At 41.6% G+C, this 72,089-nt stretch overlaps 1 protein-coding gene and 2 long non-coding RNA genes across 3 annotated transcripts; 2 read left to right on the top strand and 1 right to left on the bottom strand.

The window, feature by feature from the left end:
* Positions 1–5,347: 5,347 nt before the first annotated feature.
* On the top strand, positions 5,348–20,315 carry LOC311578342. Its single transcript, XR_014772849.1, has 3 exons — positions 5,348–5,433; positions 15,892–16,002; positions 18,687–20,315. It is a non-coding gene; the product is annotated as an uncharacterized lncRNA (long non-coding RNA).
* A 10,424-nt stretch (positions 20,316–30,739) lies between these two features.
* Positions 30,740–58,198, top strand: RAD21 (RAD21 cohesin complex component). Its single transcript, XM_084747897.1, has 14 exons — positions 30,740–30,960; positions 40,360–40,535; positions 44,657–44,786; positions 45,644–45,743; positions 47,762–47,868; positions 48,460–48,666; positions 49,084–49,209; positions 49,552–49,674; positions 51,386–51,609; positions 52,591–52,774; positions 53,103–53,251; positions 54,153–54,302; positions 55,758–55,841; positions 56,546–58,198. Exons 2-14 carry the CDS (start codon positions 40,392–40,394, stop codon positions 56,735–56,737), a joined length of 1,920 nt encoding a protein of 639 aa, XP_084604023.1. The 5' UTR covers positions 30,740–30,960; positions 40,360–40,391; the 3' UTR covers positions 56,738–58,198.
* On the bottom strand, positions 46,740–47,747 carry LOC311578153. The gene is made up of 2 exons (XR_014772776.1): positions 47,284–47,747; positions 46,740–46,958 (listed from the first exon to the last, which is right to left on the bottom strand). It is a non-coding gene; the product is annotated as an uncharacterized lncRNA (long non-coding RNA).
* Positions 58,199–72,089: the final 13,891 nt, after the last annotated feature.

Below are 72,089 nucleotides of genomic sequence, written 5' to 3'. Positions count from 1 at the left end.
AGATCTCGAGGGACAAGCAATTAGCATAGTAGCAACAGGCCAGTAGCCAAACAGAGGCTAAAGCCCCGAATCTACTAGCACATTAGGGATGAAATGCTGGCTCACCCAGGAAAGGCAACATGGCTGGTGCTTCTCCCTCAAAGGTACCTTCTGATGACTGAACACTCCCAGTTGGTTGCATTCTCAGGAGAGACTTTAAGGCAAAGGACCCAGCTAGGCCATGCTCAGAGTCCAGAATACAGAGATTTTCAGACAATAACTGTTTATTAGTTTCAACTTCTACATTTGGGGACATATTTGTTACATAGTAAGAAATGGCTAATGTACTGTATTTACATACAGCAAATACTTCTCTACCTTCATGCTAAGTCAATACATATTTCTTGCACTCCTAATAAATGCTACAGATGCAGATGGAATGCACACATATATGGACCTACTTTGAGCACTCAAACTTTTCACAATCTACTGTGGGAAATAGCTGTGCCGATGGCTCCCAGCATCATGCCTAGAGTTCTACGCCCCGAGTTTGGCAGGCTCCTCTGAAGATGTTCTGCTAATACCACCATTTTTGTGACTGACATGCACTACTGGCCAGTCCTCTACAACCACTCTAGGTCAGTGGGCTGTTGGCCCATTAGTCTGTTTATCTTAGTCATGTCGAGTAATGAAAAACCCCACTTCATAATTCGTTGAAGACTGTTTCCACCACTGAACAGCAGGCTGGTTAAAGCGAATAAATACCATTGCCTTGTATATAACAACCCAAACATCTTCACTGGCGTATACTAGGTAACCATCAATTGCCATTTAATTAAACTGAACGAAACCTTTATTCCCTCTGTTTTCCTCACCTTCGTCTCTACCATTTACTTCATTTTGGCTCTACTCCCATAAGCTACAACTGAGAATTTATTTTTGACCAGGATTTTGACCAGTATTTAAAGGCTTGAATTACGAAAAATCTCCTCTCAACCCTCGTCTTTCTTTCTATCCATAAACCACCTCAATCCTTCAGTTCAGAAGGAAATTGAGAAGTGTGTGCTGAAGTATTCTCCCTCCTCCGTCCTTCTCCTCCCTCTGTTATAACCTTACGATGTTTTCCTTTCAGCGCCCCACCTGTTAAATGCGACCTGCTGGCTCACTGTTATCATCCGAATGTAAAATGTCTCTAAAGGCCTCGGTGTCTAACAGCAGTCCTCAGGCCGGTGCTGTCATTTGAGAAGTTTGTAGACGTTTGGGGAGGTGAGGCCTCCCTGAAGGAAGCAGATCGGTAGGAGTGAGGCCTTGAGATTATCTTGTCCCCAGTCTCTTCCTGTTTTGTTCTCTTCTTCGCATTTGCCAAAAGATAAGGAAGCTATCCAGTGACATGATTTTGCCACCACACAGTTCCGCCCAAGTGTAGGGGGCCAAGTGACTGTGGGCCCAACTGTCTGGGACCAGTTAATTCTACTTTCCTGGGATTGTTTGTGTCAGGAATTTTGGTCACAGTGACAAAAAAAACTAGCACACCCGTTGTCTTCGGCCCGGTTGCCGAGCTGTCTTGGCACTTCCCTGGGTACACCGTTCCTCATAAGCATGGTCTCTTAATCTCAGCCATCTTCTGATCGTTATCCATTAGACACTTCTAATCTCTTATGTAAGTTGATCTTGACTTGAACCAGAACTTTCCTTCTCTCTTCATATTCCCATTCTCGCCAGTCTCTCAGGACCATTTATTTTTAACTTCACTGGCACAGTAGCTAACAACTGTCAACACATACTCCGCACTTACCACACACAAGACTTTTCCCGTCAGCACTTTCACTCCAGCCCTGTTCACCTGACTAATCTGACTTCTTAATGTAATGACTTGGTGGGATTATCCTCAATTTATCTTTATTTTACATGTAAAATTTAGTACTGTAATCTCTTATCATTATTTTGCCACGAAGCACAAAGGAGTGAGCACAAGCAGATTTCTTAAAGACTGGGATGTCTACTTCCATTAGCCAAGAACAGAAGGAGATGGATGAAGCTGTCATAAAAGGATACAACATACTAGAAAGTAAAACCAACCAAAACAATAAACAGGAATTGCTGTGTTCACGCTGACTGTGAGGAGCAAGGAGGCCATTTTGCTGTCATATGGATGACTGCAGGTGCACAGTTGAGAGAGGGACATGGAAGTCTTCTGTGACCGTCCCTACCTACCCCCCAGATCCCCACATACCCACCAAGTAACAACCTTGACAGGAAGCCAACAAAGAGAACTTTTAAAAAGTGTGATGGGGGGTGGGGGGGCTGGGCGTGGTGGCTCATGCCTTTAATCCCAGCACTCTGGAGGCAAGACAGGTGGATCTCTGTGAGTTCGAGGCCAGCCTGGTCTACAAAGCAAGTCTAAGATACTATTGGCTGTCAATGTTTGTCTCAAACAAACAAACAAACAAAATAGTGTGACAGCAACTGGCAGGTGCAGGAAGACTATTTTGTAAGAATAAAATTGTAAACAAATACAATATTACACATAAATTTGGTAGAGATTGCTAGATATACACTCACCATACACTCTCTTGTCTCCTGTTGCCAAAAAAATCTTATTAATGGTGTTCATATGATTTGCTAAAGTAATATATTTCCCTCAATTTTTCAGAGACAGCGATACTAAGGTATTAATGTACAACTAATGAGGTATAGGTAGAAATCATTATGTAAAAGTTGCAATGTATAAAAAGTCTGTTTCTGAAAGAGGTGACCTTCACTGACCAATGGCTCTCATTCCATGTTGTCAACTTCTTCCTGCGTGGGATGAAGATTTAGCTACTGGATCCCTGTAGAGAAATTTTAATCCAGCAACAAGGTTGCTCTGGCAAGGGATCACGTTCAAAGACCTTCTAGGTCTATGTGATCCAGCTGGAATGCAGACACACTCTGGATTACAGTGTGATCTAGCTGGAATACAGACATGTCCTTGGTACACACCTTTTATCCCAAACAGTGAACAGAAAGTTAAATAGAAGAAAGCCGCCATGTTTGAAAGCTGTATCTAATTAGGGGCAGATAAAGTGACAAATTAGAGAAAGATTTGACAGAATGACTCGGAGATAGGATACAGCCAACTCTCAAGAGAACAGGACAGGAAAGAGAGGCTACTTAAGAACAGAGCAGAAAGAGAGGAGTTTTTGACTGGAACAGTTTTACAGACACAGGCTGCAAAAAGAATAAGCCAGACCCAGGTGAAGACAGAATGAGCCAGAGAATGAGAAGGATCCAGAAGATATTGGATAGGCAATAAAACATATTGCCAGAGTTAGTTTGATGCCAGGCAGAGCAATTCAGCCAGAAGCCAGTTTGAATCAGTCAGGTTGGAGAGGAATTTAGGCCAGAACACCTGAATTGAACCAGCTAGTGAGAGTACAGAAAGAGCTAGAAAAACTTGAGAATGGCTCAGAACTGTATAATGCTTGTGAGAAATTATGTTTTCAGACCAAAAGAACTGGACACTGATGCTGGATGAGACCTGACAGGATTCACTCATCTCAACATGCTAGACACTGACATCCTGCATCCTCCTAGCTCCAGCCTCAGATGCCTCTGTTGCTGTTACACATCAGAAATGGACAGCTTCTCTTACAGCATTGTAGAAAGCTTCTGATTCCAAATTGGGCCAGCATTTCAATCTGTACCACACAGGACTCCTATTCCTATTAAGCCTGAAATGTCTCAACATTTAGAAACTGGACTACAAATGCAACCCTTGGCTTGCTTAACCATTTCCCCCAATTTTGGGGAGTCCCCTTCCAAAGTATTATATGCCCCAATTCAGCCTGAAGAAACCTTAAGAGAACGCCATCTCATTCCCTCAAAGTGGGGTGGTGGTGGTGGTGGTGTAGGTTTGGTTTCTGCTTGCTCTCTTGGTCTACAAATGCTTATTTTCATCGGGAGGTGGTTATAAGTTATTATTGGTCTTATACAGAAAGAAAACTAGGCTGAACTCAGAGATGTCTGTCTTTTCCTTTATCTTTTATCCGTAGTCAAGGAAATAGGAGCTGAAAAGAAGAAAGGGGGTGGGGCCAGGCGTGGTGGTACATGCCTTTAATCCCAGCACTCAGGAAGCAGAGGCAGGTGGATCACTCTGAGTTCGAAGCCAGACTGGTCTACAAAGTGAGTCTAGGACAGCCAAGGCTACACAGGGAAACCCTGTCTCGAAAACCAAAAAAAAAAAAAAAAAGAACGAAAGAAGGAAAAGGGGGGATAAAGAAATATATAAGGGGGACTGGAGAGATGGCTCAGTGGTTAAGAACACTGGCTGCTCTTCCAAAGATGCCAAGTTCAATTCCCAGCAACCACATGGTGGCTCACAACCATCTATAGTGAGATCTGGTGCCCTCTTCTGGCATGCAGGCTCACATGCAGGAAGAATACTGTATAGGTAATAAATAAATAAATAAATAAATAAATAAATAAATAAATAAATCTTAAAAATATAGAGAGAGAGTGAGGGGGGAGGATAAAACAAATGGTAAATAATTGAACCTACTCCTTAACTAAAGGCCTTAATGTTACTCACAAAGAAGGTTATCTCTAAGTTTTTTTGTATATTGATGCAAATCATGGTCATGTCAAATACTAGTCTGATTTAGCACAAGAATATATATCTTAAGTCTAACAGATAGATATGATTCCTTTAATTTTTAAAAATTATTTTAATTTGTCTATTTTTATTTTATATGTGTTGGTATTTTGCCTGTATGCATGTCTATGTGAGGTCGTCAGACCCTGGAGTTACAGACAGCTGTGAGCTGTCATGTGGATGCTGGGAATTGAACCTGAACCCTTTGGAAGAGCAACTAGTGCTCTTAACAGCTGAGACATCTCCCCATCCCCCTCCTACAAATTTTTAAAGGCTTTTTAAAATCTTCAATGAATCTTAAAATATTCAATGAAGAACTAATGGATTTCTTAGTCCTAAAAAAAATCCCAGAAATTAGCACACATATATGAAACCATGTCATTAATAAGACAACTTTTAATCAATGTAATTAATTTAAATAATTAAAGCAGTCATAATGATTGCTCTAAGGCAGTGGTCCTCAACCTATGGGTCCAAACCCCTTTAGGGATCGAACAACCCCTTCATAGGATCATATATCAGATATCCTGCATATCAAATATTTACATTACAATTTTTAACAGTATCAAATTTACAGTTATGAAGTAGCAACAAAATAATTTTATGGTTGTGGGTCACCACACACATGAGGATCTGTATTAAGAGTTACAGCGTTGGGAAGGCTGAGAACCACTGCTCTGACGTTCTTGCCAGGACCTGGCTTCATGGTTGATGATTAATTTTCTTTGGCTACATGTTTGTTCACATTCCTTAGGGCAAGTAAGTAGCAGATGTGAACAGAGATGACAAAAATGAGATCTCGGTGTGCACTCTACTTACAGGTAAGATGACAAAGACATCTGCTTTCAAATCGTTCTACTTTAAAGCTAAAAGAAGCAACCCAAACAGCAGTAAACTAAAATTGGGGTTGGGGTGGGGGGGAGCGGAATGTGAGACGTGATTCTTTGGAAGGAGAAATAATAATTAGTAACTTTAAACTATACTGGCAGAAACACCGTTTGTATCACTGACGGATCGGTAACGTTGACTGTGGCTCCCACAGCCCTATGGAAAGAAGAGGGGATGCTGCACCGCTTTCCTCACTTGGCCTTGGAGTCTGCACATGACACTCTCTTCCCATGCTTCTCTTTTTCTCCATTGTTACTTTTCTACAAATGGCATTTGCCTCACCTGGAACATTTCTTGGACATTTTGCACATCCTCCACTTACAACTCATGCTGACCCTATAAATTGAATGTCCCCCCTTCCCGACCCTCTTCCGATGAGTACTGTAAGTCCCCAGACAAACTGGAGCATCCGCCATTACATGCTTCCTCCTTTACATCCACAGCTCCCACGCTTGCCTCTTTTTTATTTTAGTCTATTTCCTGTTATCTGAGTTTCTGATGAAAGCACCTTTTTTTCTTCTATGGAGTGTTCTCCAGTATCCTGTATATGGTCCTGGAATGGACAGATGGGCAGCAAGGATACCCTCTAGGTTGCAATGGACTTCTTATACCTAGTGGCAAAAATCACACAATAATGATTATAGAAATACACAACTTCTTTTTAACCATAGCACCAGATGAGCACTAGCTCACGTTCACAAACAAGCAGTAGCAGTTAACTAGGCACAAGACAGAAAATAACAGACCCTTGCTTGCTTCTTTCCAGTGGCTGGGAGCCCCCTGCTGTCCAAAGGAATGCAACACTTTGCATTTCTCCCCAGGCTAGCAGGACAGGGTTGAACATTCAACAAGTAGCCTTCAAAACTTATTTCTACCATTTCTGGAACAAGATTGTCATCGTCAGCTGTTGTTATCATCTCCCCTAAATCATCCAAGCCCTTCTGTGGACCCTAGAGGTACCACCATGACCCAAATCACTCTGATTCAAGAGCGCACCCACACCCTACCTCTCTTTCTCAAACTGCTCTTCAACGAGATCACTGTCATGTACTGAACTTCTGGTTTTTGCCAAGTTTTGGGCTAAGTGTTCCATACACATTACATTGTCATTTGCCTCCAATGCCCTAAGAAGCCTATTATGTTTATTTCTGTGTAAGGAAAAATGAACTTTGCAATGGTTAAGTAACTGGCCAAGGCTAGAGTCGGGCCTGAGTTAGGAACCCTAGCTGAAAAGATCTTAAGCCTTGCTTACTTCCACGTCATCTCTTTGAGTCTTATCCCCTCAAACGCCTTGCTACAGCCATTTGCCTCTTCATTACAGCCCTCTCCTCTCTTATGACCTCACTCATATTTTATCAACTGGCTTTTATCAAGAATTTACTGTTTAAAAAACAACATGCTCCCTTCTGTCCACCAACTTGTCTTTTGTCACTCACGTGGGTGATATTACGTTGCCTCACACTGGCTCTTCATACCTTCTGCTATCATCCGGCAGAGCATCCATCATAAAAATGCAGGCACAGTAGCTGCAGCTCAGAGCTAGGATGAATCTAAATGAAGGTTTGTTGGCTTTCATAAACTTCAGTTATGGTTTTGACCTCACATCTCTCTTCATTTGAAACTCAACTCTTGCTCTTCCACCTTGTCTCAGATTTAGAAAGGGATTCTTTTTAATTTGATATTCACATTTTTCTTTGGCTTGTATAATTTAATTTTATGATTGGCATCTTTTTAGATTAATTTTTACCATTATTCCCAGATATGTTAAAACTTACACATAGCTTTATTATTTCCTGCCCTGAGTTAGTAGAATTTATTCTTAATTAACGAAATAGACTACCTAGCTAAATGATATTCATAGAATATTATAATAAAACTTCCAGAGAAATGAAATATACCAAGAATAATTTTTAGGAAGTGAATCAAGATCAATTTTAATCATGGATAGTACTATTTTATATATTCACCTGATCTTAATAACACTGTCTGATTCTTGTTACTATTAAGCATGTCACTACAATGTCTCTTAATTTAAAAAATTATTGCTCCTGGATTTATAATTCTAAGCACTTGTTACAAAGACAAAGCCTCATTTTATATCCAAGAATCATAAATATCTCTTAAAGGGTACTTAATAACTAAAATAAGTTATGAAAATATCCTTGGCTAATAGCTTTTCCATCCAAGTAGAAATGTTCCAAGTCTGTTGATGATTTTAAAACTCTAAGATAAAGCCTGTCCGTGGTACTGGCATTTGAAGAAAGGCCATAGTTCATTAATTAGCTTTTATATCAAATACAGAGAGATGCTATAATAGAGAAAGTTGCTCTGAGCCAGTGTCTAATGCTGTGATGTCATGAGCCATAACTTTTGTTTCTTGTTTTGATAAGCTAAGAGAGCCACTGGTAATTTGTAATAACATAACTATCAAGCCAATCAGAATGCTCAAATCCATTAACATGTCATCTAAGAAGAAAACAACCCAGACAGAAAACCAAACCACTCGAACCACCTCTGACCCACACAGCAGCGGCCCTCCTACTGTGCAAAGACACTGAGGCCTGTCAGGAACACACATCCCTTCTACTCTTGGCTGGGATAATAACAACACATGCTGTCAACACATTGTTTTGTTAACCTCTCCAGTCTGCATTCCTGAAAAGTCTTGGCACGAATCAAGGTCTCCCATAAAATAAGGTGTCAAAGTTATTTAAAGTACATTAAATATATTTCAACAGAATAAATAGACCAAAACAATAAAATAAAAAGAAATCTGGTTTCCAAAGCAAACCAGATTCATATAATTAGGACATGGTCATGTTATATAACTCTCCTTGTTATTCTTTATTTTTGTTGTTGTTCAGGGTACCTTTCTGCAGTATGATCTGTTGAAGGCAATACTGATTTCACCACTGGCAAATCTGTTACATCATCAGGGTTTTGGACTTGCTCTTACTGGCCTAAAATACAATCTTGTTAACACTTGCACTGTGTCTTGTTTTGTCTCAGCATGCCTTTGCCACATCACTTTATTATGAGTGATTATGTTGCTTGAGGGTGCAGATTTCACATCCTGTAGCCACAGATTAACAGAGCAGAGCACATGTACACACTTAACTTCTGCAAGATGGCCTCTGGTGTCCACATACACAGCATGCATAGCACATGCACACATATGTAAGTAACTGCAATTTAAAAAAATTTAGTTAAGAAACACTGCTTTCTATATGCTGACAAAAAGAAATGAGCTAACAAGTCTTCTTTTTTCAATGAGGTACCCTCAACAACAATGAATATTTGAATTAGAACTCTAGACGTCTTTCTCTAGCATCTTGCTCATGATTCTGTACTCTGACCTCCATTAGTTTTAGTAAGACATATCTTCTAAGGAATCTCCCCGAGAAGACAACAGAAGTAAGTCCATAGTGACTTCACAGGGTGATGAGTGCCACCCTATGCCAGTAACCCATAAGGATGGAAGCAGACAAGGGCCAACTGACCACGAGAGAAGGTGATGCTCATGGAACCATTTTAGAGACTACTTTTCATTCAATGATGAATGCTTAATTATTAGTTTTGATACAACCACCATTTTCTTCCTTGTTTTCTTTTTTTTTTAATGGTTTTTATTAGCCAAATTGCAGCTCAAACAAGCTTTTGTGGCAATTGCCAAGGAGTTTAATCACCATGATAACATCATTCATAAGGAAAAATACTGCAAATTGTGAATGAAATAATGATGGTCTGCATTTGGAGCATGCTTCATTGATGAACTGAGATGTCCTAGGACTCTCCATGGAGTAATATAAAAAGAATTAAAGCATTCTTTAGGTATTTTCATCTTGTTGTTGTTCTACAGTATAGGTCTCAGCAAGCTAGTTTCTGGTTGCTAAATTGGAGTTCCAGGCAGGTATTTTTGGAATCAAAAACATAATGTTGAATATTCTCTTTTAGTTAAAGGGGTTTTAATAGCTAAAAGTAAGATACAACAGGAAAAAAAAATACAAACTCAACAGTGTATTTAAATGCAGTTAGTACTCAGTACGTGCTTATTTCTTGCTATGTTTGTGACTCCAATGACACAACTCCAAGGGTTGGGTGAGAAGGGGGAGGATGAATGTTGCTGTAGGCAACTTAGACTACTGTCTAGAAAATATCCCTCCATTTAAAATGAATGAGACCAGTTCATGTGTTGGTGACACATATTTGGGCTTGCAAGCCTTCCGTGGATAAATTCTCCACAGAAAATGTTTAACAACGTGTTTATTATAGAAAGTTCTTAAGAGAGAATTTCATGTATACCACTCACTGTGAAGGTTAAGTTGTTTCTAAAAAGGAAATGAATCTATGGCACATTGTCTGGATTCTGCTACCTGGTGAGTGGGTTCTTGGAAAGAAGAGCGGTTCTGTCAGCCTGGCAGGTTAATAACTGGACCAACTGTCAGTGGTAGGAGTCAGTCATTCTTGGTGAAGCATCTCCCTGTTAAAATGCATTTACTGAATCCTATAAAGACAAGTTAAAGTGAAACAGAATGAGTGTTGTTATAAAGAAAGAATACCCCAGTTGTCCAATTTTACCAATAAAGACTCTGGAGACAGATGCTGGGGTGAAAACTTACTAGCTCAGAGAGACAGAGAAAGCACCCCCTGACTTTCCTACTCAGTTCATGCCCTAGAAGGAAAATACTCTTTCTCCTTCTCCAGGCTGTCTTAAATATCCTTCAACTCACTGTCCCTCCTTTTGACTTCCTGTGTGTCTCTCTATCCATTTTATGGGTTTCCTTTCACTCTTTATGTTTTTTTCCCATGTTAACTTCCTGACAATCTGGTTGCTTGCTCTGACTCTTAACCTAAGGTTAACTTTATTTAATCCTGTTTATAGAAACCTCTTGAATTCAGGGGTGCAGTAATCTCAGCACACCAGAGGCAGAGGCAGGTGGATCTCTGTGAAGTCAAGGCCAGCCTGGTCTACAAAGCGAGTTTAGGACCAGGGCTGTTACACCCACACACAACAAAGAGAGAAAGAGAGAGAGAGAGAGAGAGAGAGAGACAGAGACAGAGACAGAGAGAGACAGAGAGACAGAGACAGAGACAGACACAGAGACAGAGACAGACACAGACACAGAGACAGACACAGAGACAGACACAGAGTCAGACACAGAGACAGAGACAGACACAGAGACAGAGACAGACACAGAGACAGACACAGAGACAGAGACAGAGAATAAAGAAAGCTCTTGGGTTAAAGGTGTGTGTTAGGGCTGAGCCACACCACAACTACCTGTTTACAATAAACAGAAAGCTCTTGGATTAAAGGTACGTGCTAAGGCTGGCCCACACCACAACTAGATACAGGCTTCTCCATTACATAATCTTGGGACTCACAGTGTGATCAAATATCCTGAAACAGATGAATAACACCTAGTTAAATCAATCCACAAGGGCTGGAGAGATGGCTCAGTGGTTAAGAACACTGCCTACTCTTTCAAAGGACCCAGGTTCAATTCCGAGTACCCACATGGGAGCTGACAACTATCTGTAACTCCAAAATCTGACACCCTCACACAAACACACATAAATTAAAATTGAATAAAATATTTTTTTAAAAAATCAATGAGCAAACTCCAATATTTGCCAAAACCAAATTGCGATTATCAGGGAAGGGTTTTCTTTATTAGAGAAGAGACCTATCCCTTACCCTGAACTTAGGAATACTCTACAAAATGTTTCTGTGAACCATTAACAGATAAGAACTAACTCCCAGATGTTTCATGCTATTTAAAGTGAAGGATTCATTTGCCCTTGGGCTACATTCAAAAAAGTTCGCATAGTACAGTTTCCTTGGCATAAATGAACTAAGAAAATTACATGAAAGTCAATTTGGTTTATCACTTCAAAACTTTTGACTTCTGGGATGAAGAAAATTTCCTGCAAAGTAATGGACTCAACCACATTATTAGCAGACACTAATAATCTAACTTGATGGAAACATGGGGAGTTATTGCTGGCATCCTTCACCTCTACGTGAAGAGTCTGTAGCGTATTTCAGGAGGCGAAATACTTCTCAATAGCCTATACTGGAGCATGTCATCAGAGTAATAAATTCAGTCTTGGATGGGTTGTAAAGCCACTCTAACAGGGCTGAGATTGCACAACTGAGAAGAGATACTTTCTTTTGAACCCATCTCTATCAGTGGTTCTCAACCTTCCTAATGCTGTGACCCTTAAATACAATTTCTCGTGTTGTAGTGATGATAAAATTATTTCTGTTGTTTCTTTATAAGTGCAATTTTTTACTTTTGAACCATTGAGATGTAATATGAATAAATTAATAAAATAAAATTTTTAAAAAGAATCATAATATAAAACCTGATATGCAGGATGTCTGATACGTGACCTCTGTGAAAGAGTCAATTCCCAAAGAGTTCAAGACCTACAGGTTGAGAAATGCTAATCTATGGGCTTAAAGCAGAAAGATATTTATTCCCAACAGAATTTACAAGAATTCGAAAACCTGTTGGATGCAGCAAAGGCCACTAGTCAAATCAAATCTCCAATGCCTGGGTAGGAATTTGCTGACAGTTAAGACTTGCTGTCAGACTGATCTCAAGTCTAAGAGTGAATCTGCCAGTAACTAACTTATTACATCTAAGCCTTCACAATTCTCAATTGCTTTCCCAGCATGAACAATGTATTATAATATATGTTGAATGTAAGATTTTCTTCATTTTCTTCTTTCTAGAAACTAAGCGTTGTCCATGTCTGCTTTCACTAACTACCCAACAAAATCTTTCATAAAGCAAATGTTCAGATATAAAGGCAGTTATCTAAATGAGTGTTGGCAAAATTGCCAATATCAGTTCACTAATTAAGAGCTGGAGTTCCATGTGTGTGGTGTGCATATGCACTAGAGCTTGAATCCAAGTGCTTTTCCCATTCTAAGTTCCATTCTCAGCCCTTCAGGATTGCCCTGATGATGAACTTGGATAACTTACAAAACCTCTGTGCTGCTAATTTCCTAATCTGTGAATATTATGACACCTTGGTTCACAAAGATCAAGTCATTTGCTTCCTGAGAAACAGGACATCATGAGGAACCTTTGACTTCTAAATTGAAAGTAAAGGATACCAGCCCTAACTGGTATTGCTGTCAAGATATATTTCCAGTGCCTGCATTCATATAGTTCAATTGAGAAAATTAACTCATATTATTTTCCTAAGGAGTAAACAAATTATTATGAAGAGAGTACTTAGATAAGTGGCTGGCGTGCAGCATTCATATGCGAATGTACTAAGCCTTAATATCAAGTCAGAAAATTTCAAGATCAGATACACACTAATCTGCATGCCTGTGAGGCAGACAAAGGAAACTATCACAGTTTCATTTTCTAGGGAGGTCATAGCTTGAAAGTATCTCCTGAAGGCTATGAATCCTGTCAGTAGGGTGCTGTCAGGAAGTGCTCCAGGCACTTCAAGCCAAGTTTATGGTCATAGTTCCCTCCAAGAAAACCCCCAAAGCCTCAATCAGCTTTCACCCTCCAGGCTCCTGATTTCATCTGGGAGTGGAAACAGTCTTGCCTTTCCTTTTCTGTGGCAAGATATGTTTGGGGGATATTTTTGTGCAGTGTATATACAAATGCTGATTTCAGTACCCGGAGATCTGGCTGGAGTTTGGCAATGTAGTTACTACGAAGACATCACCTATCTTGCTATGTTGTAAAGATTGTTCTCCATCACCTTCTGATTGATTAATAGAGTTGAACAGTCAATCTCTAGACAAGGAGCAGATAAGGCGGGAGTTCCAATTCCAGTGGGGGGTGGGGAGGTCTCAGGTGGGGGCCTGAGGGAGAAAGAGAGTCACCGTGAGAACATGGGTGGAGGAAGGAACAGCCAGGGCAAGACTAAGGTGCCAGGTAACAGATCATACAGCTGGGAAGTAGGCCAGGCTGGCATAGTCGGGTTAGGGTAGCTCAGTATCTGCCCAGCTACAGTGCCTAAAGCTTTTAATTCATATAATAGGGCTCCATGTCATTATTCAGGAGCTAGGGTGGGCATAGAGAAAAAAAACTTACTTTTACAAAGGCAAGGCGTTATAGTCATATCTGTCACCAAACATCCATCAAAGAGAGAGCCTGGGAAAAGGCTTCCTGTCTCCCTCCCTTCCCCACAACTAGTAAAGGCTGGGATTACAGCCACGTGCCACTACCGCCTGGCCCATCACACTTCTTTGTAGGAGAAATTTTGTTGGAGGAAATGCTTCTAATTCTTCCACAAAACCAGGTGCCTCGTCTGAGGTTTCACAAATGAGAATGAATGAGGGGCTTTGCCTCAATGTCCCTGCTTCTTGTCCGTACAAGAGTTGCTGGAGTTGCTCAGTCCACGATGATCTCTTCAAGTGACACCACTCCTTCTCCGTATGGTCTTACTACATAGATGGCTACCATTTCCTTGCAAAATAACGATCTCATATTATTTGGTGTTTCTTTAGACCCATTCCTGGGAGCCATATAGGACTCCAAAATGTTTGTTATGATCTTCTTTGTAGGTTTCGGGATGTTACTTCTGCTAAACTTTTTGCTATCTCAGATGCAAGGCAAAAGGGGAAATAGATCCCAAGTTTGGGTGATGGACTGCCAAATGAACATGCAGGGGTGGGGAGGAAGCATCTGATAAGAAGGTGGAGGTTGAGGTAATGGGAGGAACTGGGGCTTAATGTATTCAAAATCTTTTGCATAGAATTCATAAAAATTAATAAAAAATATTGCTTTTTAAAAGGTGGCACTTACTCCAGAAATCAGACTTGTACATTTTTTTTTGTCTTGTTTTATTTTTTTAGAGAGGGTTTCTCTGTGTAATATCCTCACAGAGGCTAGCCTGATCCACAAAGAGAGTTCCAGGATAGCCAAGGCTATTAATAAATAAAATAATGTTCAATAAAATAATGATAATGACAATGGCATATCAAACTCAACTTTCTATGATCCCAAAAGCAAAATCCTAAAATATTACAAACGAGATGGGTGAATAACCACCTGAAAAAGACACACAAAGGCAAAAAAAGTGGATAGGGTCTCGAAGTTTCTGGGTTGCCACTCTTCAGGTGCTCAGCCATCCTTTCTTTCTTTCTTTCTTTCTTTTTTTTCTTTTTCTTTTTTTTTTTTTTTTTTTTTTTGGTTTTTCAAGACAGGGTCTCTCTGTGTTAGCCTTGGCTGTCCTGGACTTGCTTTGTAGAACAGGCTGGCCTGGAACTCAGAGTGATCCTCCTGTCTCTGCCTCTGCCTCCCGAGTGCTGGAATTAAAGGCGTGCACTACCACGCCTAGCTCAGCCATCCTTTTGATCTCCGAGAATTTTGAGTTTTTAATGGAGGCTTTGTTACAAGGGCAGGTTTGACTGTGATTTATTTGTCCTGGTGTCCAATTTAACCTGCTGTCTCTCCTTCCTTTCCCTGGAGATAGAAATAAGAACTCTAATCATTTTTTTTTAAAGACTTATTTATTTATTTTGTATACAATGTTCTGCCTGCACATACAATACACCCTCAGGCTAGAAGAGGGCACCAGATCTCACTATAGATGATTATGAGCCACCATGTGGTTGCTGGGAATTGAACTCACGACCTTTGGAACAGCAGTCAGTGCTCTTAACCTCTGAGCCATCTCTCCAGCCCCTCTGATCATTCTTTACTCTTTTTTTTTAAAGATGTATTTATTTATTTATTTATTTATTTATTTATTATGTACACAGTGTCCTGCCTGCATGTAACACCTGCAGAAAATCGAACTCAGGACCTTTAGAAGAGCAGACAGTGCTCTTAACCTCTGAACTGTCTCTCCAGCCCCATTCTCTACTCTTTTGAAACTATTCCTCTGCAAGTCATCCCATTAACACGCAACAAAATGCTCCTTACTCTGGAGATAAGCAAGGATGTTAGGAGCTGTGTGTAAGGAAATGAGAATGATTTTCACATCAAGATTTCACAATATCACAGAACATTGCTAGTCCCCTCCCACCGTCTTAGAATAGTCATTTGTTTTTAGTTTCCTAAGACCAAGCAGTCCCTCTTTTTTTAAGCCCTCAGAAGCCTGAGATTTTGGAACTGATGAATAAATACGTTCTTTACAGCCAGCCCTCTCTCTAGAATACTTTGCACCTGCAGCTGCTTCTTCCTAAGGTTCCTCCCAGAAGGCAAGGAAATGGTGTCTCTCAATAGCCAAGTGTTTTACATGATAAATCATGTATGATGCTTAAGGAATTTTTGAGAAATGCTGCATGAAGAAATTCAAATTAAGTCACTAGCATTGGATGCTTGGTTATAAAACATCCACTGTGGGTTTATGATACATGCTGTGCTCGTATCTTTTAGCTGAGAATAGCTTGTTTTCCTTTCCAGGGTGCTCAGTTGATGACTCAGGTGATTTGGGACAATCAGAGCTTGTGGATCAGCTGTTGCTTTTCATCCTGTGTGCAGTCTGTTAAGGCAGCGTGGCTCTTCCCAGGCTTGGTGAGATTTGGGGAATTGGTTTTTAGATTCTGAAACTGAAAATGTTTTTTCAAGAAAACACCATCTCAGAAAAAGATCATAGACAAACAAAGCAAAGCAAAACAAACAAACAAAAACTTCTCCATTATTTAAATAACTTTATATATACACAACTCAAGGCAGTTTTCTCCTTGGATGCAGTTCAAAGAAAATTCAACTTTATAAACCTAAAAATGTGAGAGGAGTTAGAAGACGAATAGGGAAGTTATAATTGGTAGTAATATTAGAAAGTTAGGAATACAAAATTATCAAATAACACCAGGTTAGTTCAATGTCACTTTTATTGCACTGAAATTTTCTACTTAAATAATTTTTCATTCTCAAAACTTATCTAAAACAGCACAGAAGGCATGAACACCCCCCAGGAGGGTGACTGAGTTGGATAATGAGAGATTGTCTTAGCATTACTAAAGGAGTTTCTTTCTTTTCATTTGGCTAACAGTAAATTGTTCACTGGTCAGACAGAAACCAGACTAGCAACATAGAGAAGGCCATTTTAAAATGTAACTTCATATCATTTGAAGTTTTATTGGACTGAGAGGATAAGCAAAAAAAGAAATAATAACATTTTTGCTCCACTAATAGAAATCATATTTTTTAATATTTATTTATTACATATACAGTGCTCTGCCTGCAGGTACATCTGCAGGACAGAGGAAGGCATCAGATCACATTATAGAATGTTGTGAGCCGCCGGGCGTAGTGGCGCACGCCTTTAATCCCAACATTCGGGAGGCAGAGGCAGATGGATCGCTGTGAGTTCGAGGCCAGCCTGGACTACAAAGTGAGTCCAGGACAGTCAAGGCTACACAGAGAAACTCTGTCTCGAAAAACCAAAAAATAAAAATAAAAAATAAAAAAGAATGTTGTGAGCCACCATGTGGTTGCTGGGAATTGAACTCAGGACCTCTGGAAGAGCAGTCAGTCCTCTTAACCGCTGAGCCGTCTCTCCAGACCCTAGAAATCATATTTTAAAGAGATTTTATTTTTTACAACACAAAACACTGTTACATAAAGTGTTGCCCGCAAATATATGATATAGTAAGTATAAATAAAAAGGGTGATTCCCAGATTGTACCAAGCAGGTTGGGGAGTAAGAAATTTGTAAGGGTGTGTGAGTTGAAGACCAACCCTTCTCTGTGTGTGCAGAGTCAGGCATGCCATGAGGTAGAAAAGGAGTCTCAGGAGCCTCATATTTGCATCTGTAGAGCTTGCAGGAGAGCCCAGATTATATATTTTTAGACTAATCATTATATTCTACAGGCTGGCACATTTTCTGTACATTTGATGGTTCAAAAATACTTGTCAAATAGCTTGACACCTGATATCTATTGAATGTAGATATGGAATGCAGGTCTTTTTTTTTTTGGTTCTTGTCTAAATGGCAAAATAATGTTTAAAATTAAGAAGTCCTATTTTCCAGCCATGAAGGAAAAACCCAATGCTCAAGGGATGACATATCTGAAAGATGTGAGGGCATAGGAGACTTTGAAGTTGATGAGTCTCCTCTAGACAGCTTGTTGCATGAAATTAAATACTGTTATTTGTGTCACTTATTCCTTGCAATCAAATAATCTTAACTCATATATACCTAAAAGGAAGAGTTTATAGTTTTCAAGGTCCTCAGAAATAGCCAAGCATGATTAAAAAGATCCTTCGCTGCACCCCAGCCCACCCCAGGAATGTGGGGAGACCTGGATTGCTGCTGACAGCTGCTTTTTTTTTTTTTTTTTTTTTTTTTTTTTTTTTGGTTTTCAAGACAGGGTCTCTCTGTGTTAGCCTTGGCCATCCTGGACTCACTTTGTAGACCAGGCTGGCCTCGAACTCATAGCGATCCGCCTGCCTCTGCCTCCCGAGTGCTGGGATTAAAGGCGTGTGCCACCACGCCCGGCTCTTTTTATTTATGTTTAGTTTTTCAAGACAGGATTTATCTGGTACTCGCTCGGTAGACCAGGCTGGCCTCAATTTACAGAGACCCGCCTGCCTCTGTCTCCCAAGCACTGGGATTAAAGGTGTGCGCCACCACTCCCCAGCTGACAGCTGCAATTCTTGACGTAATCAAACATTCATCTTGGACCTGCTGTGTGCATGGCTTAGCGATATTCTCTAAGAGACAGCTTCCTATGTGGAGGACTATTTGGGTGTACACCTTCAAATAAGCTCAACACACCTATTATGTAATTATTTCTTACTGAGGAGGGGGGCAGGGGGGCAGACACTGTTAAACTTTTTACCCAAAGAAATAATACTACTATCCTGGGTTACACTTCTGAAATTTTCCTTTTTTTGGGGGAAGAGGGGGTTGGGGTTTTGGGTTTTGGGTTTTGGGTTTTGGTTTTTCGAGACAGGGTTTCTCTTTTATCTTGGCTGTCCTAGACTCGCTTTGTAGACCAGGCTGGCCTCGAACTCACAGCGATCCACCTACCTCTGCCTCCCGAGTCCTGGGATTAAAGGCGTGCACCACCAACCACCCCGCTGACATTTTCCCTCTTGATGCATCTTTTTATTTGATTCTTCCTTCAAACATGAAGACCATCTGTGCTAGTTTTTTGTTTATTGCCCTTAAGCTCCTAATCCACCTTGATCTTGCTTGGTGATGGAAGAGTCTGATGCAATTAATAGTAACACATTTCTTTTGTCATCAGGTGCAAATATGTATTTCCTTTCTCAGCCGACGGTGGGAGAGAGACGAATGTGGCAAAGAGGAAGAGACCGAGTTCTCTGTGTGGCTTTGCTGGGGCCACTCTACAAACAGCAGAACTTCCGGGAGTGTTCGCACTTTTGCTAGTTTGCTAGCCTCACCACACAGGCTCCTGAACACCATAAAAGGAAAGTGTCCTGTGAGTTCCACCCATAACCCAGAGGGCACATCCCTAGCTAGTTCCCTAATGCCCCCTCCCCTTGAGCCAGTCAGCACGTTCTTTTATCTGTAGCACTTTTCTGACATTAAGTGAACCATCCCCCTCACTGTTGCTGAGCTTCAAACCTCAAGGTCAAACTCCCAAGTTTGCCTTCCACCGCGGTTGTGTAGGCTCAGCTAATGTAAACAGGTATTCAGCACATCAACTAGTCTTGTATTCTGAGTGAGGTTTTGTCTTTACTTAATAATTAATTCCTTATTACCAAATCATTACTGATTGTTCAAGCAGTGTGTTGGCTAGATGTATGTCAACTTGTCACAAAGTATAGTCATCTGAGAGCAAGGAACCTCAATTGAGAAAATGCCCCCCTAAGATTGGGCTATGGACAGGCATGTAAAGCATTTTCTTAATTAGTCATTGATAGGGTAGGGTCCAGCCCATTGTGGGTGATGCCGCCCCTGGGCTAGTGCTCTGGGTTGAGCAAGCCATTGGGAGCAAGCCAGTAAGCAGAACCCCTCCATGGCCTCTGCATCAGCTGCTGCCTCCTGGTTCCTGCCCTGATTGAACTCCTGTCCAGACTGACTTTCTTTAAGGATGAACAGCAATATGGAAGTGTAAGCCAAATAAACCCACCCTTTCCTCTTCAACTTGCTTTTTGGTCCTGCTGTTTCATTGCAGCAACAGAAACCCTCACTAGGACAAGGGGTTATCTTTGTTTAGTTAATTATTCATTCATTGCAACTCTTTTGTTCCCTTTTATTGAAATAGATTCTTTTCTCATGCAATACATCCTGATTACAGTTTCCCTCCCTTTACTCCTCCCAGTTCCTCCCCATTCACCTTCCCATTCAGATCCACTGTGTTTCTGTCTCTCATTAGAAAAGAATAGGTTTCTAATGTAAGACTCGGATTGGTAGAGTCTATACCGGCAAGCAACAAATGAGAGAGACAGAGACCAGATCGATGCAGAAGCAAGAGGCTTTCTTGTTCCAGTGCGCTGTGGTCTACCTGCACACAGGAGTCAGGAGTCAGGAGTCAGGCGACCCTGAACAGAAGAATCTTAGGGTTTTTATATTCTTGGGCTGGGCAGATTTTGGTCACAGTTCCTGGAGGGGAGGGCTAGGTGAGACTACGGAAACGTCACAGTTCCTTAGGCAGGTTGGGTGGAGACTGAGTCTCCAGGGAAGTTGTTTTATCTCAGCTAATCGCTCCAGTGGAGATTCTGGAATCCGCTAGCAGGTCTGGTTTACGGCAGTACGTGGTCATTCCCGGAATGCAGGAAGAAGTGAACTCACCTGGAGACAAGTTCTCATACAGAACATGGTATTAAATGCAGAATATAAATTACATATAGGATATGGCATTAATTTTGCCCCTACACTACAAGGTAACAACAAAACAAATATAATAAGATAAAATAAAAACCATGACACTGAAATCAGACAAAGCAACACAATAGAAGGAAAAGAGCCCAAGAGAAGGCACATGAGTCAGAGACCCTCTTATTCACACACCTAGGTGTTCCATAAAAGCACTAAGCTGGAAGCAACAGTATAAATTCAGAGGACCTGCTGCAGACCTGTGCAGGCCTTGTGCTTGCTGCTTCAGTGTCCATGAGGTCATGTGAGCTTTTATTTAAACCCAGTGTGGGCTGAAATCCCAGTAGTCTTGAGGCCAATCGAGGCTACACAGCAAGCCCCTGCCTGAAACAACCATATTCCATTCTAATGGTGGGGTGTTTCTGCCTCCTAACTACACCCAGAGTGGCCCATCACCTCAGGTACTTCATAGAAATTTTACATATGATATCTAATATTGTGTAGACATGTCAGGAGCTAATTATGTTCTGAAATGAATTAGCCTAATGTCAACATTACAATGACACTGCTAAGCCTAGTGCATTTAATTCAACAAAAATGTATTATTTAAAGGGTCCAATAGCTGGGTGTGGTGGCACATCCCTTTAATCCCAGCACTTGGAAGGCAGAGGATGGATCTCTGAGAGTTCAAGGCCAGCCAGAGCTACACACCAAAAAACAGTCTCAAAAAACAAAAAGAAAGAAAGGGTCTAAGAATCTCCTGATACCACTGAATTTCCACCATGCTAACCTTTAAGTCAGTTAACATTTTATAACTGTGATTCCACGGTAAAGTTTTGAATGTTAGGCCAAGGATTAAGCTACACATTTAAAACTATATTTGTAATGTTTGATGAGGCTATACCTCAGTGGGAGAGCACTTGCCGAAATTCAATCTCTAGTACCACAAAAACAAACAAGTGCAAAAGTATAAGTGAAATGATATTTTAGTCAAAAATAGTGTCATCTGGCTAAAATCCCAGTATTCAGGATGCTGAGGTAAGAGAAGTGCTGTAAATTCAAGGTCAGTTTAGGCTACACAGTGAGGTCACAGCCAGTCTACCTACATAGTAAAACTATTCATGTAAAGGTCCAAAAACCACTGAAGGAAGACTCCAGACTCAATTAGTATGCAAAAACAAAACATTTATTCTGAAGAAACAGCCAGCATATAGATAGAGGTCAACCATCCATACAAAATGGCTGCAACCACAAGGAAGAGCTTGAAGGCTCTCTTAAAGGCTTCTAGTGGAATACTATCTGTGGCTAAGAGACTTGCTGGGATTGGGTGGTACCCCTGGAGGCTATGTGACTCCAGCCATCAGCAAGTCTGACCGTCTCATTCTCCCCTTGAGTACTGTCCCATCTCAAATCCTTGAGTGGAGTTTAAGGGCTAGTACTAGGACTTTTTGTTTTGTTTTCTTTTTTGAGACACGGTTTCTCTGTGTAACCTTGGCTCTCCTGGAGTCACTTTGTAGACTAGGCTGGCCTCGAACTCATAGAGATCCACCTGCCTCTGCCTCCTGAGTGCTGGGATTAAAGGCGTGCGCCACCATGCCTGGCTTAGTACTAGGATTTTAACATTGTAAGTTGGACAGTGGAGATGTGATCAGGCTCACTCTGGACTGTCAGTTAAAAAACAAACAAGAATCCCCCACTAAAATCTCAATGTTTAATACTCAGAAAAACATTTGATAGTAAGGTAAGTGGTTTCCTGTAACAAAGTCTGAGTTATTTTTTTTAGCTCTATGAGCAGTGAACCATAGACAAACTACATTCTAACATAATCTCAAATTACACAAATGAGTATCAGAATATAAGGAGATTAGGTTCCAAAGCTGTTTGGTGGTGGCTCACACCTTTAATCCCAGCACTTGGGAGGTAGATCTTTGTGAGTTCAAGGCCAGCCTAGTCTAGAGCTACACAGAGAAACTCTGTCTCTAAAAACTTGAAAAAAAACCACAGAGAACAGGTTCCAATGTATTAAAAAGCTAATACAACTCAACAATTTTAAAAATCCCAATTTAAAATCGGCAAAAGAAGGCTAGAATAATGTTAAGAGCACTTGCTGCTCTCTAGGGGGATGTGAGTCCCATTCCCAGACCTTCAGAAAATGCAATCCTCTTTTGCAGCCTCTTGTGGCACCCACATATATGTGGTATACACAGAGACACACATAAAATAAAAAGTAAGTAAACAATATCTTAAAAAACAAACAAACAAGAACTGAGGGGCTGGAGAGATGGCTCAGTAGTTAAGAGCACTATCTGCTCTTCCAAAAGTCCTAAGACCAATTCCTGGCAACAACATGGTGGCTCACAACCATTTACACTGTGATCTGGTGCCCTCTTCTAGCACACAGGTGTACATGCAGGCAGAACACTATATATAATAAATAAGTCTTAAACCACTTAGTGGTGTATGCCTTTAATTCCAGGACTCGGGAGGCAGAGGCAGGCAGATTGTTGTGAGTTTGAGGCCAGCCTGGTCTACAAAGCAAGTCCAGGACAGCCAAGGATACACAGAGAAACTCTGGCTCAAAACAACAACAACAACAACAACAACAACAACAACAACAACAACAAAAACCCAGAAAAACAAAATAAATAAGTCTTAAAAAAAAAAAAAAGGAACTGAAGAGACAGCACTTTTTAGAAGATAGCCAAATTTACAACATAAGCAGGAAAATTCCATGTCATTTAGTAACCACAGAAGTAAAACTTAAAATCACAGTGAGATGATCTTATATCTACTTATATGAATATAATAAAAAGTAGAAAAATACAAGGAATTTCCAAAATTTGTGGACAAATGGATTGAACTAGAAATGATCATAATGAGTGAGCTAACCCAGAAGCAGAGAGACTCAAATAGTATATACTCACTTGTAACTGGACACTAGCCCAAGGGGCATGTCTCATGAACGTCTTCACTTACCAGGAAAGTGGGATAGAGGTGAGGACATCCTAAGGTGAGAGAAATATAGGAGATAGGGAAATAGAAGGATCCAGAGGGTCCGAGAAACCTATAAGAGGAATATTATGATGGGTGGATCTGGGCCCAGGGGTTCTGCTCGATCTATGGCACCAACCAAGGACAATACATGCAGTCATCATCAAACCCCTACCCAGATCTAGCCAAGGGACAGGACATCCTCCACAGTTAAGTGGAGAGTGGGGACTGACTTTCACACAAACTCTGGTGCCCCATATTTGGCCATGTCCCTTTGATGGGGAGGCCCGATGGCACTCAGAGGAAGGATAGCAGACTACCAAGAAGAAACTTGATACCCTAGCATCATATTCAAGGGGAAGAGGTCCCCATCAGTCACAGTCACAGGGAAGGGGAATGGGGTGAAAGCGGGAGGGAGGAATGGAAAGATGCATGGAATGGGATAGCAATTGAGATGTAATATGAATACTTTTATTTTTCAATTTTAAAAAAGTAGAAAAATAACAAATATTGGTGGAGACGTAACTGCTTGTTGGGCATAAAATGTTCAGCTGCTATCACAGAGAATTTGGCTGTTTCACAGTAAGTCAGCCATAAAATTACCATATGACTCAACAGTTATACTCTTAGGCATATATGCCAAAAACTGAAAAAAAGAACTAAAACAAAAACTTGTATACAAGTGTTCGCGGCAACACTCCATAATCACCAGAAAGTGACCTCAGTGACCAGCTAATAAACAGACAAAGAGGCAGGTGGATTGCTGTGAGTTCGAAGCCAGTCTAGCCTGGTCTACAAAGTGAGCCTAGGACAGCCGAGGCTACACAGAGAAACCCTGTCCCCAAAAACAAAAACAGAAAAACCAAACCAAAACAACAACAACAACAAAACTATACAGTGAAGTACTATTTTGCCCTGAAAAGAAATTAAGTACAGATGCATACTTTAACCTGGATGAAACTGGGAAATGCAGTGGCACTTGGAAGAACCAAGGTGCAAAGAGCAGTATATTGTATGATCATTTGTATATGGTGTATTAGTTTCTATGGCAAAATACCTGAGAAATCAACTTACTATAGGCTTTTTCTGGTGTTTTGGGTTTTTTGGGGGGGGGGGGGGCTCATCCTTTTGGAGAATTTAGTCTATGACCACCTAAACTGGCTGCTTTTAGGCCTGTAGCATCATAGGAGTGGCTAGGAGGGAGAGAAGAAGAGGGAGAAAGACAGAGGCTGGTTTTTATAACAAGGGTCCTCTTGCCAAGTCTTTTAAGCTATGACTACATCAATGCATTAATTTACTAATAAGGTCAGCAGTCATGGCCCAATCATCTTCCAAAGGCCTCACTGACTAGCACTGCTTTAGGGATTAAATCTTCAACACACAAGCTTCTGCACAGCTGTCATGGTCAGAGTCTGGAATGATCCCTTAGGCTCACATTTTAGACACTTTCTCTCCAGCTGCTGGTGCCATGCTGAGACCCTGTGAAACCTGTAAGTGGTAGAGCCTGCCTGGTGGAAGTGAGGCACTGACAGCGGGGCTCTGACAATGATGCTTGGACTCTGGCTATTTCAGCATTCTCTGCTTCTTTCTCTCATGATGTCACCAGCTGCCTCAGGGCAGACATTCCCTGTACCATCATATCTTACCCTGGGATCCTGGGCATGTCTGCCTAGAAGTCTGGGACCAAGCAGTTAGGAGCTGAAATTCCCGAAAATATGGACAAAACAAAGTCTTTTTCTCTCCTAATTTGTTTCTGTCACATATTTTTGACACCACAATGCAAAAGTCATTAATTACAAAAATTATTCCAAACAAAACCATCTGAAGTACAAAAAAGAGGCAAATCCACAGCTAATTAATTTCTAGAGGTGGCATAAATGGGGTATGAGGCCAGATTTGCTAAGAACTAGAGGGTTCTCTTTGGAGTTAATAAAATTAACCTGAAACTAGACAGTGGTAACTGTTACCCAACTTGGTAAGGGTACTAACTGGCATTAGTTTTATACAATTTCATATAACAGATGTGATGAATTGACCATTACATGTGATTTACCACAATAAAAATATTACAGAAGAGAAACTGGACAAAGTAAATGTGATCAATTTTTTTGGAGTTGTGCTACAAATATAAAGAAATGGGATGGAGGGAAAGCTGTTTAAAACACTGAAGATAGTGTCATTTTGTGGTAACTAGTAAAAGATGCTTACTGAATAAATGCATGATTACCAAAGACACAGAAGGTGTCCAGGTTCACCTCAAGATGAACAAATGAAGCCTGCCATTGAAATTTTTAGCTCCTAACCCGTGACAACCTGTACCATATTATCCACTCACACTTGCTAATAAATAAACAACGTCAATCTGACAACATTACAAAACACAGGAGAACATGTCTTAGCTGATATATTTCTTCAAACATCAATTAGATTCTAGCACAGATAATCTTCTGATACTGAGACAATAAACAGGCCTCATTAACATATGTTAATAGAAAGATAAGATAAGCAATAAATCCAATTTTTAGTTCTTGGGATTATTGGTGAATATCAGAGGTGATTTAGAGTGAATTCTTTCATTCTAGTACTGAAAATTCCATCATTAGCTGAACCAACATCTTAACATAAATGAATTTAATTAATTTTGTTGTAGCATAGGAATTGCCACAAAAACCATTCAAATACCAATCTCAGTGAGATATGGTTTAATGAACACAACACCCCAAGACTGACCATGGCCAGGCACAAAGTGGACTTTGGAGCCAAACTGTGACACCAACCTGTGTCTAAGTCAGGCCGTTTATAAGGCCTGGTAACCAGGTAGCAACCAGGTAACCAGGTGGGAAGCAAGAGGAGGGCAGCATTACATCATTTTGATTTGCTAAACACAAGAAGAATCAATTTTGTTTTGAGTACATTGTATCTAGGTTGCTAGGCAAAATATTTTAAGCTGATTGGCTAGGATATAGGCTTGTGGACTTTCCAGTTCCCTACCATTCTGGGAGAAGGGAACATAGCTGGGTATTATGGTTTTGTTTAAGTAGAACATTCAACAAGTTGTAAGTAAAAGGCTATTCAAGGGAGGTAGAGCCTCAGAACCTGAACTTAATTTTACCTTATGATCAAAATGGAAACATAAACACAAAATGTTTCCTGTTATGCAAAGAGCTACAGTTATGCTAAGAACTAAAGTAGGTCTCAATGGAGGGACTATAAAGTTTAAGCAAGTTACAACAATTTCAGTTGAGAAGTATATAACATGAGTGTAGGAAGCGAGGGAAGTCCTAAGTCAACGGGTGTTGTTGAGATGAACAGCCATATCAAAGACCCCAATGCCTCAGCCCCATCAGAGTGGTAAACCCTTCTTCAAGTGAACCTCAGAGGGAGGGCAAAGCCTTCCCTGGGTCTGAGTTTGAATGTTGACAGTATGCGTAGAAAACGTCCACTCCAACATCACTACATAGATCAGTGGTTCTCAATCTGTGGGTCATAACCCCTTTGGCAAACCTCTATCCTAAAAACTATTTGCATCACAATGCATAACAGTAGTTCAGTGTTACATGTTACGACACCTGCATGGCTGTCCTGGAACTTGCTCTGTAAACCAAGCTGAACGCAAACTCAAGAGATCCATCTGCCTCTTCCTCCCAAGTGCTTGAATTAAAGGTTTGCACCACTGCCACCACCCAGCTCAACTCCGTAGTGGCTCAGTCACACTTACATGGAAAACTGATTGGAGAATATAATCTATCAGCTAGCTGCCATGTGCCAAACTAAAGAAAAGAAAAATATATTGGGAGTCAGCTCTCAGATTTACCATATAATTCAATATAGAAAGAGATCAATATAGAAAAAGAATCAATACATGTTAAGGGAAATAAGCATGTGTTCAGATACCCAAATCTAATATGAGCAATCATGATAATACTAATACAGTTTACTGAATTCAATGTGCCAAATGCTCTGCTAACTGCTTTATATACATTATTCCATGTAATAAGCACCTCTGCACCAACAGGGTGGATAACATTCACCTGATTTAAGGACAAAACTTAACCTTGAACCCCAGAGAGGTTGAGTGACTTGAAAACTAGCAGCTACCAAAAGTGGAAGATTGTAATGAAATTTCAGGTCTGCATGATTCCAAACCCTGCCTTCACAAAATGGGATCTATATAGCAGAAGACTTGGAATTTACTGTGAACTGCTTATAAGGCACATTCTCAGACCTACCTAAACTCTCTAACTCAAATTCGGCTGAAGTGAGATTTCAGGACAAGTTAGTAAATTGATTAAAATTAGAAAACTATGACTGTCATGACAGACATTCTGCTCAAATATACCAGAGACCATTGATAATAAACAGACTTTTTCTTCAGGAAAACAATTCAGTGTTATAATACAGGGCAAATCTTTACACACGTACTAATTGTTTATATGGTATTTGCAACATAATGATTTTCAAATAGCATGGAAGTTGCAGTAATTAATTTTAATCCTACCAAGGAACAAAACCCAGTTATTGCTTCTGATCCTCATGCAGTCCTACAAGTGTCTGTAGAAGCTTGTTTTATCACTCCATTTTTCTCCTTTAGCAAAGTCAGCAGCTTCCGTCTTCATTACGCCCCTCGTCACCCACCTTCATTTCTTTTGCAATGAAAGTACTACATTGGTAGTATCAATTCCTCAGCTGGTATTAGTTTAATATTGTTTAATTTGTAAGATTTTTTTTAAGCATTGTAAGGACTTTGTTAATTACATTGCTTTAAGACCATTTCTTCAGCGCTAGTGCCCCATTTGTCTGTAATTTTTCTAAGCCATTTTGCTGGATGAAAAGAGCAATGCATTCGGAACTAAAACAACACGAGGAAAGATGCTGTCCACCTTATTTTATTTAATGTCAGTTATCAAAACGGTCATTCTCAAATATTCCTAAGGGAATAGATTAAATATTGTTGGTATTGGAATGATAGTATGATGAAATTTTTGGACAAAAGTCTTAATGGTCTACATAGGCTCTAATGCAGATTCTGCCTGTGAGCTTTTCCCCTGGTCCCTTTAATTCTTCATAATCTCACATCAAAATACTTACTCTCCATCCTTTTTAGGCCAACTCCTGAACTCTGATGAATTCGATTTGGTGATATGTTGCAGGATATTTGATCCCATTGTGAACCCAGAGATTGTGAACTGTAAAAACCTGTTTTTAATTGTGGTGTAGCTCAGTATTTGATCCTGGAGCTTTCTGTTTACTATACACAAGTACTGTTCCTAATTGTGGTGTGGCTCAGCCCTAGCATGTACCTTTAATCCAAGAGCTTTCTATAAACAGGGTTAAGTAAAGTTAACTCTAGATCAAGAGGTGGAGCAAGCAACCATAATGCCAGATTGAAAGAAGTAAACATGGAGAAAAAACATACAGTGAGAGGAAGTCTGCATGAATAGAAAGATGCACAGGAAGTAGAAAGGAGGGACATTGGAAGTTTCTTTATGGCAACAATACACCTACATATGCCTAGGCAGATCCAGCCTTGACATGGTGTGTGAAGTCCCTTACTAAGGGACTACACACACACACACACACACACACACACACACACACACACACACACACACGGGACAATTATCACTCATTTAACTCATTTAATGTATGTTGAATTGAGTTGGTATTTCAAATACCAACTTTTGTCCTTAATTCCTTTGCTTTTTAAAAACTTATTTATAGCTGGGCGTGGTGGTGCACGCCTTTAATCCCAGCACTTGGGAGGCAGAGGCAGGTGGATCACTGTGAGTTCGAGGCCAGCCTGGACTACAAAGTGAGTCCAGGGCAGTCAAGGCTACACAGAGAAACCCTGTCTCGAAAAACCAAACCAAACCAAAACAAAACTTATTTATTTATTTATCTTTACACATTTATTTATTTATTTATTTATTTTGTTTATTTTATTTTGTTATTAGCCTTGGCTGTCCTGGACTCACTTTGTAGATGAGGCTGGCCTCGAACTCACAGCAATTCGCCTGCCTCTGCCTCCAGAGGGCTGGGATTAAAGGCGTGCACCACTGCGCCCAGCTCCCACATACATTTATATTATTACTCATGTATACAATAAACTACCTATATCGATAACTTCCTTTGCTTTTTTATGTCTATGCCTGGTTGTGACATTTTACTACAAATTTTATCCTTAAGCTACATTCCTTTTCTTATCAAAATCCAGATAATCAAGCCAGGCATGGTGCTGCCTTTAGTCCCAGCACTCAGGAGACAGAGGCAGATGGATCACTGTGAGTTCGAGGCCAGCCTAGTTTACAGCCTGGCCCAGGGTAGCCAAGGTCACACAGAGAAACCGTGTCCTGAAAAACAAAAACAAACAAATAAACAAACAAAACCCCAGATAACCATTATTAATGTTGTTTGAGTCCACTTTGAGTCCATTTTCCTCTGCTTAGCCCAAAACCTTAGGGGCATTTCCTTTTGTAGTTTTCTTCATTCCGCGATTGCTTTAAATTTTTGCATTTAATCTAAAAAGTTAAAAGTTATCACATGATAAACATTGTGATATTCCTCCAAAAGGCTCTTTTTTGCCAGTCCTCTTAATCTCAGCTTCCAACTTACTATAATTTGTTTTTTGGCACATAGAATCCTGACTCAAAGGTTGATCAATTCAGAGGAACAACTCTGCAAAATTGTAATTCTAAGCCAAAATCTGCTTCTGTATACTTTATCATGCTCCTACGTCTTTCCACTCACAAATCTGTTCCGTGTCATCATGAAACAGACAAGCAGAACGAACTGCTTTACAAAAAGGCTTAAGAAAGTGGCAGCATCCACATTCTCAGAGAGTTAATTATGTCAAATCATACAAGTCATTACTGAGTAGCCAGAAAAGAAAAACAGATTCTTTTCCAATGAAAGGACGTGGATCTGTTCTGTCAATGATTTCTCAAACAAATTTCCTAAAGTTGACAAATGCACCTTCAGCAGGTGTTTCCAAACACCTATCAGCAGCTAACGTCCGCAGGAAGAAATTTAACTTGACGTTTTAGTACACGGAAACCAGTGGGTGTCCTGATAGGATGACATGAGCCAGAAGCATCTATTTAAAGGAATCAAGTGCTGCTATTGGGAACTTCCAAGAACATATATGAGAATCCATGAATGGGAAACGAGGGTTAGGTTGGGAACTGCGTGTAAATATATATATATATTACTCTTTTTAAAAAATCTCCCAGAGCCTCGCTAGAACGTTTTGTTGCAAATCTAACGCTGTCTATAACCACAAACTGACAACTGAGACCCAAACTAGCTAAACCCAACTATTTACACCATTGGACAACATTGCGCGTGCGCTATCTGCCAACTCTTGCCTGCCGCTCTGAAAACTTCTGCTGGGAACCTTTGCGCCTGCTCCACGGCCAGGAGGCGGGTGGTCCGAAGACAAGGAAGTGGTCAGGGCGCCTGCGCCGCCCATTCTGCGGCTCGGGCGGGCTGCGCAGGCGCACAAGTACCCTTTTTGACCGTAAACATCCTGCCGATTTGAACCAAGGATTTGGGCGGCCGGAAGAGCCGCGCCGTAACGGCAGCCATCTTGTTTGTTTGAGTGAATCGGAAAGGAGGCGGCGGCCGCGGCGGTGGCGGGAGCGGCTCCGAGGCTACACCGCACAAGGGCTCCCCCTTTCCCCGCCCCCTCCCCCGACCCTTTCCCCCCTCCCCGGGCCGCCACCCCCCCCCAGCTCCCCGCGGAGATACAGGTAAGCGACCCGGCCGATCCCCCCTTCCCGGGCTCCGGCTCCCTCCCCCCTGCTCTTTCCCCGCCGTACTGCTGTGGGGACGCGGCGCGGAGCGGCGGTGTGGGAGGCGGCCGCCCCCCGCGTGCTGCCTGCTCCCGGCCAGCGCCCAGTTCCCCCGGAGCGCCCGGACCACTGCGTCCCGGATCCGCCCTCGCCTGGGGTCCTCGCTGCCCCGGGATCGTGCTCCGCGCCTGCTGTGTTACTAATGGTTCCGCTCCACTCGGCGCCCCACAAAAGCCCCTCCGCTGTGCGGAGGTCGGACCGCAGGAACATGCTGATGCTGCGGGGAGAGGAGGAGGGAGGTTTGAACCAGCCCGCTCTCCAGTCCTGGCCAACCCCCTCGGGGGGGAAAATGGCTGTCTGCAAAGACGCGCGGGTCTCAGGGCGGGAGCCGGCGACGGGAGGCTCCTGGGCGGTCGCGGTGCAGCCGGGTGTGGGGTCCGGGATCCGTGTCGCGCCAGGCATGCGGTGGCCAGTCTGTGTACTGTATTTTCGTTTTTATAGTTGGGAATCTCAGAAATTGGGGCAGGCTGTTTTAAAATACGACAGAGTAACGTTGCTTCCCAGGACTTGAGTGTAACTGGTTTTCCCCCCGTAACTTTTCTAAACTTTTTTTTTTCTTAAACGATTAATGATCCGAGTGTTGTGGAGACTCTCTGATGCTAGGTGCCTTTTTCGTGGCAGGGGAAGGCTTTGAGAATGCGCTGCCAGAATAGTGTAAGGTGACACTGTCGAGGTGTTCAGCTAGACTAAGCGGCCTTCAAATTTAAGAGGGAAACGCTTTAGAAGATTTCTTCGGGCTCTCTGATTTGTTAGGCTGTCCTCAGCGTTCCAAAATGCGTTGGTGTTTGAAGGGTTTGTGGAAGTAGGTTCTGTACTTCGGCTTCTCTTCAGAAGAGAAAGTTAATATTTGCTCTCGTTAAACTGTATAGGATAAGCATTGTCCGTCCCCCCCCCCCCACCCCCAAGGGTGCAAAAATCCTATTAAAAAACCAAATGCCAGTGAACTGAAAGGGTAGAGAATTTTGGAAACAGAAGCCTCCTTCTCAGGTTGTAAATACCTTTAAGTTTAATGTGTGAAGCAACTTTCTTTGAGAAGGGTTTAGATATTTTAAGAGTTTGTATAATCGAGGTTACAGAGGTGTTTTAAGGAGTGGACTCGGTGCTTTTTGTATTATACACAAGTAAGTCGGGAATTGCAGATTTTGAGAGATACTTTATACTTGAGTAGTTGGAGAAACTTGATTTTTTGTTTTTTGTTTTTTGTTTTTTGTTTTTTGAGACAGGGTTTCTCTGTGTAGCCTTGGCTGTCCTGAACTCAGTTTGTAGACCAGGCTAGCCTCGAACTCACAGCGATCCGCCTGCCTCTGCCTCCCAAGTGCTGGGATTAAAGGCATGCGACACCACTCCCGGCCTAGAAACTTGAATTCTTGAGAAATACATTGTGTTTTTCATTTTGTCCTATAGGTATGATCATGCTAACTAGGCAAGTTGTTTTTTGAGACTAGTGTTTGAATCTACTTGGCACTACATGTGCTGTTTCCCTTGATTGTCATTGCGCCTGTTGAATATACCTACTTTGTAGTTGAGAAAGCTAAACGTTATATTTTATTGCTGTTTGGAGAGCTGGGGAAAATCGGATGATGTAGCCCAGGCTTGCCCTGAAGAGCCTCGTGTCTCGAAACTGGGAATTCTGAGATTACAGACACCAAGTACAGGCTGAACTTCATACACAAAATGACTTCTTAACCCTTATAAATAAGGAAGGAGGGAACAAAATTTGAAGCTAAAATTAACTGTCAATATTAGAACCAAAGAGAGTAATATGCAGACCAGACATGTTCTCACTGCCTCCCCTTAGTTTTTCTTTGATCTGCCAGGCCACTAACAGCTCCATTTTTATTTGACTTGGGTATTGATGTTTTCCAAAGTTAGCAAAACCCAACTATGGTCTGTGCATGCTTGTATAATAGGACGGGTGAGGTATATAAAGAAGAAGAGCAAAGCTCTAATGCAAAGCAGGATTGTGTCTTGACTCCTAGTGTGGTAGTTTCTATTTCGGGTAGGTATGCGCAAGTGTTTTAAAAAGAGCATATTCACATACACACAAAATAGTACAAAAGTGAAGACCCACTTACCAGAAGTAGCTGTTGTCACCAGTTTCGTAAGGACTCCACAGATCCTTTGCGCAAATGCACCTAAGTACATACAATTGACCATATCCCTAGGCTCCCCACCCGTGGACTTAACCAATCACAGACAAAAAGTGCTACCAAAGATACATCTTTTGTTGCCTTCATATTTTCTATGAAGGTATTGTTTGTTAAACCAGTGAAAGGTTTCGAAGACCCCTTTAGCCAACCTATGGACACTGTTTCCCCCATTATTCAGATCATGAATAGGTCATTTTGGTTAATAAAATACTGCTAACTTACAGTGCACACCGTGTTTTCTTAGACATAAAGCTGTTGTACAAATAGTATCCTGAAACAGTAACTTTATATGTTCTGACATACTGACCTTTAACTCAGTGGAAATGGTCTAGATCCGAGCCTTCAATAGCTTTAAGCTATGCATGTGTTTGTGTAAAATGAGAGGGCCATTGTGCCTTGGTGTGTGTAGGAAATTGACTGTAGGACACACTGCCTCTGGGATTACAGCTCCCTCCCATACCAAGAAAAACACCTGGAGATGCTTACATTCCCCGATATACCACATCGTTTAGGGAATAGGGACTCTTCAGAGCTGGGTGTGGTAGCACACACCTTTAATCCTAACACTCAGGAAAGCAGCGGAATCTGAGTTGAAGGACAGCCAAGACATCACAGAGGCATCCTGTCAAAAGACAGCGGAACCTTCAGATATGAATGGGGCAATATATAGGCTATATCTATTAAGTCACAATGGCCTGCCGTAGTGGTGCAGGCCTTAATCCCAGCACTCGGGAGGCAGAGACAGGCAGGCCACCCGACATCTGTGAGTTCAGGGCCAGCCTGGTCAACAGAGGGAGTCTAGGGCAGCGAGGGCTACACAGAGAACCTTGTCTCAAAAAAACCCCATTAAGTCACAAAGACCCTCTCCAGTAGTGTTCTAAGTTTGGCCTAGACCTTTTTCATATTAGTACCAAGCTGACATCATTGTTTCGGGATGCCTTACATTGTGTTGTGTAGAGGCCTGTGTTTTCAAGTCACTAATGGTAAGGTAGATTATTTCTGGTGCTTTGATAAGTTTGATAGGTTGTACTGTCGAGGCAACCAAAACTACACTTAGGGAATATACTTACCTGTGTGCTCTTTATTCTTAGGTAAAATCGGGCCGATGCAGTCATTAGGACATTAGGCAAACCATTCGGTGCCTCGTAGTTCTTATTCTCTCTCTGCCATGTGTCATGTGTCATATACACATCCAAGTATATATCTTTTTTCTTTCTTTCATTTTCTTTTTTGAGACAGGGTTTCTCTGCCTTGGCTGCCCTGGACTCACTTTGTAGAGCAGGCTGGCCTCGAACTCACAGAGATTTGCCTGCCTCTGCCTCCCCGCCCCCACCCCCCACCCCCGGATCAAAGGCATACGCTACCATGCCCGGCCCAAGTATATCTTTAATGTTGATGACTGGAAGTGTAGTTTCTGTCCAGAAATCATGAACGTGTGAAAGTTTCATGAGTCTTTGCCAAATTGCTCTTCAAAGAGGGTGCACTAGTTTACTCAATGGCTTTCCTGATAGGTGAGTGAAGTGCGCTGCTGCTGCTGCTGCTGCTGCTGCTGCTGCTGGACATTGTAACAGGAGCATGAGCTTCAATTAGACTTTGTTTCTTTGGAATTAAAAAGCAACTGCTTTGTTTTTGCATTAGTGCCTATGTTCTAAATACCATCATCAGTTAAGTTGCTTGCTGCTATAGAAAAAATAGAAAAAGATGGTTCAGAAGTCATTGCATTGACAGCTCTGTTTAGTATCTAGTGCAAAGGTCTTTAGTAAAGGATAACAGAACTTAGAATCTCCAAATCTACTGATGAAACAACCATATTTTAAAGTTACAGGTTGGTATTACTGAGGGGAAAGGTGCTTGTGGTTTTGCTGGGTTCAGATACAACCTAATCATTGAGTGGCTGCTGTCACTCTCACTTCCCCTGGGAGAATGCGCTCCTGTTACTAATTGTTTCCCAGATTAATTTTAGTACTCTGCTTTCCTTACATCTCCCACCGCATGCCAAAATCTATTTAGGAATCTGCCTCTGCATAGCTGGAATGCTTTAGGCACAGTCCTCCAGCCAGCAGCCGAAGTATTGCCACAGCCTACTGACACCTGTTGAGACATGCTCGTAGGTTTGTTTAACTTCTAACTGTCCAGAATTTCTTACATTTTTTAATGAAGAGATCAGCTGGTATATCCTATTTTCTTAATAAACACGTATTTAGTAGCTGTCTTGTGGCCAACAATTATCGTGGCAAGCTTTTCTTGTTACTTGGAACACAATGTTTTGGGGTTTTCACGTAGGACCGTGACTGCTAAGAACACATAGCCATATTGAATTTCTATAAATTTTCTAGGTTTATTTATAACACTGGAGATAGTTGAGGTTTTGCTGTAACAGACTTTACAATGCTTGGAAGCTCTGATTTGCAAATGAAAGGCTGTCCATGATTATGGTAAGCATATTGTTTTATAAAATACTTAGTGGCAGACATGTAACTCTTGAAGTATTATTTAATACACCACAGAGCATTTGATCTACTTTCTGTTCTAGAATTCATTAGTTCTCACTCTGATATTTGGTAGAAGGTTACAGGATTATAATAAAGAGTTGATGAAGCTTAGTTTTTGTTTTCCTTTGAGACAACTTTGTATTGTAAATTAATGATGCTCAGAATATTAAGCTCAGAGCATAAGAATTTCAACATCCTTTGTTATTAAGTGTTGGAGGAGAGGGCTGAAACAAGCCTGGCTGTTTCTGTCTTGCTCCCATAGTGCCATCCCATAAATAATATATCATTTCCCTTTCTCTTTTCATCCCTTCAAACCCTCTCATATACCCCTCAACTTCATGGCCTCTTTTTCTTTGTTCTCTCTCTGTGTGTGTGTGTGTGTGTGTGTGTGCGCGCGCGCGCGCATTTGCACCATGTGTGCATTCCGAAATATAAAAATAAAACCTGTTTGTATAATATTACTTGTATGTATGTTTTCAGGGCTGACCATTTGGTATGGCGCTTCTTTGGGGGAAGACTGTTTCTCCTGTTCTCAGCCTTCCTTAATTGCCTCTAGTTCTTTGTCTAGGGTTGAGGCATGTTGAGCTTCCTTCCTTCATGTTAGTATGTCTATTAGTGTTTTCCTTGTTCAGGCCATGTTTTGGCAGCCTTTTTGGTGAGACTTCATGGATGTGGCTTCTGACATTTCTAGAAGACAACAGTCTCATAGCAAACTTCTACTCCTCTAGCTCTTAAGATCTTCACCACCCCTTTCTGTTCAGTGATCCCTGAGCCTTAGGTGTAGGAGTTGTGTTGTTGATGCATCATTTGGGACTGGATTCCACTATTCTGGATTTTGGTGGGTTCTGACTCATAGTTAATGGTATCATAGCAAAGAAGTTTCCTTGATGAGGGGTAGGAACTGCATTTATCTATGGATCTTAGGATAGTTATTTAGACTGTTAGTTAGGCATTGTGCAGGTTTAGTAAAATGGTTGTCGGTTCTCCTCCAAGGGCCATGGCTTTCTACTAGCTAGGTTTCCAGTAGCAGGCTTGAGTTCCCTCTTACCGAGCACATCTTAAGTCCCACTAGGGAGCTTTTGGTTACCACCAAGACGTGCATGTCACTCCTGCACTCGTAGAGTTATTGTGACTTGCTGGTCTTCACTGCGCTTCATACGCATCGCATCGTCGCTAGGTACCCCTGCTGGCTGCTTCCCTTCAGATCCTCTGGCCCAGCCCCCAAAGTGTTTGGTATTTAGCATTGGCAACTTGACTTTCCACCTGAGGAAGCCAAGGGCAATGTTTGGAGGAGCCTCTTGGACAGCCCAGACCAACTATTCAAAAAGGAGGGTTTTTCATGGTTCATGGTCTTTGGCTCTTTGAGGAACCATTGTCAGCTAGGTGGGAGATTGTTATTTAAAGTATATATGTATATCTGTACGCCGATTTATGTTTGTAGGTAGGTAATATGACTCTTAAGACTTTCAGACATCCTCACTGTTATTTAACCCCTTTCTGTATTTACCTCCCTGCCTCTTCCCTAATTAACCCACCTCATTCCCCCATCTCCCCTTCAGATCACTTATGCCCTGCTGTTTCCTTTTTTTACTTGACTGATGTCTGCAGTTACTCCAGGTGACTTACATACTTAATATCTAGGAAACTCGGGAGAGAAAACATTCAGTGTCTATCTTTCAGGGTCTGAGTTGGCTCACTCAGTATGATCTTTGTTAGTTCTATCCACTTACCTGCAAATTTCATCTTTCTTTACCACAGATAATATTTTTTGGTACACATGAAATCTCTTGCCTCTGATACCTTTAAAACAAAGTTCCTTCTCATCAGAAGAAAGAATGGGCGTGTTGTGAGTTAAAGTAGAAGCAAATCTTCATTTTAACTTTACTGTTCCCTTTCATGTGGAAACATGTTAGAGTTACTCTGTTCTTGGTTTTTAAAGCTAATATTAAAAATGTCTGCATATTCTCCAGCATTTGATGTTGCTCCTCCCGCCCCCTTTAAATCCTTTGGATAAGGGTACAGTTCTCTAAGTGGCTTAGTGACACTGGAAATCATTTCATGTTATTTCTCAGAGGGATGTCCTTGGCTGTGAACTCTACTTTTTGCCTGTTTACTAATTGAATTTTGTGTTTATTTCTTGATGGTTCCTTACGTGTTCTAGATTCAAGTTCTAGCGAGATAATGAGGCCTCTCAGTTTGAGTTCTCGGCAGTATTTCATAAAGCAAAAGATTTTATTTTGATGAAAGCCAGTTTACAGAGTTCATTGTGGATAGCTTAATGTGTCTAAATATACTTATCCCATTGATACCTTTTTTCTCTCTCTAAAACGTGCTCTGGTTATACATTTAAGGCTGTGGGTTTTGTTTAGTTTTTTAAAAAAATTTTTATTCAGATTCAGTTTGTTTCCTTTGTGGTGAATTAGGGTTAACATAAGATGGTCAGGTGCTTGGGTGGTGGTGGTGGTGGTGGTGTTTTGGTTTTTCAAGACAGGGTTTCTCTGTGTAACAGCCTTGGCTGTCCTGGACTCGCTTTACAGACCAGGCTGGCCTTGAACTCACAGTGATGCATCTGCCTCTGCCTCCTGAGTGCTGGGATTAAAGGTGTGCACCACTGAGCCAGACATGGAATGATTTTAAACTGGACATTCAGGTCTCTACTCTCTTTGGGTTTTGTCAATGTGTTACATGTGCAATGTTCCTTTGAATCTAGAGAACACACAGGTTGCACTGTGAATCCACAGGGGCACTATCCAATAGATATAATCTGAATTTTTGAATAATTTTGTATAGCTTGTGAGGTTTAAATTTATCTTTATTGATTTTACATTTTGTTTCTGTTTGGTTTTGGTCTGTTGACCCATTCAGTCTCTCCAATTTGTTGGAAAATTTCTCATTCCTCCTTTGACTTTTTCTTCTGTATTTTTGTGAAAAGTCAGTTGGAGCTACATACCTGTCTATCTGTGGGTTCTGTTTGGTTGCAGTGATCCTTGTGTGCATCTTTCTGCCAGTACCATGGTCTTGACTTACAACTATGTAAGATTTAAACCAAATGAACTTGTTCTGCTTTGTTCTCCATTTTTGAACTTGTTTCGGCTTTTCCAGCTGCTTTGCTGCTCCCTATTTGTTTAGAATAATCTTGTCTATGGTTGTGGGGAAAAATACACTATTTTGATCGTTGTATTAAAATGTCCTTGAACCCATATGTATGCTTACTGTACTGCCTGGCAACTATAGGTGTGTTGTAGAGAAAAGTGGCTCCCAGCAAGTGTGCTCACAGCGTGTGTATTAGCGTTATCAGCAGTAGCCCAAACTTAATAAAGAAATGATTGATCTCTGGCAGATGAGTGGCTAAGTAAATTGTTATTTGTTTCCTCTCACAGAGAGTTCCTCAGCAGTAAATGGAATATAGTATTAATAAATAGCAGGGTGAATAGATCTCAGCAACATTGTGCTAAATCAAAAGAAAGCCCATCTTGTAACTTATATTGTGTTGTTTATATAAAATACCAAAATAAGATACACAGAGTTTTGTTTTGTTGGGTTTGTTGTTGTTGGTTTGGTTTTGTTTTTTCAGATAGGGTTTCTCTGTGTTGGCCTTGGCTGTCCTGGACTCACTTTGGAGACTAGGCTGGCCTCGAACTCACAGTGATCAGCCTGCCTCTGCCTCCCGAGTGCTAAAGGCGTGTGCCACCATGCCTCGCTGTTATGCAGAGTTTTATTTGTCAGGGGTAAGTGAGGCAGGTTTTCTGGAAACCCAGTTGTATGTCTTGTTTATAGTGGTGAGTACACACATAACACGGTGGTGTAGAGCTAGAATCAAACCATGCCACTGGCCTGGTTTAGAGAATATCACTATTGAATCAGAATCGGCTATTTGCGAATCTATAATCCTTTCAAAGTTAAAAGGCCAAAACTATTCATATTTTATTAAAGGTATGTTTTTTATTTCTTAAAAGCAGGCCTCTAGCATTTTAGAGAAAGGACAAATTTTTTTGACCCCCGCCCAAAAAAAAAGAAAGAAAAAGGTGGGACTTAACATCTTCTGTGAAGGGGGAAGCTAAATACATAAAGCAAAAGTTTTAGATAGTCTTAAAATTAAAGTGTTGCTATGATGTGTTCCTCCTCCTACCCAGTGGGACCACCTGTCCTCTCAGTTTTGCTTGAACACTGAAAGGCTTGCCTCAGCAGGCGGTCATTGCTGCCTGTACAGGGTGCCTTTCTTGTTTGGGTGTTTTTGTTTTGTTTGTGATCCTGGGGATTGAGCCTAAGGCCTCATGTGCTAGGCTTAGACACTTCTCTTTTCCTCTAGACACTAGCCAGTGAGCAGGATTATGTGCATTATCAGCAATTAGATTAGAAATAGAATTAATACTTGCTTGGACTTAGAATAAGAAATTTTTGATGATAGTTCTTACAGTAGCAAGTAATAAAAAGCAGTTTGACTCCTGTCACTTCCCTTCCTGTCTTAATACTTGGGATGGGCTTGGCCCTCATATTAAAATGATAAGATTATTTTGTAAAATGCTTACTGTATTTTCAGGTTCTTTATATATAGGAAACTAGTGGTTTTGTGGGTTTTTTGTTTTTTTTTTTTACATATCTTAATAAATATTTCAGTCCTCACATGAAACTTAATAACTTTTTTCTCTCCTCAGGTTTCTTCTTATTTCATAGCAAATAAGAAAAAATGTTCTACGCACATTTTGTCCTCAGTAAAAGAGGGCCGCTAGCCAAAATTTGGCTGGCGGCCCATTGGGACAAGAAGCTGACCAAAGCCCATGTGTTCGAGTGTAACTTAGAGAGCAGCGTGGAGAGTATCATCTCACCCAAGGTAGGCCTGCTGCCGGCGCGTGTGTCCACGTGTCCAGTCACGTGTAAGTGGAACTAGTAAAAGAGTTGTAGTTGTATCTGGGAAGCAAGGGAAACCTATAGGTAGATTCTGTAATTTTCCTCCAGTGTCTTAATCTTCATCATTTAGGAGAATGATGATCATAATGTATAGAGTGGCATTGAGAAATAGCAACCAGCATGACCCACGCTGGTATTGGTGTATGAAGAGCGGCTCTTTGCTAAGGCGAGTGGGGGAACCTGGGGACAGTGAAGGTAAGCAGAGACTTGTTCTTTAAAGTCGTGAGGAAAAGTCTCTTTGTAGTAGAGGACGTGGGCTTCAAGCTTTTGTTTGCTCTGTAGCATTCGTCTGGTTTTAAGATTTAATACCTCACAGATCTTACTGGGATTAAAGGTGTTTCTTCACATGCTTCCTAGGATGGTTCTGATTTGTAATGTTCAGTAACATAAAGAATTGACGGGTGAGAAGCATCAATAGTCCTATCACTCAGAGAATAATTTCATAGTAGTGCTTGCCTGCTTGAATATGTAGGTGCATATGTATATAATATTAGTTTTATTGTATATATAAATGTAAGTTATATTGCCTTGCAATTGACTACATTCAGAAACAGCTATGTTTATAGTTCACCTAACTGTTGCATAGCACCAGAGTCCCTTATCTATCTACAGAATTTACAGGATTTGTAACAGGCCTCAGCTGACATGAAGTAATTCATAACATCATTATAGGATTTTAAGTCTGGATTACAAACCCATAAGTCATTGTTTGCTTGCACTGCTTGAACATGACTTTCCTAAGCCTTCTGTTGGGATAGTTTACACTGTTTTTAATTTTTTGAACTCTTAATTCTTCTGGTTCTGTGTTATACAACCATTAAAGAAGTGATAGCAAAAATGATACAGTGGAGAAAAGGTAGTTTCTTCAGGCCAGAGCAGTGACGTAATGAGGACAGGTGCTTGTTACGCACACCTAGTGACCTGATTTCAGGTCCCTAGAACTCTCATAATAGCACAGTGAGGCAGCTGTCTCCAGCCCTGTGGCTTGGAGGAGGCAGAAACACGGGGAACACCACCCCCTTCCCCAAATAAAAGGCTCTGTAGGCTACCTAGCCTGGAGTCACAGCACAGTGGCAAAGGAGGAGAAAGAGTATTTCTTTAAAAAAGAAAAAGTACAGTCGTTTCCCCGCCCCCATAGTAGTTTGGTAGGTTAAGGTGTTTGCTGTCAAGTCTGACCACCTGTGTTGGGTTCCTATGATCCACATAGTGGAAGGAGATAGAACAAGCTGTCCTCAGGCGAACACACAGATACACCACTAAATAAATGTAACACATGGAGGAAATGTGGCAAGCAAGTTCTGACCTGTGGCATTGTCCTTTAATCCTATGGGCATTATACACACATTCTTAGACCAACACTTGGTAAATTCTTTTCTTAAAGGGTGGTCTTCTTAATAAGTAGTTCTAGAACAAATGGTATCAGCATGTATGAAAATGAATTTACAAACACATTATTTCTTCCAAAAATAAGTTAACTCAAGGTCCTAGACCTAAAATGTGAAGTAGAAAACTCCTAGAAAGTAACCTATTAAGACGCAAAAAGGAGCCAGGTATGGTGGCTCGCACCTTTGTTTAATCCCAGCACTTGAGAGGCAGTAGATCCTTGTTAGTTCAAGGCCTGGTCTACAAAGTGAGTCCAGGACAGCCAAGGCTGCACAGAGAAACCCTGTCTTGAAAAACAAGCAAACAAACAAAAAATCAAAAAGGGAAAAACCCTATTTTTATAAAACAGACCAAAAACCTAAGTCAGATGTTAATCAAAAGAAATAAGCAGAAAGCAAGCAAATACATTTAAAGGGGTTTTCACATCACACGCTCAAATAAAGACAAATTAAAACAATCCAATGTAATCACATGCTTATTGGAATAACCAAAATCCAAAACCTTTAGAAAACTAAGTGGTGGGTGAGATTGTGGAGCAAACAGGAGCACCTTTATTGTTAGTGGAAATGTGAATAGTTTGGTCACTTTGCATTGTAAGCTAGAAGTCCTTTTTCTTGGTATTTACTCAGAAGTGGTTGAAAACTTATCTATATTTAAAAGCAAAAATAGATGTTCATATTAACATTCCTCAAGAGTTGCCAGAAAATGCAAAGCCTTTAAGGGATCCTCAGTAGATGAGTTGATGAAGGAGTACATCAGCAGCGCTGCTCGCAAAGGCTTCCTGCTGCCGGGTTCTGGCTCTGGACACTCTTCGAAAGGCAAGCTATGAAGATAGTAAAAAATGAGGGCTGGGGAAAGAAGGAAGTGTGGCGGGGCAGGACCACAGGCTTGATGTTAGTGCAGTAAAACTGTGGTGCCTAACTGTGATGTGCATTAGTTTGCACAGCTGGTCCAGTTATATGGGAATGTAAATATATATGTGTGCTTATTGGCTAAAGTAGGAACTAGGGAGATCACACTCGTTTCCTTAACAGCCATACATATCAAAGTATTTTGCCTTTAAAGGATGCTTGTTGTTGTGTAGAGTACTTTGTACACTACAGAAAGTCTGAGGCTGATAGATGAGAGTGTGTTAACAGACACAGACGGTTTGGCATGAAAAGGTTTTGGGTATTTTGTGGGGGGCAGTACAAACTACTTAGCCTTGTAATGTGGGAAGCTGTTTTGAGATGGGGACCTGACCTGACACTGATGAGCATTTCTTGTGAGGAAGTGGTTCACTGGTTGGGCCTGTATCGAACTTGTGGTGCTCTGGTAACTGCTAGCTTCTGTGAACTTTCCAGACTCCTCCCATTGGAAAAGCTAGACCAGGAGGCAGTCCTTTGTTAGCACATACAGCCTGTGATCTGCTTACTTTATGATGTTTGCATCCATCTGCTTGAAAGCTTATCTTACCTCAGTTTACCCACTCTAAACCAAAGCAGTGCAAACACTACATTTTAGAAGTTGCTAATTGTAGACAAGGAAGAGGTGATGTCTGCCTTAGGTAGTGGCACCATCTGTAATTTGAAAAAGCATAAACCACATACAAGTAGGGTTTGTTTGTTTGGTTTTTTTTGCACTAATTAGGCATAGGATATTAATTAGAAATTACTTTTTGTGTCCTAGATTTGAGATTTGTTATAATTTGATATATCTAAAAATTTATAGTAGCAAATTTGTTAATTTTCCTTTAAATCACATAAGATAGCCGTAAATACACAGACTAGCTTATAAATAGGGTCCTAGAAAAATGCAGTGTAGTCATATAACTAAAGCATAGTTTTAAGCATGTGTTTCTGACAAGTGTGTTTTTACCATACAACATGGGAAGCTTAGGTTTTGGTTATGATTTGAAGAACTTCTCTGGGGAACTCTTGAGCTTTTATATTTTTTAGTTTTTGAAATTTTTTTTCTTGTAACCAGGAGAATTTTGAATAATTCTGCTTAGGTCATTAATACTGCCTATGCAGCGCATTGACAGTGGCTTAACAAAAGGAAAAGTGTTAAGGGGACATTCCAAAACCTATCTGATTGGCTGGCAGGCAGCGCAGAGGCATCCCAAAGCCTGAGTGTTGTGCTCGGTGCTGCCTGTCCTTTTCCTCCACCACACACCCTGTCTTCACACAGCAGGAAAGGGAAAAGGACAAAGGCATTCTGTTACTCTGAAAGTCTTTCTCAGAAATTCCTGGCCGACTTCACCCTTACGTCTCAGTTGACTGAAGTGTGTAAGCGTGCTTAGTCAATAGCAAGTTTTAACAGACAGGGATGAAATAATTGGGTTTTTAGGCCAGGAGTGTTTGCTTCTAAAACAGAACCACAGTTGACATTCTCTTTGGTGTGCTGATGGTAGAGCTGCGGGAAGACTTGCTTCATGCTTCACAGCTGCGTTATGTCTGAAGGAATTCATTAACTATTGCTGGACAGCCAATGCTAGGCGAGTTCCTCGAGAAATTGGTAGGGCAGTAAATGGTAAAGTGCAAATGTTTATTAACTAACTTTGAATCATGCAGAAAATAAGAAAAAGTGAAAAGTCCCCACTAGCACAGGATGGACATGCACTTTAAAGTACACTTACCTCTGTGTCTAAAGCCAAGGAATTTCATCTTAATGTCCACTCAGGTGAAGATGGCGCTGCGGACATCAGGACACCTCCTCCTGGGAGTAGTCCGCATCTATCACAGGAAAGCCAAATACCTCCTCGCAGACTGCAACGAAGCGTTTATTAAAATAAAGATGGCTTTCCGGCCAGGTATTGCACTTTCCTTTCTTTTTTAACCTGTGAGGTTTCCCATACCTTTGGTGGCAAGTGTTAAACCCATGTGTTAGGGTGTGTGTGGGGGTGTGTGTGTAAGGAGCCCTACAAAGGAAAGGTCAAGTATTCTTAGAGTAGGTGTTTAGCCTCAGCGACTTACATACAACAGTTGAAAGCTAATTGATATGTGATGAATTTTAAAAGGTGGCTCAGAAAAATGCAACTGTTTGCTTTGTTTTGTTTTCCTGAAATTTTTTAATATACTTTTAAAATGAAATCCTGAGAAGTTTCATTTAAATGATCTTTGTCCTGTAGTTGTTACTGTCTTGCGTAGGGTAAGATTTGGCTCTAGAATTGGATTCTACCAACCAAAGTAAATAGTGCCTGGAGTAGTCATTCACCTGAATTCACATTCTGCGGTTTTAACGCTGATGAAGTGCTATTCTGTTTAGAATGATCTGGAGATAGGCTGGGACAGCCAAGCTGACAAGGCGCTTGTAAGCAAGCAAGCAAGCTCAGGCTCCAGTGCCCGTGGAAAAGGCTGGGAATGGTAGCATCAGTATCTTCCTAACCCTTGTCCTAGGGAGGAGGAGATAGGGTCATCCTTAGGGCTTTCTGGCATGCCCTTTAAAGACTTAGCTTAAGGCTTACTCAGCACCTAGCTGTTGTTGGAGCACTAACACTGTGTTCTGTGCTACCATGGCAGCAGAAGAGGTGTTTCAGCCCCAGGGACTTCGCACGCCCTGCCTACCAGCTTGTCTGGGGTATAACCTCGGGAGGCTGTCCTCAGCTGACCTCTGACCCACCGGTAACCTGCCCTGCTGGGCCCTTCAGCCTTCGTTTCTCTTTTCCAGGTGTTGTCGACCTACCTGAGGAAAATCGGGAAGCTGCTTACAATGCCATTACTTTACCTGAAGAGTTTCATGATTTTGACCAGCCACTGCCAGACTTAGAGTATGTCTGCATCTCTCCGCCTCTCCCTTCACTTCCCGATCCCTCAGCTTTTAGATTGTTAACATATTACTGACTGAGTTGTATTCGTTTCCTTAGAGTGCTTGATACTCGTTTACTAGGCACCTAAAGTGTACATTGATTTAGGAATGTGTTAGTTATAAGATGTCCAATTTAGGAAAATGTTCCTCTCTGAGAAAATGCTGTGGGTATCAACTTCTAACGCAGGTGCAGTTTGAGAATTCTGGTAGGCTTAGGCAAGCCCACGTATCCTGAAGATTCCTCTGGGTTGCTGTCAGTGAGTTCAAACTTGTTTCAAAATGATTTTTTTCAGGGATTACATGTTACATATATAAGCTATACTGAAAGTTGCAATTTTAAATACATGTATATGATGATTTGCATTGTCTAGTGAAGAGTGCAAAAGTATCGTTGTTTAAAACACATTTAAGCCGGGCATGGTGGCACATGCCTTTTATCCCAGCAGAGGCAGGTGGATCACTGTGAGTTTGAGGCCAGCCTGGTCTAGAACGCAAGTCCAGAACGCAAGGCTACAGAGAAACCCTGTTTCAAAAAACCTAAAAAGGAAAAAATAATAATAATAAACCGTACATTTAAAAGGAGGAAATTGCACAGAGACAGCTGTTTTGGCGGAGTGCTGTTGTATATTCCTCCTTCCTGGCTCTTACGATGTGATGGCAAAAGCAACTGTAGTTTTTGGGTAGCACAGTTGACTACTGGCTGTTTACCACACTAGTTAACATTGAGAACCTGGGATAACTGGGTCTATAAATGAGATGGACTGAAGTCTCTGAGGGGTGAGAGTCTCCTGGCCAGGTGTGGTGGCGCACACCTTTAATCCCAGCGTCGGGGAGGCAGAGGCAGACGAAGCTCTTACGTTCAAGACCAATCTGGTTTACAAAAGTGAGTTCTAAGGCTGTTACACAGAGAAACCCTGTCTCAAAAAACAAGCAACAACAAAACAAATTTAAAAAAAAAAAAAAAGAAGAGGAGGAAGAGTAGCCTCAGTTAGGTATTCAGTCCCAAGGACAGGCTGTATGTGGCAACAACCATGTTTCTCCATAGCGACATATGAATAAGCGCCCTGACGTAAACTCACTTCTAGCTGCTACTCATGGAAGAAGCACGAACACCCGTTCCAGGAACAGTTGTATGTTTTGAAGAAACTAAGGTCACAAGACCCTTGCTTACGTAGAGCTTTCCATAAGGTCTCAGAAATCTTGCAGGCCATCATTCTTAGACTGTGTTCCAAACACCAGCCCTCTACATGAAATTCTCCATTTATCTTACAACAAATGTTCTTGCTTTTTGAAAAGATCTGTAACCTACTTTTTTTTTTTTAAACCAATTTTCCTGTTGTGTTAATTATGGCTAGATGCCAGTTTTTCCACCCCTCAAAAATTTGCATTTTTAAAACATTTATAATGCTATGTTTGTTTTGGTTTGGTTTTTCAAGTCTCAATAATTAGCTCAGGCTATCCTGGAGTTCACTATGCAGGCCGTTCTGGCCTCAGACTCAGACCTACCTCTGCCTCCTGAGTACTGGGATTAAAGGGAGGTGCCACCGCCATCACTGCCTCTCAGAAGAAATGTCAGTGATTCTTAATATATCCAGTCCCATTTAAGTGTCCCCAGTTGACTCCTCTAGGTTTAAGGTTTTTCTTTTTGGTTTAGGGCTACATGAAGTCCAGAGCCTGCATTTGATTGATCTATCCAATAAATATTAGTCTTAGGGTTCTAGCTCTGCATATCTCTTTTTTTTTTTCCTTTGCCATTTGTTGATCATGTGTTTCTGCATTTGCCAGTAGTGTTCTCCTCAGTGCTTAACATTTTAACATTATGTACTTTTAAATTATATAACAGATGGCTATTTGTTAGTAGATACACAAGTTTCAGAAACTAATTTAGAAAAAAAGTCTCAAAGTTGAAAGGGGTATGTAGAAAAAAAAATTGGGGTACTTTGTGAAACTTGATAACATGTCTTTGAACTTCTTTTAAAGTGACATCGACGTCGCCCAACAGTTCAGCCTGAACCAGAGCAGAGTGGAAGAGATAACCATGCGAGAGGAAGTAGGGAACATCAGTATCCTTCAGGAAAATGATTTTGGTAAATGTGAATTGCTAGTTGCTAGTCATCTTTTTGTTATGTCATTACATTACCAAGAAATACAAAGGATGCTAGACTTAACATCATTTCCTTGTGGATGGAAAAACTTCATGTGTCTAGTTTCTGTCCTTTAACAACTTGCCTTGCTACTGCATGTCAGGCATCTTGTCCATTAATGTACCAAAGTTGAGGTTCTTGCTCCCCACGCAGTGAGAGCATGCATGTATTTGAAGTTGTGTGTAAAGTCCAAGTGCTACCTATAGTAATGTTCACTTTTGAACTAACCATTTTGGAACTGTTAGTTGCAGTACTGTAGACATTCAGAAACTTGAGTGGTCAGATATGTAGTAAGTCACTTTCTCTATGGAAAACAGCACTTTATGTCAAAGTTGAAGCCTATGAATGTTAATTGTGTGTGCTCTGTTACCGTATACAGTTCTGATAGCTGATTGACAGTTTGAGTTTTATGTTAGCTATTCCCCAGAAGTACAAAGTTTATGCCAGATATTTTAAATTTTCCACTAAATTATGAGCTTTTGCAACAGTGGCATTTCTGACTTGCACAGCTGATGGCATACCTAATGTGTTTAGGTGACTTTGGAATGGATGACCGTGAAATAATGAGGGAAGGCAGTGCCTTCGAGGATGACGACATGCTAGTGAGCACCAGCGCTTCCAACCTCCTCCTGGAGCCCGAGCAGAGCGCCAGCAACCTGAATGAAAAGATTAACCACTTAGAGTACGAAGACCAGTACAAGGATGACAATTTCGGAGAAGGAAATGATGGGGGTATATTAGGTGGGTTGCTGCCCTTTAAGTTCTGTTTCAGAACCGCCACCAGCCCCTGAGCCCTAAGCAGCTATCTAGATGCTAATGTGTGAGTGGGGACCAGTTCTCATTCTTTCTGGAAAAGTAGCCAACATGGTGAGCTTTGTATGTTGCATGCTTTATCAGAGTTCTGAGTTTCACTAGTTGTTCAAGCTGCTAGTTTATGTTTGACACCTAATATGTAGATATTTTTATGGAAATGTGAACTGAAAATAAGTTATATATAACTAAGTGTTTTTCCTTTTATAAACTACCTTAAGAAAAACAGATACAAATTGAATGCAGGTTTAGATTTAATCCCCTTAAACCTAGTGTTGTTTTCCCCTGGATTAGTTACTGTGATTTTAGCATTTCTTTTTCAGATTTTATCTTAATTTTCTGTTTCAGATGACAAACTTATAAGTAATAATGATGGTGGCATCTTTGACGATCCCCCTGCCTTGTCTGAGGCAGGGGTCATGTTGCCCGAGCAGCCCACACCTGATGACATGGATGAAGACGACAATGTGTCAAGTGAGCACTTTTGTTTCCCAATTCTTGGGGTCATGGCGTAGGAACTAAAAAGACATGTCACAAAACAGATACACAGATTTATCTGTTGGTAAACAGAGCGCCCTTGACTGGCTTGGCTAGGCCTGATGGTCAGTTCTCATGTGTTCAGTGTTGCTTACTCTGTGCCAGTCCCCTCTTTGTCGTATATTGGGGTTGACCTCTGCCAGGGCTGCCTGGCAAATATTGAAGTGGTTTTCTTCAGAGCTGTGGGGTTCTGTTACACATCCTAAAGGGCTTTCCTTTTCCATTTGTAGGGTATGCATGTTTTACCTAAGTCTGTTACTGACCATGTTGCTTTTGCAGTGGGTGGTCCTGATAGTCCTGACTCTGTGGATCCGGTTGAACCAATGCCAACTATGACTGACCAGACAACACTTGTTCCAAATGAGGAAGAAGCTTTTGCATTGGAGCCCATTGATATAACTGGTGAGTACATAGATTTCATGGTGTATAGAACATAAGGTCCTGGGTGTTGTCTTTTCTCTGCTGTTGAACACAAGCTTCTTGCTCTTAGATCTATCACAGTCTTCACTCTGTCCATTATAATTTTATGTCTGGTGGAAGAGCTGCATAGGGAGCTGCACCGTGTAAAATTACAGAACAGGTCTTCTCTTATTGTCTACCTTAGTCTTTGAGAGCATCAACAACCTCAGTAATCTTGGCATCATCGAGGTGGCTTGTTGACCAAAGACGCTTGTCCGCAGCCCGAGGACCTGGCCTGCACATGTCCTCCTACACACAATGTCTCTCTCTCTCTCTCTCTCTCTCTCTCTCTCTCTCTCTCTCTCTCTCTCACGTCCTCCTACACTCTCTCTCTTCTCTCTCTCTCTCTCTCTCTCTCTCTCTCTCTCTCTCTCTCACGTCCTCCTACTCTCTCTCTCTCTCTCTCTCTTTCTCACGTCCTCCTACACACTGTCTCTCTCTCTCTCTCTCTCTCACGTCCTCCTACACAGTCTCTCTCTCTCTCTCTCTCTCTCTCTCTCTCTCTCTCTCACACACACACAACACACACACACACACACACACAACACACACACACATTTTAGAGTATGATGACAGGGTTTCTTTGGAGAATAATCCCATCAGTAAGAATGATATTTTGCTTTGGGAGGAGGGAAGGAAGTACAGCTGGAATACCATTTTGAAGAGAGACCCCCAGTATAGCTTTTTTTAATGTTACTTAACCTTGTGAATGTTTTTATATGAAACCTGGCCTGTTATATGTGACAAGGTGAGCTTGAATTAATCCCAGAAGTTTCTGTGAAGATGCAGGTCAGGCACTCTTTCCAGAGCGTTATGAACTAGCGACAAATGAGTGAGATATGTCGTGATGCTGTTTCCAGGCCCCGTGATTGGCCCTGGGCTTCTTCCCTTCATCCAGCAGCTCTGTGTAGCTGTTGTGTATGAATCGTAGCTTGGGCAGTAAAAGCCATAGGACTGGAACTAGTTCTTGACAACTCAGGCTACTCTAGACTGAGCATCTGACAGCTCCTATAAGTAGTTGGCCTATTCCAAGCAAAATAACAGTTTTCATTTTGTTAGTTTAGAAGTTAGTTTCTCAGTCCTACTTGACACACGCCTTTAATCCTAGCACCTGGGAGGCAGAAACAGTTAGATCTCTGAGTTTGTGGCTAGACGGTTCTGTGTATGCAGTTCCTGCCAGCCCAGGCTATAAGGTGATCATGACTCCAAAGCAAAAAAGAATCCCTCCCAAATGGTCAACATGCATACCTACAGGTAACATCATACGGACTGAGCAGGTTATACTTATGTGTAGTATTACATGCACATACACATACAAGCGGTAACAATTAAAAGCTATGAATGTAAATGAAGGGAGGAGCACGTGAGGAGGAGGGTAAGTCAAAACTTAGCACTTCATACCTGACACATGTGCTGTGTATACCAATATGGTTTTTAAAAAATCTATGAATTTACACATTCAGCAGATTTCTATTGAACAACTCTGCTGTAAATATTGTTTGAAAACTATCAGTTTCAAAACTGTCATGCTGTCTTCATGAGGGCTTGCTCCTAGGATCTGGGTCTAGAAAGCATATGATAACAATCAGGCCAAGAGGAGGAGAGTGTCCAGGCCGGCCTTGTACGGGAGTGACTGCATGTTCTTCTATTCTAGTCAAAGAAACGAAAGCCAAGAGGAAGAGGAAGCTGATTGTTGACAGTGTCAAAGAATTGGATAGTAAGACAATTCGAGCCCAACTTAGCGATTATTCTGATATTGTTACAACTTTGGACCTGGCCCCACCCACCAAGAAGCTGATGATGTGGAAGGAGACAGGAGGAGTGGAAAAGCTTTTCTCCTTACCTGCGCAGCCTTTATGGAACAGTAGACTACTGAAGGTAGTGCCGCCAGCAGGCTTTATTTTGTGTGACGTTTGTCTCAGGAACGTTGATTTCTGAACCTTTGTTTAAATCACTGGTGATCAGACACTCTTCAGTTGCTCTGTGCTTTTTTTCCTATCTTACGTCAGAGTGTGCTAAGTGCAGCACTGCCCAAGTATTAATGGGATGCACTTTTCCAGGTGTAGAGTGCTGTTACTATTAAGAATAGTATATTCTCCTGGGTTTCCTATGCGAAGCTCTGTTGTCCTGGTGTTCAGTGTGCTTCTGGCTTCATGGAAATGTCCCCCCACCTCAACCACAAATGAGTTTTCAGCTCGTTTGAGTTCCAGACTACTGCAGGCCAGGCAGGTGCTCTTCATTCTCAAAATAGTCAGATTTTACATGCTTGTTAATAAGTAAGAATATATTGTACTGTGACATGTAAAATCTCACACAGTAGTTAAGCTATCTGAAGGTAGGATGGTATTGTGACAGTTGGCACGTTCCATTTATTAATGGAAATAACGGCAGGCAAACAAATTTGAAACTGTGACCCTTAATAGATACAGTTGTTTGCAAATTTGTTTTCTTTTTTTTTTTTTTTTGTTTTTGTTGTTGTTGTTGTTGTTTTTGTTTTGTTTTGTTTTTAGAGACAGGGTTTCTCTGTGTAGCCTTGGCTGTCCTGGACTCACTTTGAAGACCAGGCTGGCCTTGAACTCACAGCGATCCACCTGCCTCTGCCTCCCAAGTGCTGGGATTAAAGGCGTGCGACAACACATCCCGCTGTTTTCAAATTTCTAAAATGGTTGCAATTATAATTTGAACACTTGTTTTTCAAATGAAACAAGAGAATGTGAAGTGGAACTGCTAAAATGTGCAGATGATGGTTGTTGATTACAAACTGTATTAAAACATTGCTTAATGAGACTAGAGAATACACATGCTCATGAGCGGTCAGTTAATACGGCTCTATAGTTGATGTTTTGCTTGTTTTGACAGCTCTTTACACGCTGCCTTACTCCACTTGTACCAGAAGACCTTAGGAAAAGAAGGAAAGGAGGAGAGGCAGATAATTTGGATGAGTTCCTCAAAGAGTTTGAGAATCCAGAGGTCCCCAGAGAGGAACAGCAACAGCAGCAGCAACAGCAGCCGCAGCCGCAGCAGCCGCAGCGTGAAGTCATCGGTCAGTTCTGCTGGGAGGGTTCCCAGATGAAGCTTGGAATGCCTTAAAGTTCACCTGGGTGCTGTCAGAACAGCAGTGGTGTAGGATCAAGGGGTGTGCTCAGCTTGAGGGCATGGAGATCTTGAACCTCCTCGCCTTCCGAGACTGGAACTCATCTTCAGTACCTGCACAGGGCTGGAAGCCAACCTCTTTTAATAACCTTTGTGCTAGTGCCCTGGCCTTCTACATTGGGGAAAGTAACTATATCTGTGCCTTAATTACTAATTTTAAAAGCAAGTTGTCCTGAAATACTGTTGTAAAGAAAGCTCTTTTCTTCTGACGATTGCAGATGAGCCCATTATAGAAGAGCCAAGCCGCCTCCAGGACTCCGTGATGGAGGCCAGCAGGACAAACATCGAGGAGCCGGCCATGCCCCCACCGCCCCCTCAGGGAGTTAAGCGAAAAGCCGGACAGCTTGACCCTGAGCCTGTGATACCGGTAGGTAAAGAAAGCATCGGGAGACGGCCATGCAGTTAGTTGCAAGAGGCATTTAAGGAGTTCTGATTCAGCGGAGTCTCGGTTTAGGCAGAGATGGTGAGGAATGAATCCAGAAGGGTGGCACTTGAATTTAGGAACCGTCTTTCTGTCTTAGGTGGGAAAGGATGTTAATGCGCTCAGTGGAGCCTGCTTCAGGGTGGCCCAAAATGTGTAACCTTAGTCTGGGTGACATCAATGGCTCCGAACATGTACTGGTTTATTTAAAAATTCCTGCATCTCCTCAGTACTGGGCAGGCTTTTAGTTGATTGATACATGCTTAAAGAACTGAAAACCCGTGAAGGAATAGCTGACTCCTGCATGCTTCAGCTGTCATGAGGTCTTGCTAGAGTAGAAAGACCAGCTAGGAATGACGCCATAGCATCTGCTTCAGAGCTTCCAGTTTTAAGTCTGTGGAATGCATTAATTTGAGGGGAAAGCAGGCATTTGGTAGCATTGGGCTCCTATTTCAGTCTTCATCAAAGCCTACTGACTGCTTATTGCCAACCTTGAGAACTTTCTCTGTGCCCTGTGCTGGAAAGGACTTGTCAGTGAGAGCCCTTGAGTGCAGAAGCCAGGGCAGTTTGTAGACCAGTGACTACAACACCGCTCTACTGGTAGTTTCATAAAGACTTTCAATGTTCTCGAATATTTACCTTAAAAAGAAATAACTCATACAGACTTGGGAAGCAGTGTCCTTTTCCGTGTTGCCTGCTGCTCAGTCCACAGCTCTTTCTGAAAGAGCACAGGATGCGTAGGAAGTTATTGTGATAGCAGCTTTAAGTCATTGACCTGATCCTACATTTTAAAGAAATGACCATTCAAACCGTATCTTGAGTTGCCTTCCTCTTCTTGTTGTTTAAGCCTCAGCAGGTAGAGCAGATGGAGATCCCGCCAGTAGAACTTCCCCCAGAAGAGCCGCCAAATATCTGTCAGCTGATCCCAGAGTTAGAGCTTCTGCCAGAAAAGGAGAAGGAAAAAGAGAAGGAGAAGGAAGAGGAAGAAGAGGAGGAGGTAAGACAGAAACTGTAAAGGCCTTGAGTGAGTATGTTTCCATGCCTGATTGAGCGGTTGTGAATCAGCAGATGCTTGCTGTGCTGGAATTCTTGAGTTTCCCTCGGGAAAGGTAGCCGTTTGCCTTTGCAGACAGCTGCTAGGCTTTGCGTTGCCTATGGTGGCTGCCTTTGGTCAGTAGTCAATTTCTTGCTGCTGTTGAAGCCCACCTCTGGTCTAACCTGCCTATGGCCTGGAAATCAAATAGCCAGACATACTCCATGTGTGAGTTTTAATTTTTTTTTTTTTTTAGGTGGTTGTTGTTGTTTTTCGAGATAGGGTTTCTCTGTGTAGCCTTGGCTGGCCCGGACTCACTTTATAGACCAGGCTGGCCTATAACTCACAGCTATCCACCTATCTCTGCCTCCTGAGTGCTGGGATTAAAGGCATGTGCCACCACACCCAGCCCTCCGTTTGTTTCCATTAGACCAGAAAAAGCCCTGGCTCCTGTGACTGGAAGTTTGCAAAGTTCTTTTCACAGGCTAGTGGTGTTTTAGACATGGCTCCCTTTCCCCTGGAGTACGCTAAGGTCCTTGCTAAAGTTTCATCTTGCTTATTCTGGATCAGTGAGAGAGCAGAACTTAACTAACTTCATTTGATATTCTGCTATTTGTATTTAAACCTTTGCCTTTAGAATGTTTTCCTGATAACTAAATGAAGTTGTTAAAATTCCTTCTCAAGACCGTTGTGTACACATTGAATATAGTTTCACTAACAGCCGCTGATGTTTCCAGTTCATCTTTATGTCAGTGACAGAAGTAGTTATTTTCCTTTAGTGTAATGTACACTATTTTAAAACTACAGTTTAGTTTCCCAATCTCTATTAGATGATGCCTTAATCTCAGATTTTATAAGTTTAGGGTTCAGAAGCCAGGGTAAAATAAAGAGTACATTAATAACTAACGGCATGCGGCTTTTAATGTGTAAATGAGTTACTTAGCTGCCATGCAGGGTTTGGGTACTGGTCAGTGATGACAACCTAAAAAATTGCACTACAAAGTTAATATCCATCATTAATTAACCTTTCCCAGTGTCTAGATTGCCATTACCCAGTGGTGCCCATTGTGCTGTGGGTTACCTAACTGACCTATTTTGCTTTGTTTTATTTACAGTTAGATGTAATTGAAAGAAGCATTATATTTAATGTGGCTTGAGTCCTTGCACAAGATTCTTAACTGGGGGGCCTGTAACAATCCATGTCCTGTGCTGTATAGACCACATCCATCCATGTAGGCCAATACAGACATGTTCTAGTCAAATGCTTGCTTACAAGGGCCTTCCTTTGTGATCAAGAAGACAAATTTCAAAGTTCATAGCAAATGGCAAATGATTTTGAAGCAGCAAGATTGCAGTTTTCTGGAGATGAAACAGTCATTTCATCAGGGCAGTGTTTTCAATTTGTGGTCATTTATTCAGGATGAAGATGCGTCAGGGGGCGATCAGGATCAAGAAGAAAGGAGATGGAACAAAAGGACTCAACAGATGCTTCATGGCCTTCAGGTATGTCCGCATGGTCTACAGCGAGTCCAGGCCCCAAAAGCAAGGCCTGTTAGAGCCTTGAAGCATCTCTTTGTGGACATTTTCCCCGGGCTGCATCGTTTCAGAGTATCTTGGCTACACACATATGAATTGTAAAGCTACAGCGTAAATCTAGAAAGCATGTGAGTGAGGGACCTGTAGCCATGGTTATCCTGAAAAGCAGACCTGTAATGTTGTGATAGAGAGAGACCTCGTGTGTATTTGTATGTTCTGTTTCATTACCAAAGTAACGTGTCAGTAACCCTTGGCCTCAGTGTTCCAGACCCAGATGGGGCCTGAGCATGCAGGAGATCCCTGGCAAGTCCTTCAAGAGTTCCTATAGTAGAATGAAGAAATGGCTGATAATTAGGGTTTGAGGTTTAAAGGGAGGCGGTTTTGTTTTTGTTTTTAACTTTAAAATCTACTGATTATGTTTCCTATGTCACATCTATATTATAGCAACTTTGCTTAGTTCTTGGACTTTATTTTGCCTTTAGATGTGTCAACATGTTGTAACCCTTTACCTTATTGAATAGCATAGGAACCACTTGCCTAGCCACACGAATGTCCACTCCCAGCTCCAGCCAAATACAGTTTACTTTTACCAGAACCAGAATTGCATCGAGTTACTACTTCATCTTGGGAGTTACTAGAACTCATGTGCGTTGTTCTGTTTTGTTTTTCAGCGAGCTCTTGCCAAAACTGGAGCAGAGTCGATCAGTTTGCTTGAGCTATGTCGAAACACAAACAGAAAACAGGCTGCAGCGAAGTTCTACAGCTTTTTGGTTCTTAAAAAGCAGCAAGCCATCGAGCTCACGCAGGAAGAGCCGTACAGTGACATCATTGCAACACCTGGACCGAGGTTCCATATTATCTGAGAAGCTAGACACGCTACAGCTAGTGTTATTCACTAGTACGTACAACTTGCCCCCGTGTGTAGGGCACCAGAACCCTTTTTTAAAGTTTTTAGATTTTTGTTTGTACAAAATCTTTGCCTTTTCTTTCTTCATTTCCCCTCAGTGTTTCTAATTTGTCCACCATCTTTTAAGGGAAACTGCGTGGTTGGGTTGGGATTGTGTTCCTGGAGAAGACAGTAACCCAAGAACCCAGAAGACTTTTTAACAGTTCAGAACAGATGTGTGCAATATTGGCGCATGTAATATGGAGTAACAGTCAAAAATCCCCCATTTTCCTTAGTTTTCCATTACTGTGTTGAGAAGGAAAACCTGCATAGGAAAATGCCTGACACTTTAAGCTGTGGTTTGAGTCCCTTGACAGGAAGAGGAAATGTCTTCCCCTCGGTGGCACCAGCAGCCTGGTTAACCACTGTACCCAGGGATAGTGTGTAAAGCCTCATGGTTATCTTTTTGATCATGTTTTAAAGTAATTCCATAATGAGCAAGAATTTGTGAATTTGTGTTGTGATTAATGCTCCTCAACTATTATGTTCTGAAATCATTCCATGAGTCTTAGGAACGCTGGCGCTAGCGCAGCTCAGAATGATCAGAGATTTCTCCAGACTTCTCCAGTGGCCTGACTGACGCCAGGGGCTGCAGGTCACTTTCTCAAAGATGTTCAGATGTTTGCTCGAGGAATGAGATCATGAAAATAGAGATTCCCCTGCCTGCCTGCTGAAGGGCAAACTGATGAGAAACTACACCAGGTTGACTTTCCTTTAAGCAAACAGTGCTGTAAAAACTAATGGCTTCTCTGATATTTATTATAAATGTTAGTACTGATCTCTTTCCAATGCTGCACACTCCTGTATTTGAAAATATTTTAATAGCTTTGCAACTGTAATCTTGTATCAGTTTCCTATAATTTAAATGGAGAAAGACATCGAGATAAAGGCTTTATTATTAACAGACCAGATAGCACCAGAAATTATGTGACTATATGAATATCAAAGCAGGTCTTCACTTTGTAGGGCAAAATTATGTTGAAAGTTCTAGCATAAGTGTTGGCACTTTTATTGGGGGGGGAATCAATTTTAAAACTAAGAATTCCATGTATACCCAGTAATTTAAAATTATGTGAAATATTTTAAATTTGTGAACTCGTAATTACTATTTTAATGATTCAGTTTCTCGAATGATAATTGTATAAAATTGATCTTGCAGTTTTATTTTCAATACGACGTGCCTGTAAACCATGGACATCCCCTTTGTAAAAAGACATTGTAGATAATTGAATGTTTGATTATAGAAAGGTCATTAGTTTCTTGTTACACATTTTGTTAGTCCGGTTTTTGTCGCTTATTGGGTTTAATATTGTTCTTGAAAATAGTTGATGCTATGTTATGTATAACTTTTCTAATAAAAGTTGTGTTTCAAGCTGTACATTTTGGAATATACTCAGTTGGTGGTATATCCCAGAAGAAACACTGGCTGAAAAAGTTAACATGGCCAAATACTTCATTTGCTTTACCTAAAATAATTCATTGTAATTGAGTGAATTTTTTAAAGACAAGCCTCTCAGAGACGGTGACTTTCAGAACAATAAAGATTTGAAGATTTCGATGGAGGTGGGGTGATTTAATAAATGGGTCAAGTGTCACAGAAAGGGAGACCTAGGGACGGGTGAAGACCAGAGTAGCTGGAACTGGAAAGGCGAGAGATGGAGCAGAAGCCGGAAAGATTATACTTAACGTCCTGTCCATTTCACACACCCAGTGAGCCTTCTGTAATAATTGAATAAATGGAAGGAGCGCTTACGCTTGTGGGTCTGCTGCCACAGTCTCAGAGTAGTATTGATGTTTCTGAAAGTTGCTTTTACTGTATAATTAAGATATATAATATATATAATTCCTGGCACCATGCCACCGTTACCTGAATTTGAGAAAGTGCCGACTAGACAGCAACTTGTTACTTGCACCAGTATTTGAGACTTCACTCTGCCTTTTAACAGTAGTGTGGTCTTGGGTCTTGGTTTTATCAATTGGAAAATCTGGTCTTGTTGCCTTGAAAAGTCACATGACATGAAGAGTAGTGAAGTGAGCGTGCACAGGGGCACACGCCTTTCTTTCACTGAATTCAAGGCCAGCCTGGCTACAAAGCAAGTCCCAGGACAACCAAGGCTACACGAAGAAATCCGTCTCAAAAAAAAAAAAAAAAAAGATTTCCATAAAACGAGATATTCAATAGATGATACATCTCTTGTGAAAATGTTTAAAATGAACTCATGGTGTTTTTTGTTTAATATACTGTTTTCAGAAAGAGTGTTGAGACTGGAGAGACTAAAGGCATCTATGTGGAACCCCTCCTTTGAGAATCTCGCCTTCACTGTCTGCAGTGTAAATTGCTCACATGCAGAGTAAAAGCTGCTTACCTTTCAGATTTTAGCTGAGGGTAAATTCCTCAGGGGAAATTGTGCTGATCCACGCCCTGTGCACTCTAGGTCAGACTTTCTGGTTCAGTGATCTTTAGGCTCCCAGAAACAGTGACATAAACAGCAGTACTTAAAGCACTTAGTTTTAAAGTCTTTCCAAAATCTTGCCACCAATTTGACTATATAACACTAAATATATGTGAAATATCCCAAACTCAGAATCGTCAGGTTTGGTCCTTTAGTGGTCACTTGTGATGAAGTCTTAGCTCATAAGCAGGTTGACCATCCATGCTGTGTAAAACACATGAATGATTGGCTGGTATCTCCTCACAAAATATGGCTCCTAAGGCCAGATGGTTGTGGCACATGCCTTTAATCTCAGCGCTTGGGAAGCAGAAGTAGGCAGGTGAGTTCAAGGCTTGCCTGTTCTATGGAGTGAGTTCTAGGACAGCCAGGGCCACACAGAGAAACCTTATCGTGAAAAGCCAAAAAAAAAAAAAAAAAAAAAAAAAAAAACTCACCTAGTTGAAACTAGTTTGTTTTGTTTTTAATGAGGATATCATATTAAAAGCTCTCAATTGATAAATTTGAATAGCAAGACGTTTTGTGGGGTTCATGAAGCCAATAGTTAAGGACCTACAATGCATTGGGAAATACAGCTATATCTTCATAATCTTTTTCTTGTTCATTCAGTTTACAATGCCAGATGTAAATAGTATTAAGCCAGTCATGGTGACACCTTTAATCCCAACACTCAGGAAGGCAGGGCATGTGTTCTTTGTGAGGCCAGCCTGGTCTGCAAAGACAGCCAAGGCTACATTAAAAACAAAGAAACAAACAAACAAAAAACCCTACCTTGAAAAGTAAAGTAAATGATGTTAAAATTCTATATGAAAAGTTAAAATTAATCTCTCAAAACTGCAATCCATGTTCCTTAAGTTTATGAACAAGTTCCTGGATGTGGTGGCCCCAGGGTTTAGTAGGAACAGCACACAAGAGGCTATACAGTCCACTAGAGGTCAGAACAGGTACTTTAAACAGGTGGGATATCTGGAAACTCAGGAGTGTTTTTTAGTGAGACTGGTGATTATGGGGTAGAGGATGCTGTTTTTACACATGAATATAGTTTGTAATAAAATCAGATTTCTAATGTATTCACATTTACTGCTTTTTTTGATATGAGACCATTTAAAGTCTAAGCATCCTCAAGCGTCCGATGTAATTGGCTATGGATGTCCGTCTGTGTAGTAGAGCACAAGGTAATCCTATCTAGCCATAGCTTTAATGGATCTCTGACTTCCCCACCCCCAAGTCCATGGGGAACTTCTACTTCTGGTAGATCTATCTCTTCATTTCATGAGAAATCCTGCATTTGTTTGACTTGTCCCTCCTGTATTTCACTCAGTCTCTTCCAAGCACATTCATCCCGCCACAGATGGTGGCATTTCATCCATTGTTATGACTCAGTGTTCCTTTGTCCCTTCATCCATTGGTGCACAGTTAGGTTGATCACTAATCTTGTTTTGAACTGAAACATTTTCAAGAGCACAGCACACATCTGCCCGGTCTGTATTTTGTTTTCCTTTCCTGCTGTCATAAGTACATAAAGTGGTAGATGTCATGGAACATGTCCTTGGGCACAGTAGTGATGCCTTCTGGAAGTCAGCATAAACACAAAAGGCAGACTCACTAATCCCTTATAAAAGCAGAGGACACAGGAGGTAGGGTACAAGGTCCCTCTTCTCACTGAGAAGATGTGAGTAGGTAACAGTTGCTGGGAACAGACACTCTGTATTGTGGCTTCCTGTAAGTTGTCTGTGCTCCTGTAGGCAATCCCAATTAAATGGGTCCCCCAAACTAGACCCAGGTGGAATTGGGTTTTTTTTTGGGGGGGGGGGGTCTGTTGGTTCCTTCTCAAAAAAATAGATCTCAGGAAACGTGCCACGGTGGGACCAGTCAGTGACCAGGCATACGATACGGCAAAAAGGGTAAGGAGGGCAATCTGAAGAAGGAAACCTGGGATTTCATTTTTGAGTATGGATGATCAAGCGCTGCTACATTTGGGGTTTTATCGAGAGAAGCTCAGGAAAGAGATGAAAAAGAGGGACCCCTTTGCTTTAATTACCTTTTCATTGCTATCACAAAATACCAGGCGGAAGAAGTGGAGAGGTTTCTCATGTTTCCAGAGGGTCCAGCCCATAGTGGTGGGCTAGGCTCAGCAGCTAGGGCTGCTCATGCTGCAGAACTGGAGTCAGCCCGAGTGAGCAGTGAGTAAGCTTCCGCCAGCCAGTCCCTGTTTCCCAAGATTGTACAGCCACCCAGAACCTCACCAAGTGCAAATGTTAAAACACAGGAGCCTTTACGGGAGGACACTGAGATTCAAAACACGACACCATACTGGTAGAAGTGTCAGTCCAGCTACTGTGTAACCAGTATGGGTTCTTGAGAAAACTAGAACTGGACCTGAAGTCAGTGTATTAAGAGATTCCTGCAATAGCATATCTATTCATAATAGCCAAAGATGGGAACAGCCTACAAGTGTCCATTTGTACATAGATGTATAAATGAGAAATGGGGCATGCATGCATGCATACATACACAATAGAATATTGAACCATTAAAAAGGACGAAAGCTTGTCATGTGAGGCGATGTGGGTGGAATTGATTGACATAAGTCGAGCATGTTGCAATAGATCTGAGTAAGATAGTTAATGTAGCCAACATTTAAGCATGGTGTGGGGAAGGGAGTCATAAACCCTCACTCTTAAACTGAAAAACTATGGACAGTTGATGGCTTTGAGGAGGAGAGTCGGTTTTCTTAGAGGGCATGGCTTCTTGTAAGTAGACCATATTCCAGTGGCTGGCTCCTTATCCAGGAGCAGGTGGGTACCACAAATTGGGAGCCAGTGGGATATTAAGAAAGGTGGTGATGAAGTTAGGGTACAGTGAGGTAGGAATGGATCTGGGAGACATTGGGGAAAGTATGAATATAATCAAAATATGTTGTATGGAATTTCCAAGATATATATTAAATTATATATAATTAAAGTCAGACAGGGAAAAAAAAAAGCATGTTCCCATATCTGGAAGCCATAAGGTTGATCTCAAAAGTAGATGACCTCAGGTGTTGCCTGGCCTAGGGACACTGCCATAAAGAGCAGTTTATTTTTGGCAAATAAAGTGAACACTCGACTTTTAAACATGATTTATGGTCACAATTCTTTTTAATGGCATGTAAGCCATACCTCTGCAGACGGGCCTCATGATGTATGGCTGTGTGTGACAGGGTCTCAACTGTGTAGCCCAGGCTGTCCTCGAACTCTGGGCCCTGCTGCCACAGTCTCTCAGAGTACTAGGGTTTCAGGCCTATGTCTCATCGCCTTAGTTCAAGCTCTTGTCTGTGACTTGAGTTCACTGTGTGGAAAGGAATCTTCACTAAAGCATGGCTACCTGGGTTTTTCCCTCAGCTTCAAATGGCATGGGCTGGCTGCCTTCACTTCTTCCATGGCCATTTGTTTTATTTTCTGGACCCAAAGGGCAAGAGACTGACCTGACTTGATGTATAAGTTTATATCATGAGTGTATTCTCCTTTTTAAAATTAACTTATTAGGTATGCAGTGTTTTGCCTGCATGTGTGCCTGCACGCCAAAAGAGGGTGCCAGACCTCACTATAGATGGTTATGAACCACCATGTGGTTGCTGGGAATTGAACTCAGAACCTTTGGAAGAACAACCAGTACTCTTAACCTCTGAGCCATCTCTCCAGCCCCAATGAGTGTATTCTTAATGAGCCTGCCAGATACTGACTTCATCAACAGTCATACATGTATACCATGTATTCGCTGGTACATTAAACACACTATGACCCTATTAACTGTTGTGCAAACATTCCCAACCTAGGGGAAAGCAAGACTTGAATGAAAACCTACAGAGGACGTCACACCTCTGATCTCCAAAGCCAACACACAGATTCCACGTGTTGGTATATGACACATTGGAAGGCAGGTCTTAGAGTCCTAAGGGTTGGTCCAGGATTGTACCAAGCACTCCTGGGATACTGAGGAAGACAGTTTGGGTAAGATTGCCATTTCAAATGCCTGGCCAGCTGGTGAGAGCTCCAGCTGGGAGCATGTGTCCCTCTGACTGGCTCTTAGTGATGCTCAGACACTAACGCGTTCTCATTTGGCCAACAGCTGCTGCATGGAGATTCCCGTACAATTTCAAGATGCAGTGAGGCTTGCCAAGATGAGCAACTGGCACTGTGTGGTTTCCAGAAGACATATGGTCAAAGGGGTTTTCCTGTCCCTTTGTGATTGCCCCAGCTGCTGACAGTGCCCTAACTGCTAGAAACATGAGTAGAGGTGCCTGCCAGTGGGTAGATAGCAACAGTGATAAGAGAACATTTCAGCTCTTCAGGTGAGAATGGAGTCAGGTGTGTTCAGTGCTGCCTCTTCCTCTAAATAGAAACCAAGACGAATACTTTAATGTCTTAAGTCTTGCTCTCTTAGTAAATTTAACATCTGGGGGTGGGGTGGGGTGGGGCTAATAACACAAGGAAAGCAAAGCATCCACCATTGGTGTGTAACCCATGGGAGCCACAGCCCGTTACCTGCTTCACAGGCCACAGCTACCAATGCTTCTCTGTGAGTGAGAAATCACTGGTTCCAGGAGTACCAAGAGGGACAAAAACAGGCACACAGCCCACCCTTAACATTTTTTAGTAAGGTACAAAAGAATCCGTTTTTCCATGGAAGTGAGTCCTTACGTCCCCTTCCCCCAATCTTCTTTATTTCTGTGGTATTCTATTTGTACCTGCCTGATGAAATTTACCAATTTTCCGTAGCACGTTATCATTTGTCTCTCAATTACTAGACCAGGAGGTTGTGGAGTGTGTGTGTTTTTGTGTGTGTGCGCGCACGCACGCACGGAAGTGCATATGTGTGTGTGTGTGGTCTTAAAACTGCCTGGCCCCTGTGTGACTGAGTTGAGCATGATGACTTTTTACTGGGTGCAACAGACAAATGGCCAAGGCAAAGGATGAAAATAACTCCCCTGAAACTCAACAGCAACAGGTATGGGTACTGAGAACAGAGTATAAATTCTTACAGGCTTTAAAGTTTCATTGTCTTAGGAAATGGAGAAATATGCACTTTGAGAGTCAGGTGGGGTGCATGTCTTTAATCCTAGCACTTTAGAGGCAGAAGCAGGTGGATTGCTGTGAGTTCAAGGACAGCCTAGTCTACAAAGCAAGTACTAGGACAGCCAGAGCTACAAAGAGAAACCCTGTCTTGAAAAAACAAAACAAAACAAAAAACAAAAAACAAGCACACTCCTGCCTCATCCACCAAAGCAGGAGACAGTGTTCCCTACAGGGCTTGCCCTTGTAATAGACAAATGTCCAAAGGTTCATCATGCAGTTTGGAAGAGCAAGGCACAATTTAAATAGGTGGTAAAGAGTGGGATAATCCTTGGTTTGGGATTCTAAATCCCCACACTTATTACTAGAGTGATCTTTGCTTTCCCAGAAATGGCAGTGTCATTTTCTTCCTGTTTGGACAGTAGCATCTGATATGTACAAAGTTTCTTTCCAACCTCCAAACCACCACAAATGTTCTTAGATTGACCCTACTAAAATCACATAGACAACTGGAGTTGCTCAGCTACACAAGTTGCATATGAAATGTTTCACCAAGCCCCATATTCTCATGAATGCTAATTGGGGGATATATATGCACAAGCTTTGCAATCTTGAAAAGCTCCGTAAACGCAGCTACAATCGCAAGGGGCAGAATGCCTGTTAGAAGATGGCAAAGCTAGGCCTTCCTCATGTGAAAGTCAGTTTCAGGAAGGTAAGATAATGACATAGTTAAGGTGTCTTCTCAGATTGGTGACGGGCAGAGAGAGCAGCTATCGTAAGTGTAAGGAGTGTAAAAGATGAGGCAATTTCAGCCCTTAAGAATTTTAGTTGGCTGATTTGTTGTTGTTTCTTTTTGAGACAGGGTTTCTCTGTATAACCCCCTGGCTATCCTGGAACTCACTATGGAGACCAATGTGGCCTCAAGAACCCAGAGATCCACGTACCTCTGCCTCCCAAGTGCTGGCATTAAAGCCTTGGGCCACCACGTGGTTTATTTAAGGGTTTTCTTAAAGGGATTCCAGCAGAAACAACTTCCACAAAATGCCCTGAATTTCTGGCAGAGTTCTCCAAAAATATTCCCTAAGGGGGGGAAGTTAATGGGGTAAAGGGAAGTATTTCAACCAGATATTTGCTGAGTAGAAGATGTTGTGCCAGATGCTGGGGGCTTATGATCATACCTTCCAAGAGTACTAGAGGCAGTGAGTAGAGCCTCTGCTGGACCTTGAAGGAAGAGCATTGCTTCATTTTCACAGGCAGAGAATGGAACATAAGAGGGAGGGAAGGGTTTTCCAAGGAAAGGCCTGGGCATAGATAAAAGCCCAAATATAAGGACCCAAAGCAAACATGAGGACAGAAGGAACTCAGACATAGGAGGCCATTGGCCACAGGCTCTTTCCTTTATTTCTCCTTCCTATAGTACAATGCATTATAACAACAAATGTGGCCTCCTTACAGTTCCCATTCAGTTTTTGTTCTGGTTATACAGGGTCTTAGGCTGCAACAAACCAGAGTATAGAGGGATGAAAAAAAAATATTCCCAGAAAAGTTTTCTGTTTGAGTAGAACTGCCTTGCATCTGCTGGTTCCAGCTCTGTTTAGGTGTGAGCGTACTGCCAGGAACCCAAGCTGCCACTGTATAACCTCTGTGGCTGCAGTGGGGGGGGGGGGTGTCTCACACTGACATCCCCACATCAGAGGAAGAACACTAGGGCCTGCCTCAGCCGCTTCACTGGGCTGCTGACAGGCATCATGGCAAGTGCTAGCAAACAGGCTAGAGAGTGAAGAACAGCTGCCTCTGTGATCAGTTTTTCTGGAATTTAGGCATTGATTGGCATTTCTCTTAATGAGCCTAAGTGTCCGGGAACAGGTGAATGGGTGAAGAAAGTGTGACCCATATACACAGTTCACTGTCCTGTCATTTGTAACAACGTGGATAAGGGCATTCTGTTGGTAAAACAAATCAGAGGCGTGAATAGTTCTTCCAACCGTTTGTAGAAATGTTGACTAGTTGGGGCATCCTCCATTCGTACCCACCCAGCCTCCCTGGAAGATGTCAGCTGAACCCTTACTTGTGTGTTTGTGGTCCCCTGTTGTTTGAGGGTGACATTCAGGTGTCTGATTTACGAATGGTTGTTTTCAGTGATGAAAGGCGCTACCTCACCACATGTCACTTGCACTTGAGCAGTCTCACCAAGGCTTGTAAGCACTGGGGAGAACAGGGGCAGAATGGAAGAGTAGTGCACAAGCATGTTTTTAGAAGTCGGCCTTGCATTACATTTATTTTTGTTATAATGGCCAAAGAAAAGTCCATAGTCAGTATGACAGGGAACCACTTTTACAGTGAGCATTCATAAAAGGGGATGGCTGTAGACATTTTTAAAATAATCTGGCTGTTTCGAACAAACTATTTGGAAACTTTCTACACTATAATTCTCAAAGTAGTCTTTACATCATAATTCAGGATACCACCAGGGGAAGAGATATCTTCCTGCAAGGTTTTGCAAGAAAACAATTTTTAAAGACAATTTTCATTCTGTAGTTAACATGTCATTTTTGTTCCTCTAACACTCTTGCCTGTGGAAATCTACTATTCTCCAGGATATGGTTACAATATGGTTGTAAGGCCACATCTTTCCCCCTTCCGCCCCACCATATGCCTCAGATCTGATTGACATTCAGAGTCCAATCCACGTGACTAGTAAGACCAATCATCTGTGTTTCCTAGAGCAAGGTAGAGAGATGCTGTATTCTGGAAGATATAAATCTGAAATAATAAAAAGCCAGAGCCACATTTCCCAGGATAGAAACATCCTGCTCATAGAATTAAACAAACAAGGGCTGGGTAGACAAAACAGAGGCATACTGAAATGATCCACAGGAGGTAGTTATTAGAAACTATGCTGATTGAGCCAGTTAAAGCTTGGAATCCCTTTTATTAATGGACAGACCAAGAGCAGACTCATGCTGGTGAAAAGCCTCTTGGTGGCCAAGCTCAGGGGTACAGCATTTTAAAAGATAAATACATAATTCCATCAGTGTTGGGGGAGCTACCTTGGGGATTTTAGATGTTCTAATAATATCTGCTTTATTTGTAAAGGTGTGTGGTCTTTTCCAGACACTGCATATGTTTCATCCATGGTCAAGGTCATGCATGGTCCCAGAAGCATAGCCAAGGTGAATGTAGCTATTAAGGATGGGAGTTCAGTGGAAGACTGAGAGGTGACCCAGCCAGCACAAGCCAAAATTAGGCCATGACAACATTACTTTAGACATTTCATTGTGTTTGGTTAACACTGACTGTCATCTTTATAAGGTCTAAAATAACCTAAAAGAAAAGTCTTTGGGCAGATATATGAGAAAACTTTCTAGATTAGATTAATTAAGCCAGAAAGTCTCATCCTAAGTGCAGAAGGCAATACCCTATGTGCTGGTACCCCAGACTGAATAAACAAGAAAAATTAAGCACAGTATCAGAGTTCACCACTTTGTACTTCTTGACTGTGGATACAGCGTGACACCTTACTCTCCAGCTGCCATGACTGTGACAGACTGTACTGCTTCAAACCATAAGCCAAGATAAACCCTTCTTCTCTTAAGATGCATTTGTTGGTTATTTTGTGGCAGCAGCAAGAGAAGTAATTAATATACTGACAAGACCCAGGAGCGTGGAATGCTGGTGCTAGCATATGACCATCCTCTATCAGTTTCTCCCATTCTGTTTACCCCATGCGCTAGCTGGTTTTCATGTCAGCTCGACACAAATTAGACTCATCTCAGAGGAGAGAACCTCAGTTGAGAAAATGCCTTTGCAAGATCAGGCTATAAGCAAGCCCTAAGGTATTTTTAAATATTTTTTTTATTTTTTAACATATACATTTATATTATACATATATAAAATAAACTACCTATAGCAAGAAGAACCATGAAACAATCAGGAATTATGTTAATGTTATATTCATAGTGTTTTGGCTATTTGTGTTTGACAACCTTATGGAAAACATCTTTCCTTTCTTGGTGAGTCTAAAATTCTGAATCTGAATATCTGTTCCACCGTGCAACAAGGACATTTGCTCAACTGTGTTCATAGCAGCTTTCTTTGTAATAGCCAGAATCTGGAAACAACCTAGATGTCTCTCAAGCGAAGAATGGATAAAGAAACTGTGGTACATTTACACAATGGAATACTATTCAGCTATTAAAAACACAAAGAAACCTTGAAATTTACAGGCAAATGGACGGAACTATAAGTGATCATCCTAAGTGAGGTAACCCAGACCTACAAAAACACGCATGGTATATACTCACTTATATGTGGATATTAGCCCAACATAGATGTCCTCTGAGAGATCCCACCCAGTGAGGGATCCAGACAGCTGGGACTCGAAGCTGGACTCTGGGCAGAGTGCTGAGGGCTGTAGGGTATTTTCTTAGTTATTGATTGATGTGGGAAGACCCAAGCCAATGTGGGTGGTGCTGTCCCTGGGCTGGTTGGTGGTCCTAGGTTTTGTAAGAAAGCAGACTGAGCAAGCCAGTAAGCAGCACCCCTCCCTGCCCTCAGCATCAGTTTCTGCCTCCAGGTTCCTGCCCTGACTGCCTTCAGCAACAAAAATATGGAAGTATAAGCCAAATAAACCCTTTCCTCCCCAAGTTGCTTTTGGTCAAAGTGTTTCATCACAGCAATAGACCAGCCTACAATCGCATCCTCGTAAGTCTTTCAATGTATCCCCTTTTCTAAGGGAACTTGAGTTCGTACCATTCACAACCAGGAGCAATGATTGATTTGAAGCCCTGTCATCGCTGTTAAATCAACTCATCTTTGCATTCTAGTCCGATCACCATCCTTCTGCTGTCAAACTCTTGAACACTTTAAAACTTCACTCGAGCCAGGCTGTCATGAGAGGAGAGAGGGGAAGAAGGGAAAGAGGCTGCAGAAAATGAATGGGCCATTGGGATAAGGAGACTGACAAGATGAAAAATTACCCCTCGAAATGGCCTGACACAAGAGGAAGCAGACAGATAAATGGAGGGATTTTGGCAGCTGAGAAAGTAAATGAAAGCATAAGAAAGATGACAGAATACTAAGAACAATATCACCTGAAATGCTCGCAGGAATAAGAGCTCAGCACAAGGGCTCCGGGGGTTGTCAGCCGTTGTTGCTCTGTGGAAAAATATACTTAAGGTGATCATGAAAACGAAAAAAGAAGGAAAATCGTGATGAGCAAGCCCCTGCACTGCACATTAAGATGAAAAAACGGGTTGTAGAAAGAATTACTTCTTGATTAAGGCACAGCCCCGTTGCTCCCAAATTTTGGTATTCCATCAAAAATCCATTAAGATAACGCAGGCTTCTCCTTGCACACCAGAGCTACTATCTTGTATGAAGTTTGCTCAAAGGATCATCTTGTAAAGTATAATCTTGAGTAATTATGCTACAGCATTCTGGTCCTTGTGTCATGTAATCTGAATTCCTTTTTAGCTCCCCATCTTTCCTACCTGGTGTTCTAACATCACCTTCAATATTTTCTCTCAAATGTAAAAAAAATATATGTATATACATACATACATATGTATGTATGTATGTATAATGTTTGGCGATATCTCCTAATATAGTCACCTGACCTTTATTCACTAGCCAGGACCACCCTAGGTTTTTATTTTCAATCACAGCACTTTTGTTCCTACCCTGACGCTGTTTTAAACTGAGAACAAATAAAATAGAAGTGCCCTGCTAGGCTGTTTTCAGGACCAGGTCCATGCAGCTTATGCCCGAGAGATAAAGGGCTCTTGGAGGCCTTGGGGGAGCGCGGTTTTGCTGGTTGACAACAATCCCTGGCCAGATATTAGTTCAGAATCTCTGATCGGGCTTCTGGAGGTTTTTGAGCCAGCATTCAAATCGTATGTATTTCCTATATGCGCAACTTCTTTGAAAAGTAACGCCAAGGTTGGGTGTGTTGGTGCAGGTCTGTAAGGCCAGAACTTGGGAGGCTAAACTAGCAGGACTGAAAGTTTAAAGTCAACCGGAAGTATTCAGCGAGATCTTATACTAACAAGCAACCCGGGGCTGGTGAGATAGCTCAGTGGGTAAAGGCACGCCCTGCAAAACTGATGAATCTGAGTTCTACCTAGGGACCTGCACGATGGAAGGGAGAGAACTGACTTCATGTTATCCTCTAGCAGGTACCTTACATGAAAAAAAAATACATGCAAAGATAAATACTCAAAAATAATGATACACTGGAGGCTGGAGTGATGGCTCAAATGTTAAGAGCACTGTCTGTTCTTCCAAAGGTCCTGAGTTCAGTTCCCAGCAACCACATGGTGCTCACACCATTTATAGTGAGATCTGGTACCCTCTTTTGGCATGCAGGCACACATGTGGGCAGAATACTATGTAAATAATAAATAAATAAAATCTTTTAAAAAAAATAATATTGCCTATAAATTGCTACTTCCTCCTTCCTTGTCCACTTGGCCTTGCATGTCCCTGCATTATGCAGAAATTTTCTTGTCTGTGACCCACTGAACTCATGGAACAATCACCATACCTAGCCCATGCCTGGGAACTAAATGCTGACATTGTAGCCATGTATTTGGTCCTTGGGATCTTGTGATTTAAAGTGCAATTTTCAGAAGAAAAGAAAAAATTCTATGAAATTAAGTCTGACTTGTGAAAAGCAAAATCCTCGATGTCATACGTCATTTTCAAGCCCTGACATTTGTCACCCATCACTCCCTGCACTTGTTTTCAGGTGAAGAAACTAGAGGAAGAGAGGGGGAATAGCCCCTCCCCTGTAAATGGCCCACGATGGGTAGCACATTCTCTAGGCTGGAGGGCCCTGAATTGTATAAAAGTCCAGCTGAGCAGCAAGCAAACAAACAAGTAAGAATGCATGCATTCGTTTCTCGATGCTCTTGACTGTGCAATGTGATGCGACTAGCTGTTTGAAGTCCCTATCCTGACTTGCTCACAGTGACTGGCTGCAATCTGGAATTGTAAGCCAAAACAACCATTCCTCGGCTAAGTTTCTCTCTCTCTCTCTCTCTCTCTCTCTCTCTCTCTCTCTCTCTCTCTCTCTCTCTCTCTCTCTCTCACACACACACACACACACACACCATCACACCATTAAGAGTCTCTGCCCAAACAATTCTACATCCTGTCAAGTTGAGAATGAAAACGAATCATTCCTGTGCAGCTTTACCCACTGAGCTGCCTCCCTGGTCATCAGATAGTCTTAGGTATCAGATGGGAACAAGAAAACTGACGTCACTCTCAGAATGAAGTAACTACTAAGAAAACACTGCAGAAACCATAAAATGCTAGTTCTTCTCACTACAGTTAAACCAGAAAGTAGCGATGCGTACAGCAAAGTGTTCTAAGCTAACACAATGGAAAAGTTTTGTCACTGGGTTTATCTTAGAGAAAGCGTTCTGGGTCAGAGAGTATTGGCGTCAAAGAATGACAAGATCAGAGACCTCAACTCCAAATGACCTTCGTTTGGGATTTGTTTTTCTATCCTTCTGTTTTGTCAAGAGTGAAAATTGATAGCTTGTCTCAGCAGGGGCTGGCAAGGGCAGGATGCTGGAGCCTAGCAGCCTCCTGGCTTCATCACCTGCCCCAGCTGGAGAGAGTGTGGATGAAGGCAGGAGAGTGGGAGGGCAGAGGCGGAGGCAGAAACTAGTGAGAAGATACAACCCTCGTGCCCTGAATGTAATGAACTCCAGCCTAGAGGATGGATGGTGCTGATTAAATCAAAGTAGCCCCGGGC

The sequence above is a fragment of the Acomys minous genome (assembly GCF_964271855.1).
Source record: "Acomys minous genome assembly, chromosome: 12".
NCBI lineage: Eukaryota > Metazoa > Chordata > Mammalia > Rodentia > Muridae > Acomys > Acomys minous.
This window is presented reverse-complemented; position numbering and strand designations above follow the sequence as displayed.

Coding starts and splice junctions, on each gene's coding strand:
- RAD21 (XM_084747897.1), top strand. CDS start 40,392: ATGTTCTACGCACATTTTGTCCTCAGTAAAAGAGGGCCGCTAGCCAAA. Junction 44,787..45,643: donor AAAGATGGCTTTCCGGCCAG/GTATTGCACTTT, acceptor TCTCTTTTCCAG/GTGTTGTCGACCTACCTGAG. Junction 54,303..55,757: donor AAGAGGAAGAAGAGGAGGAG/GTAAGACAGAAA, acceptor TCATTTATTCAG/GATGAAGATGCGTCAGGGGG.